Source organism: Eretmochelys imbricata, chromosome 11, assembly GCF_965152235.1.
Source record: "Eretmochelys imbricata isolate rEreImb1 chromosome 11, rEreImb1.hap1, whole genome shotgun sequence".
Classification (NCBI taxonomy): domain Eukaryota; kingdom Metazoa; phylum Chordata; order Testudines; family Cheloniidae; genus Eretmochelys; species Eretmochelys imbricata.
Genome location: NC_135582.1, coordinates 82873089 through 82943942, shown reverse-complemented (window position 1 = coordinate 82943942; position 70854 = coordinate 82873089). Strand labels below are relative to the sequence as shown.

At 50.4% G+C, this 70854-nt stretch overlaps 1 protein-coding gene and 1 pseudogene across 2 annotated transcripts; one reads left to right on the top strand and one right to left on the bottom strand.

Moving 5' to 3' along the window:
* The first annotated feature begins 16673 nt into the window (after nt 1-16673).
* On the top strand, nt 16674-22491 carry LOC144271888 (butyrophilin subfamily 1 member A1 pseudogene; annotated as a pseudogene).
* Nucleotides 22492-27280: 4789 nt separating this feature from the next.
* LOC144271989 (butyrophilin subfamily 1 member A1-like) lies at nt 27281-69593 on the bottom strand. Of its 2 annotated transcripts, XM_077829726.1 has the most exons (18): nt 69357-69593; nt 67767-67902; nt 66284-66394; nt 61968-62315; nt 60472-60753; nt 54708-54812; nt 52256-52276; nt 49851-49871; nt 45656-45676; nt 43051-43071; nt 41092-41112; nt 39471-39491; nt 39203-39223; nt 35830-35850; nt 34603-34623; nt 33847-33867; nt 33702-33728; nt 27281-28235 (listed from the first exon to the last, which is right to left on the bottom strand). In XM_077829726.1, exons 2-18 carry the CDS (start codon nt 67834-67836, stop codon nt 27724-27726), a joined length of 1665 nt encoding a protein of 554 aa, XP_077685852.1. In that variant the 5' UTR covers nt 67837-67902; nt 69357-69593; the 3' UTR covers nt 27281-27723. The 2 variants fall into 2 exon arrangements, with proteins under 2 accessions (XP_077685852.1, XP_077685853.1); XM_077829727.1 differs by lacking the exon at nt 67767-67902.
* Nucleotides 69594-70854: the final 1261 nt, after the last annotated feature.

Here is a 70854-nt window from a genome sequence, read left to right as displayed (position 1 = left end):
GCGATGGCGTTCGGTTGGCAGTGGGTCTCCATGGAGGCACACAGCTGTGCTACAGTGGCGTTTGCAGGCTCTCTGCAGCCGGCGATGGCGTTCGGTTGGCAGGGGGTCTCCATGGAGGCACACAGCTGTGCTACAGTGGCGTTTGCAGGCTCTCCGCAGCCGGCGATGGCGTTCGGTTGGCAGGGGGTCTCCATGGAGGCACACAGCTGTGCTACAGTGGCGTTTGCAGGCTCTCCGCAGCCGGCGATGGCGTTCGGTTGGCAGGGGGTCTCCATGGAGGCACACAGCTGTGCTACAGTGGCGTTTGAAGGCTCTCCGCAGCCGGCGATGGCGTTCGGTTGGCAGGGGGGTCTCCATGGAGGCACACAGCTGTGCTACAGTGGCGTTTGCAGGCTGACCGCAGCCGGCGATGGCGTTCGGTTGGCAGGGGGGGGTCTCCATGGGGGCACACAGCTGTGCTACAGTGGCGTTTGCAGGCTCTCCGCAGCCGGCGATGGCGTTCGGTTGGCAGGGGGGTCTCCATGGAGGCACACAGCTGTGCTACAGTGGCGTTTGAAGGCTCTCCGCAGCCGGCGATGGCGTTCGGTTGGCAGGGGGGTCTCCATGGAGGCACACAGCTGTGCTACAGTGGCGTTTGCAGGCTGACCGCAGCCGGCGATGGCGTTCGGTTGGCAGGGGGAGTCTCCATGGAGGCACACAGCTGTGCTACAGTGGCGTTTGAAGGCTCTCCGCAGCCGGCGATGGCGTTCGGTTGGCAGGGGGGTCTCCATGGAGGCACACAGCTGTGCTACAGTGGCGTTTGAAGGCTCTCCGCAGCCGGCGATGGCGTTCGGTTGGCAGGGGTTCTCCATGGAGGCACACAGCTCTGCTACAGTGGTGTTTGCAGGCTGACCGCAGCCGGCGTTGGCGTTCGGTCGGCAGGGGGGTCTCCATGGAGACACACAGCTGTGCTACAGTGGCGTTTGCAGGCTCTCCGCAGCCGGCGATGGCGTTCGGTTGGCAGGGGGGTCTCTATGGAGGCACACAGCTGTGCTACAGTGGCCTTTGCAGGCTCTCCGCAGCTGGCGATGGCGTTCGGTTGGCAGGGGGGTCTCCATGGAGGCACACAGCTGTGCTACAGTGGTGTTTGCAGGCTCTCCGCAGCCGGCGATGGCGTTCGGTTGGCAGGGGGTCTCCATGGAGGCACACAGCTGTGCTACAGTGGCGTTTGCAGGCTCTCCGCAGCCGGCGATGGCGTTCCGTTGGCAGGGGGGGTCTCCATGGCGGCACACAGCTGTGCTACAGTGGCGTTTGAACGCTGACCGCAGCCGGCGATGGCATTCGGTTGGCAGGGGGGTCTCCCTGGGGGCACACAGCTGTGCTACAGTGGCGTTTGCAGGCTGACTGCAGCCGGCGATGGCGTTCGGTTGCCAGGGGGGTCTCCATGGAGACACACAGCTGTGCTATAGTGGTGTTTGCAGGCTCTCCGCAGCCGGCGATGGCGTTCGGTCGGCAGGGGGTCTCCATGGAGGCACACAGCTGTGCTACAGTGGCGTTTGCAGGCTCTCCGCAGCCGGCGATGGCGTTCGGTTGGCAGGGGGTCTCCATGGAGGCACACAGCTGTGCTACAGTGGCGTTTGCAGGCTGTCCGCAGCCGGAGATGGCGTTCGGTTGGCAGGGGGGTCTCCATGGAGGCACACAGCTGTGCTACAGTGGCGTTTGCAGGCTCTCCGCAGCCGGCGATGGCGTTCCGTTGGCAGGGGGGGTCTCCATGGTGGCACACAGCTGTGCTACAGTGGCGTTTGCAGGCTCTCCGCAGCCGGCGATGGCGTTCGGTCGGCGGGGGGGTCTCCATGGAGGCACACAGCTGGGCTACAGTGGCGTTTGCAGGCTCTCCGCAGCCGGCGATGGCGTTCCGTTGGCAGGGGCGGTCTCCATGGAGACACACAGCTGTGCTACAGTGGCGTTTGCAGGCTGTCCGCAGCCGGCGATGGCGTTCGGTTGGCAGGGGGGTCTCTATGGAGGCACACAGCTCTGCTACAGTGGCGTTTGCAGGCTCTCCGCAGCCGGCGATGGCGTTCGGTTGGCAGGGGGGTAACCATGGAGGCACACAGCTCTGCTACAGTGGCGTTTGCAGGCTGACCGCAGCCGGCGATGGCGTTCGGTTGGCAGGGGGGTAACCATGGAGGCACACAGCTGTGCTACAGTGGCTTTTGCAGGCTCTCCGCAGCCGGCGATGGCGTTCGGTTGGCAGGGGGGTCTCCATGGAGGCACACAGCTGTGCTACAGTGGCGTTTGCACGCTGACCGCAGCCGGCGATGGCATTCGGTTGGCAGGGGGGTCTCCATGGAGGCACACAGCTGTGCTACAGTGGCGTTTGCAGGCTGACCGCAGCCGGCGATGCTGTTCGGTTGGCGGGGGGTCTCCATGGAGGCACACAGCTGTGCTACAGTGGCGTTTGACGGCTCTCCGCAGCCGGCGATGGCGTTCGGTTGGCGGGGGGGGTCTCCATGGAGGCACACAGCTGTGCTACAGTGGCGTTTGACGGCTCTCCGCAGCCGGCGATGGCATTCCGTTGGCAGGGGGTCTCCATGGAGGCACACAGCTGTGCTACAGTGGCGTTTGCAGGCTGACCGCAGCCGGCGATGGCGTTCGGTTGGCAGGGGGTCTCCATGGAGGCACACAGCTGTCCTACAGTGGCGTTTGGAGGCTCTCCGCAGCCGGCGATGGCGTTCGGTCGGCAGGGGGGTCTCCATGGAGGCACACAGCTGTGCTACAGTGGCGTTTGAAGGCTCTCCGCAGCCGGCGCTGGCGTTCGGTTGGCACGGGGGGGTCTCCATGGAGGCACACAGCTGTGCTACAGTGGCGTTTGCAGGCTGTCCGCAGCCGGCGATGGCGTTCGGTCGGCAGGGGGGTCTCCATGGAGGCACACAGCTCTGCTACAGTGGCGTTTGCAGGCTCTCCGCAGCCGGCGATGGCGTTCGGTTGGCAGGGGGGGGTCTCCATGGAGGCACACAGCTGTGCTACAGTGGCGTTTGCAGGCTCTCCGCAGCCGGCGATGGCGTTCCGTTGGCACGGCGGGTCTCCATGGAGGCACACAGCTGTGCTACAGTGGCGTTTGACGGCTCTCCGCAGCCGGCGATGGCGTTCGGTTGGCAGGGGGGTCTCCATGGAGGCACACAGCTGTGCTACAGTGGCGTTTGCAGGCTCTCCGCAGCCGGCGATGGCGTTCGGTTGGCAGGGGGGTCTCCATGGTGGCACACAGCTGTGCTACAGTGGCGTTTGCAGGCTGACCGCAGCCGGCGATGGCGTTCGGTTGGCAGGGGGGTCTCCATGGCGGCACACAGCTGTGCTACAGTGGCGTTTGCAGGCTCTCCGCAGCCGGCGATGGCGTTCGGTTGGCAGGGGGGTCTCCATGGAGACACACAGCTGTGCTACAGTGGCGTTTGCAGGCTCTCCGCAGCCGGCGATGGCGTTCGGTCGGCAGGGGGGTCTCCATGGCGGCACACAGCTGTGCTACAGTGGCGTTTGCAGGCTCACCGCAGCCGGCGATGGCGTTCGGTCGGCAGGGGGTCTCCATGGAGGCACACAGCTGTGCTACAGTGGCGTTTGCAGGCTCTCCGCAGCCGGCGATGGCGTTCAGTTGGCAGGGGGGTCTCCATGGAGACACACAGCTGTGCTACAGTGGCGTTTGCAGGCTGACCGCAGCCGGCGATGGCGTTCGGTTGGCAGGGGGTCTCCATGGAGGCACACAGCTGTGCTACAGTGGCGTTTGCAGGCTCTCCGCAGCCGGTGATGGCGTTCGGTTGGCAGGGGGGTCTCCATGGAGGCACACAGCTGTGCTACAGTGGCGTTTGCAGGCTCTCCGCAGCCGGCGATGGCGTTCGGTTGGCAGGGGGGCGTCTCCATGGAGGAACACAGCTGTGCTACAGTGGCGTTTGCAGGCTCTCCGCAGCCCGCGATAGCGTTCGGTTGGCAGGGGGGTCTCCATGGAGGCACACAGCTGTGCTACAGTGGCGTTTGCAGGCTCTCCGCAGCCGGCGATGGCGTTCGGTCGGCAGGGGGGTCTCCATGGAGGCACACAGCTGTGCTACAGTGGTGTTTGAAGGCTCTCCGCAGCCGGCGATGGCGTTCGGTGGGCAGGGGGGTCTCCATGGAGGCACACAGCTGTGCTACAGTGGCGTTTGCAGGCTGATCGCAGCCGGCGATGGCGTTCGGTTGGCAGGGGGGTCTCCATGGAGACACACAGCTGTGCTACAGTGGCGTTTGCAGGCTCTCCGCAGCCGGCGATGGCGTTCGGTTGGCAGGGGGGTCTCCATGGAGACACACAGCTGTGCTACAGTGGCGTTTGCAGGCTGATCGCAGCCGGCGATGGCGTTCCGTTGGCAGGGGGGTCTCCATGGAGGCACACAGCTGTGCTACAGTGGCGTTTGCAGGCTGTCCGCAGCCGGCGATGGCGTTCCGTTGGCAGGGGGGGTCTCCATGGAGACACACAGCTGTGGTACAGTGGCGTTTGCAGGCTGTCCGCAGCCGGCGATGGCGTTCGGTTGGCAGTGGGTCTCCATGGAGACACACAGCTGTGCTACAGTGGCGTTTGCAGGGTCTCCGCAGCCAGCGATGGCGTTCGGTTGGCAGGGGGGGTCTCCATGGAGGCACACAGCTGTGCTACAGTGGCGTTTGAAGGCTCTCCGCAGCCGGCGATGGCGTTCGGTTGGCAGGGGGGTCTCCATGGAGGCACACAGCTGTGCTACAGTGGCGTTTGCAGGCTGACCGCAGCCGGCGATGGCGTTCGGTTGGCAGGGGGGTCTCCATGGAGGCACACAGCTGTGCTACAGTGGCGTTTGCAGGCTGTCCGTAGCCGGCGATGGCGTTCGGTTGGCGGGGGGGTCTCCATGGAGGCACACAGCTGTGCTACAGTGGCGTTTGCAGGGTCTCCGCAGCCAGCGATGGCGTTCGGTTGGCAGGGGGTCTCCATGGAGGCACACAGCTGTGCTACAGTGGCGTTTGAAGGCTCTCCGCAGCCGGCGATGGCGTTCCGTTGGCAGGGGGGTCTCCATGGAGGCACACAGCTGTGCTACAGTGGCGTTTGCAGGCTGTCCGCAGCCGGCGATGGCGTTCGGTTGGCAGGGGGGTCTCCATGGAGGCACACAGCTGTGCTACAGTGGCGTTTGCAGGCTGACCGCAGCCGGCGATGGCGTTCGGTTGGCAGGGGGGGGTCTCCATGGAGGCACACAGCTGTGCTACAGTGGCGTTTGCAGGCTGACCGCAGCCGGCGATGGCGTTCGGTTGGCAGAGGGTCTCCATGGAGGCACACAGCTGTGCTACAGTGGCGTTTGCAGGCTGACCGCAGCCGGCGATGGCGTTCGGTTGGCAGGGGGGTCTCCATGGAGGCACACAGCTGTGCTACAGTGGTGTTTGCAGGCTGACCGCAGCCGGCGATGGCGTTCGGTTGGCAGGGGGTCTCCATGGAGGCACACAGCTGTGCTACAGTGGCGTTTGCAGGCTCTCCGCAGCCGGCGATGGCGTTCGGTTGGCAGGGGGTCTCCATGGAGGCACACAGCTGTGCTACAGTGGCGTTTGCAGGCTGTCCGCAGCCGGCGATGGCGTTCGGTTGGCAGGGGGGGTCTCCATGGCGGCACACAGCTGTGCTACAGTGGCGTTTCCAGGCTCTCCGAAGCCGGCGATGGCGTTCGGTTGGCAGGGGGGTCTCCATAGACGCACACAGCTGTGCTACAGTGGCGTTTGCAGGCTCTCCGCAGCCGGCGATGGCGTTCCGTTGGCAGGGGGGGTCTCTATGGAGGCACACAGCTGTGCTACAGTGGCGTTTGCAGGCTCTCCGCAGCCGGCGATGGCGTTCGGTTGGCAGGGGGTCTCCATGGAGACACACAGCTGTGCTACAGTGGCGTTTGCAGGCTCTCCGCAGCCGGCGATGGCGTTCGGTCTGCAGGGGGGTCTCCATGGAGACACACAGCTGTGCTACAGTGGCGTTTGCAGGCTCTCCGCAGCCGGCGATGGCGTTCGGTTGGCAGGGGGGTCTCCATGGAGACACACAGCTGTGCTACAGTGGTGTTTGGAGGCTCTCCGCAGCCGGCGATGGCGTTCCGTTGTCAGGGGGGTCTCCATGGAGACACACAGCTGTGCTACAGTGGCGTTTGCAGGCTCTCCGCAGCCGGCGATGGCGTTCGGTCGGCAGGGGGGTCTCCATGGAGGCACACAGCTGTGCTACAGTGGCGTTTGCAGGCTGACCGCAGCCGGCGATGGCGTTCGGTTGGCAGGGGGGTCTCCATGGAGGCACACAGCTGTGCTACAGTGGCGTTTGCAGGCTCTCCGCAGCCGGCCATGGCGTTCGGTTGGCAGGGGGAGTCTCCATGGAGACACACAGCTGTGCTACAGTGGCGTTTGCAGGCTCTCCGCAGCCGGCGATGGCGTTCGGTTGGCAGGGGGGTCTCCATGGAGGCACACAGCTGTGCTACAGTGGCGTTTGCAGGCTCTCCGCAGCCGGCGATGGCGTTCGGTTGGCAGGGGGTCTCCATGGAGGCACACAGCTGTGCTACTGTGGCGTTTGCAGGCTCTCCGCAGCCGGCGATGGCGTTCGGTCGGCAGGGGGGTCTCCATGGAGGCACACAGCTGTGCTACAGTGGCGTTTGCAGGCTCTCCGCAGCCGGCGATGGCGTTCGGTTGGCAGGGGGGTCTCCATGGAGGCACACAGCTGTGCTACAGTGGCGTTTGCAGGCTCTCCGCAGCCGGCCATGGTGTTCGGTTGGCAGGGGGGGTCTCCATGGAGACACACAGCTGTGCTACAGTGGCGTTTGCAGGCTCTCCGCAGCCGGCGATGGCGTTCGGTTGGCAGGGGGGTCTCTATGGAGGCACACAGCTGTGCTACAGTGGTGTTTGCAGGCTGATCGCAGCCGGCGATGGCGTTCGGTCGGCAGGGGGGTCTCCATGGAGACACACAGCTGTGCTACAGTGGCGTTTGCAGGCTCTCCGCAGCCGGCGATGGCGTTCGGTTGGCAGGGGGTTCTCCATTGAGGCACACAGCTGTGCTACAGTGGTGTTTGCAGGCTCTCCGCAGCCGGCGATGGCGTTCGGTCGGCAGGGGGTCTCCATGGAGGCACACAGCTGTGCTACAGTGGCGTTTGCAGGCTGTCCGCAGCCGGCGATGGCGTTCGGTTGGCAGGGGGGTCTCCATGGAGGCACACAGCTGTGCTACAGTGGCGTTTGCAGGCTCTCCGCAGCCGGCGATGGTGTTCGGTTGGCAGGGGGTCTCCATGGAGGCACACAGCTGTGCTACAGTGGCGTTTGCAGGCTCTCCGCAGCCGGCGAAGGCGTTCGGTTGGCAGGGGGGTCTCCATGGAGGCACACAGCTGTGCTACAGTGGCGTTTGCAGGCTCTCCGCAGCCGGCGATGGCGTTCCGTTGGTAGGGGGGGTCTCCATGGCGGCACACAGCTGTGCTACAGTGGCGTTTGCAGGCTCTCCTCAGCCGGCGATGGCGTTCGGTTGGCAGGGGGGTCTCCATGGAGACACACAGATGTGCTACAGTGGCGTTTGCAGGCTGTCCGCAGCCGGCGATGGCGTTCGGTTGGCAGGGGGGTCTCCATGGAGGCACACAGCTGTGCTACAGTGGCGTTTGCAGGCTCTCCGCAGCCGGCGAAGGCGTTCGGTTGGCAGGGGGGTCTCTATGGAGGCACACAGCTGTGCTACAGTGGCGTTTGCAGGCTCTCCGCAGCCGGCGATGGCGTTCCGTTGGCAGGGGGGGTCTCCATGGTGGCACACAGCTGTGCTACAGTGGCGTTTGCAGGCTCTCCGCAGCCGGCGATGGCGTTCGGTCGGCGGGGGGGTCTCCATGGAGGCACACAGCTGGGCTACAGTGGCGTTTGCAGGCTGTCCGCAGCCGGCGATGGCGTTCGGTTGGCAGCGGGGGGTCTCCATGGAGGCACACAGCTGTGCTACAGTGGCGTTTGCAGGCTCTCCGCAGCCGGCGATGGCGTTCGGTTGGCAGGGGGTCTCCATGGAGTCACACAGCTGTGCTACAGTGGCGTTTGCAGGCTGACCGCAGCCGGCGATGCTGTTCGGTTGGCGAGGGGTCTCCATGGAGGCACACAGCTGTGCTACAGTGGCGTTTGACGGCTCTCCGCAGCCGGCGATGGCATTCCGTTGGCAGGGGGTCTCCATGGAGGCACACAGCTGTGCTACAGTGGCGTTTGCAGGCTGACCGCAGCCGGCGATGGCGTTCGGTTGGCAGGGGGGTCTCCATGGAGGCACACAGCTGTGCTACAGTGGCGTTTGCAGGCTCTCCGCAGGCGGCGATGGCGTTCGGTTGGCAGGGGGGTCTCCATGGAGACACACAGCTGTGCTACAGTGGCGTTTGACGGCTCTCCGCAGCCGGCGATGGCATTCCGTTGGCAGGGGGTCTCCATGGAGGCACACAGCTGTGCTACAGTGGCGTTTGCAGGCTGACCGCAGCCGGCGATGGCGTTCGGTTGGCAGGGGGGTCTCCATGGAGGCACACAGCTGTCCTACAGTGGCGTTTGGAGGCTCTCCGCAGCCGGCGATGGCGTTCGGTCGGCAGGGGGGTCTCCATGGAGGCACACAGCTGTGCTACAGTGGCGTTTGAAGGCTCTCCGCAGCCGGCGCTGGCGTTCGGTTGGCACGGGGGGGTCTCCATGGAGGCACACAGCTGTGCTACAGTGGCGTTTGCAGGCTGTCCGCAGCCGGCGATGGCGTTCGGTCGGCAGGGGGGTCTCCATGGAGACACACAGCTGTGCTACAGTGGCGTTTGCAGGCTGACCGCAGCCGGCGATGGCGTTCGGTTGGCAGGGGGGTCTCCATGGAGGCACACAGCTGTGCTACAGTGGCGTTTGCAGGCTGTCCGCAGCCGGCGATGGCGTTCGGTTGGCAGGGGGGTCTCCATGGAGACACACAGCTGTGCTACAGTGGCGTTTGCAGGCTCTCCGCAGCCGGCGATGGCGTTCGGTTGGCAGGGGGGGGTCTCTATGGAGGCACACAGCTGTGCTACAGTGGCGTTTGCAGGCTCTCCGCAGCCGGCGATGGCGTTCCGTTGGCAGGGGGGTCTCCATGGAGACACACAGCTGTGCTACAGTGGCGTTTGCAGGCTGTCCGCAGCCGGCGATGGCGTTCGGTTGGCAGGGGGGTCTCCATGGAGGCACACAGCTGTGCTACAGTGGCGTTTGCAGGCTCTCCGCAGCCGGTGATGGCGTTCGGTTGGCAGGGGGGTCTCCATGGAGGCACACAGCTGTGCTACAGTGGCGTTTGCAGGCTCTCCGCAGCCGGCGATGGCGTTCGGTTGGCAGGGGGGTCTCCATGGAGACACACAGCTGTGCTACAGTGGCGTTTGACGGCTCTCCGCAGCCGGCGATGGCATTCCGTTGGCAGGGGGTCTCCATGGAGGCACACAGCTGTGCTACAGTGGCGTTTGCAGGCTGACCGCAGCCGGCGATGGCGTTCGGTTGGCAGGGGGGTCTCCATGGAGGCACACAGCTGTCCTACAGTGGCGTTTGGAGGCTCTCCGCAGCCGGCGATGGCGTTCGGTCGGCAGGGGGGTCTCCATGGAGGCACACAGCTGTGCTACAGTGGCGTTTGAAGGCTCTCCGCAGCCGGCGCTGGCGTTCGGTTGGCACGGGGGGGTCTCCATGGAGGCACACAGCTGTGCTACAGTGGCGTTTGCAGGCTGTCCGCAGCCGGCGATGGCGTTCGGTCGGCAGGGGGGTCTCCATGGAGACACACAGCTGTGCTACAGTGGCGTTTGCAGGCTGACCGCAGCCGGCGATGGCGTTCGGTTGGCAGGGGGGTCTCCATGGAGGCACACAGCTGTGCTACAGTGGCGTTTGCAGGCTGTCCGCAGCCGGCGATGGCGTTCGGTTGGCAGGGGGGGGTCTCCATGGAGGCACACAGCTGTGCTACAGTGGCGTTTGCAGGCTCTCCGCAGCCGGCGATGGCGTTCGGTTGGCAGGGGGGGGTCTCTATGGAGGCACACAGCTGTGCTACAGTAGCGTTTGCAGGCTCTCCGCAGCCGGCGATGGCGTTCCGTTGGCAGGGGGGTCTCCATGGAGACACACAGCTGTGCTACAGTGGCGTTTGCAGGCTGTCCGCAGCCGGCGATGGCGTTCGGTTGGCAGGGGGGTCTCCATGGAGGCACACAGCTGTGCTACAGTGGCGTTTGCAGGCTCTCCGCAGCCGGTGATGGCGTTCGGTTGGCAGGGGGGTCTCCATGGAGGCACACAGCTGTGCTACAGTGGCGTTTGCAGGCTCTCCGCAGCCGGCGATGGCGTTCGGTTGGCAGGGGGGCGTCTCCATGGAGGAACACAGCTGTGCTACAGTGGCGTTTGCAGGCTGATCGCAGCCGGCGATGGCGTTCGGTTGGCAGGGGGGTCTCCATGGCGGCACACAGCTGTGCTACAGTGGCGTTTGCAGGCTCTCCGCAGCCGGCGATGGCGTTCGGTTGGCAGGGGGGTCTCCATGGAGACACACAGCTGTGCTACAGTGGCGTTTGCAGGCTGATCGCAGCCGGCGATGGCGTTCCGTTGGCAGGGGGGTCTCCATGGAGGCACACAGCTGTGCTACAGTGGCGTTTGCAGGCTGTCCGCAGCCGGCGATGGCGTTCCGTTGGCAGGGGGGTCTCCATGGAGGCACACAGCTGTGCTACAGTGGCGTTTGCAGGCTGATCGCAGCCGGCGATGGCGTTCCGTTGGCAGGGGGGTCTCTATGGAGGCACACAGCTGTGCTACAGTGGCGTTTGCAGGCTGATCGCAGCCGGCGATGGCGTTCCGTTGGCAGGGGGGTCTCCATGGAGGCACACAGCTGTGCTACAGTGGCGTTTGCAGGCTGTCCGCAGCCGGCGATGGCGTTCCGTTGGCAGGGGGGGTCTCCATGGAGACACACAGCTGTGGTACAGTGGCGTTTGCAGGCTCTCCGCAGCCGGCGATGGCGTTCGGTTGGCAGGGGGGTCTCCATGGAGACACACAGCTGTGCTACAGTGGCGTTTGCAGGCTGATCGCAGCCGGCGATGGCGTTCCGTTGGCAGGGGGGTCTCCATGGAGGCACACAGCTGTGCTACAGTGGCGTTTGCAGGCTGTCCGCAGCCGGCGATGGCGTTCCGTTGGCAGGGGGGGTCTCCATGGAGACACACAGCTGTGGTACAGTGGCGTTTGCAGGCTGTCCGCAGCCGGCGATGGCGTTCGGTTGGCAGTGGGTCTCCATGGAGACACACAGCTGTGCTACAGTGGCGTTTGCAGGGTCTCCGCAGCCAGCGATGGCGTTCGGTTGGCAGGGGGTCTCCATGGAGGCACACAGCTGTGCTACAGTGGCGTTTGAAGGCTCTCCGCAGCCGGCGATGGCGTTCGGTTGGCAGGGGGGTCTCCATGGAGGCACACAGCTGTGCTACAGTGGCGTTTGCAGGCTGACCGCAGCCGGCGATGGCGTTCGGTTGGCAGGGGGGTCTCCATGGAGGCACACAGCTGTGCTACAGTGGCGTTTGCAGGGTCTCCGCAGCCAGCGATGGCGTTCGGTTGGCAGGGGGTCTCCATGGAGGCACACAGCTGTGCTACAGTGGCGTTTGCAGGCTCTCCGCAGCCGGCGATGGCGTTCGGTTGGCAGGGGGTCTCCATGGAGGCACACAGCTGTGCTACAGTGGCGTTTCCAGGCTCTCCGAAGCCGGCGATGGCGTTCCGTTGGCAGGGGGGGTCTCTATGGAGGCACACAGCTGTGCTACAGTGGCGTTTGCAGGCTCTCCGCAGCCGGCGATGGCGTTCGGTTGGCAGGGGGGTCTCCATGGAGACACACAGCTGTGCTACAGTGGCGTTTGCAGGCTCTCCGCAGCCGGCGATGGCGTTCGGTTTGCAGGGGGGTCTCCATGGAGACACACAGCTGTGCTACAGTGGCGTTTGCAGGCTGACCGCAGCCGGCGATGGCGTTCGGTCTGCAGGGGGGTCTCCATGGAGACACACAGCTGTGCTACAGTGGCGTTTGCAGGCTCTCCGCAGCCGGCGATGGCGTTCGGTTGGCAGGGGGGTCTCCATGGAGACACACAGCTGTGCTACAGTGGTGTTTGGAGGCTCTCCGCAGCCGGCGATGGCGTTCGGTTGGCAGGGGGGTCTCCATGGATACACACAGCTGTGCTACAGTGGCGTTTGCAGGCTCTCCGCAGCCGGCGATGGCGTTCGGTCGGCAGGGGGGTCTCCATGGAGGCACACAGCTGTGCTACAGTGGCGTTTGCAGGCTGACCGCAGCCGGCGATGGCGTTCGGTTGGCAGGGGGGGTCTCCATGGAGGCACACAGCTGTGCTACAGTGGCGTTTGCAGGCTCTCCGCAGCCGGCCATGGCGTTCGGTTGGCAGGGGGAGTCTCCATGGAGACACACAGCTGTGCTACAGTGGCGTTTGCAGGCTCTCCGCAGCCGGCGATGGCGTTCCGTTGGCAGGGGGTCTCCATGGCGGCACACAGCTGTGCTACAGTGGCGTTTGCAGGCTCTCCGCAGCCGGCCATGGCGTTCGGTTGGCAGCGGGGTCTCCATGGAGGCACACAGCTGTGCTACAGTGGCGTTTGCAGGCTGACTGCAGCCGGCGATGGCGTTCGGTTGCCAGGGGGGTCTCCATGGAGGCACACAGCTGTGCTACAGTGGCGTTTGCAGGCTCTCCGCAGCCGGCGATGGCGTTCGGTTGGCAGGGGGGTCTCCATGGAGGCACACAGCTGTGCTACAGTGGCGTTTGCAGGCTGACCGCAGCCGGCGATGGCGTTCCGTTGGCACGGGGGGGTCTCCATGGAGGCACACAGCTGTGCTACAGTGGCGTTTGCAGGCTCTCCGCAGCCGGCGATGGCGTTCGGTTGGCAGGGGGGTCTCCATGGAGGCACACAGCTGTGCTACAGTGGCGTTTGCAGGCTGACCGCAGCCGGCGATGGCGTTCGGTTGGCAGGGGGGTCTCCATGGAGACACACAGCTGTGCTACAGTGGCGTTTGCAGGCTGACCGCAGCCGGCGATGGCGTTCGGTTGGCAGGGGGGTCTCCATGGAGGCACACAGCTGTGCTACAGTGGCGTTTGCAGGCTCTCCGCAGCCGGCGATGGCGTTCGGTTGGCAGGGGGTCTCCATGGAGGCACACAGCTGTGCTACAGTGGCGTTTGCAGGCTCTCCGCAGCCGGCGATGGCGTTCGGTTGGCAGGGGGGTCTCCATGGAGGCACACAGCTGTGCTACAGTGGCGTTTGAAGGCTCTCCGCAGCCGGCGATGGCGTTCGGTTGGCAGGGGGGTCTCCATGGCGGCACACAGCTGTGCTACAGTGGCGTTTGCAGACTCTCCGCAGCCGGCGATGGCGTTCGGTTGGCAGGGGGTCTCCATGGAGGCACACAGCTGTGCTACAGTGGCGTTTGCAGACTCTCCGCAGCCGGCGATGGCGTTCGGCTGGCAGGGGGGTCTCCATGGAGGCACACAGCTGTGCTACAGTGGCGTTTGCAGGCTGACCGCAGCCGGCGATGGCGTTCGGTTGGCAGGGGGGGGTCTCCATGGAGGCACACAGCTGTGCTACAGTGGCGTTTGCAGGCTCTCCGCAGCCGGCGATGGCGTTCGGTTGGCAGGGGGTCTCCATGGAGGCACACAGCTGGGCTACAGTGGCGTTTGCAGGGTCTCCGCAGCCAGCGATGGCGTTCGGTTGGCAGGGGGGGTCTCCATGGAGGCACACAGCTGGGCTACAGTGGCGTTTGCAGGCTGACCGCAGCCGGCGATGGCGTTCGGTTGGCAGGGGGGGTCTCCATGGAGGCACACAGTTGTGCTACAGTGGCGTTTGCAGGCTCTCCGCAGCCGGCGATGACGTTCGGTTGGCAGGGGGTCTCCATGGAGGCACACAGCTGTGCTACAGTGGCGTTTGCAGGCTCTCCGCAGCCGGCGATGGTGTTCGGTTGGCAGGGGGGGTCTCCATGGAGGCACACAGCTGTGCTACAGTGGCGTTTGCAGGCTCTCCGCAGCCGGCGATGGCGTTCGGTTGGCAGGGGGGTCTCTATGGAGGCACACAGCTGTGCTACAGTGGCGTTTGAAGGCTCTCCGCAGCCGGCGATGGCGTTCGGTTGGCAGGGGGTCTCCATGGAGGCACACAGCTGGGCTACAGTGGCGTTTGCAGGCTGACCGCAGCCGGCGTTGGCGTTCGGTTCGGCAGGGGGGTCTCCATGGAGACACACAGCTGTGCTACAGTGGCGTTTGCAGGCTCTCCGCAGCCGGCGATGGCGTTCGGTTGGCAGGGGGTTCTCCATTGAGGCACACAGCTGTGCTACAGTGGTGTTTGCAGGCTCTCCGCAGCCGGCCATGGCTTTCGGTTGGCAGGGGGGGTCTCCATGGAGACACACAGCTGTGCTACAGTGGTGTTTGCAGGCTCTCCGCAGCCGGCGATGGCGTTCCGTTGGCAGGGGGGGTCTCCATGGAGACACACAGCTGTGCTACAGTGGCGTTTGCAGGCTGTCCGCAGCCGGCGATGGCGTTCGGTTGGCAGGGGGGTCTCCATGGAGGCACACAGCTGTGCTACAGTGGCGTTTGCAGGCTCTCCGCAGCCGGCGATGGCGTTCGGTCGGCAGGGGGTCTCCATGGAGGCACACAGCTGTGCTACAGTGGCGTTTGCAGGCTGTCCGCAGCCGGCGATGGCGTTCGGTTGGCGGGGGGGTCTCCATGGAGGCACACAGCTGGGCTACAGTGGCGTTTGCAGGCTCTCCGCAGCCGGCGATGGCGTTCGGTTGGCAGGGGGGGGTCTCCATGGAGGCACACAGCTGTGCTACAGTGGCGTTTGCAGGCTGTCCGCAGCCGGCGATGGCGTTCGGTTGGCAGGGGGGGTCTCCATGGCGGCACACAGCTGTGCTACAGTGGCGTTTGCAGGCTCTCCGCAGCCGGCGATGGCGTTCGGTTGGCAGGTGGGTCTCCATGGAGGCACACAGCTGTGCTACAGTGGCGTTTGCAGGCTCTCCGCAGCTGGCGATGGCGTTCGGTTGGCAGGGGGGGTCTCCATGGAGGCACACAGCTGTGCTACAGTGGCGTTTGCAGGCTGACCGCAGCCGGCGATGGCGTTCGGTTGGCAGGGGGTCTCCATGGAGGCACACAGCTGTGCTACAGTGGCGTTTGCAGGCTGTCCGCAGCCGGCGATGGCGTTCGGTTGGCAGGGGGTCTCCATGGAGGCACACAGCTGTGCTACAGTGGCGTTTGCAGGCTCTCCGCAGCCGGTGATGGCGTTCGGTTGGCAGGGGGGTCTCCATGGAGGCACACAGCTGTGCTACAGAGGTGTTTGAAGGCTCTCCGCAGCCGGCGATGGCGTTCGGTCGGCAGGGGGGTCTCCATGGAGGCACACAGCTGTGCTACAGTGGCGTTTGCAGGCTCTCCGCAGCCGGCGATGGCGTTCGGTTGGCAGGGGGGTCTCCATGGAGGCACACAGCTGTGCTACAGTGGCGTTTGCAGGCTCTCCGCAGCCGGCGATGGCGTTCGGTGGGCAGGGGGGTCTCCATGGAGGCACACAGCTGTGCTACAGTGGCGTTTGCAGGCTCTCCGCAGCCCGCGATGGCGTTCGGTTGGCAGGGGGGTCTCCATGGAGGCACACAGCTGTGCTACAGTGGCGTTTGCAGGCTCTCCGCAGCCGGCGATGGCGTTCGGTTGGCAGGGGGGGGTCTCCATGGCGGCACACAGCTGTGCTACAGTGGCGTTTGCAGGCTCTCCGCAGCCGGCGATGGCGTTCGGTTGGCAGGGGGGTCTCCATGGAGACACACAGCTGTGCTACAGTGGCGTTTGCAGGCTCTCCACAGCCGGCGATGGCGTTCGGTTGGCAGGGGGGTCTCCATGGAGACACACAGCTGTGCTACAGTGGCGTTTGCAGGCTCTCCACAGCCGGCGATGGCGTTCGGTTGGCAGGGGGGTCTCCATGGAGACACACAGCTGTGCTACAGTGGCGTTTGCAGGCTGACCGCAGCCGGCGATGGCGTTCGGTCGGCAGGGGGGTCTCCATGGAGGCACACAGCTGTGCTACAGTGGCGTTTGCAGGCTCTCCGCAGCCGGCGATGGCGTTCGGTTGGCAGGGGGGGGGTCTCCATGGAGACACACAGCTGTGCTACAGTGGCGTTTGCAGGCTGACCGCAGCCGGCGATGGCGTTCGGTTGGCAGGGGGGTCTCCATGGAGGCACACAGCTGTGCTACAGTGGCGTTTGCAGGCTGACCGCAGCCGGCGATGGCGTTCGGTCGGCAGGGGGGTCTCCATGGAGGCACACAGCTGTGCTACAGTGGCGTTTGCAGGCTGACCGCAGCCGGCGATGGCGTTCGGTCGGCAGGGGGGTCTCCATGGAGGCACACAGCTGTGCTACAGTGGCGTTTGCAGGCTCTCCGCAGCCGGCGATGGCGTTCGGTTGGCAGGGGGGTCTCCATGGAGACACACAGCTGTGCTACAGTGGCGTTTGCAGGCTGACCGCAGCCGGCGATGGCGTTCGGTTGGCAGGGGGTCTCCATGGAGGCACACAGCTGGGCTACAGTGGCGTTTGCAGGCTGACCGCAGCCGGCGATGGCGTTCGGTTGGCAGGGGGGGTCTCCATGGAGGCACACAGCTGTGCTACAGTGGCGTTTGCAGGCTGACCGCAGCCGGCGATGGCGTTCGGTTGGCACGGGGGGGTCTCCATGGAGGCACACAGCTGTGCTACAGTGGCGTTTGCAGGCTCTCCGCAGCCGGCGATGGCGTTCGGTTGGCACGGGGGGGTCTCTATGGAGGCACACAGCTGTGCTACAGTGGCGTTTCCAGGCTCTCCGCAGCCGGCGATTGCGTTCGGTCGGCAGGGGGGTCTCCATGGAGGCACACAGCTGTGCTACAGTGGCGTTTGCAGGCTCTCCGCAGCCGGCGATGGCGTTCGGTTGGCAGGGGGGTCTCCATGGAGGCACACAGCTGTGCTACAGTGGCGTTTGCAGGCTGACCGCAGCCGACGATGGCGTTCGGTTGGCAGGGGGGGATCCATGGAGGCACACAGCTGTGCTACAGTGGCGTTTGCAGGCTGACCGCAGCCGGCGATGGCGTTCGGTTGGCAGGGGGGTCTCCATGGAGGCACACAGCTGTGCTACAGTGGTGTTTGCAGGCTCTCCGCAGCCGGCGATGGCGTTCGGTCGGCAGGGGGGTCTCCATGGAGGCACACAGCTGTGCTACAGTGGCGTTTGACGGCTCTCCGCAGCCGGCGATGGCGTTCGGTTGGCAGGGGGTCTCCATGGAGACACACAGCTGTGCTACAGTGGCGTTTGCAGGCTCTCCGCAGCCGGCGATGGCGTTCCGTTGGCAGGGGGGTCTCCATGGAGGCACACAGCTGTGCTACAGTGGCGTTTGCAGGCTGACCGCAGCCGGTGATGGCGTTCGGTTGGCAGGGCGGGGTCTCCATGGAGGCACACAGCTGTGCTACAATGGCGTTTGCAGGCTCTCCGCAGCCGGCGATGGCGTTCGGTTGGCAGGGGGTCTCCATGGAGGCACACAGCTGTGCTACTGGTTTCAGAGTAGCAGCCGTGTTAGTCTGTATTCGCAAAAAGAAAAGGAGTACTTGTGGCACCTTAGAGACTAACGAATTTGTTTGAGCATGAGCTTTCGTGAGCTACAGCTCACTTCATCAGATGCATACCGTGGAAACTGCAGCAGACTTTATATATACACAGAGAATATGAAACAATACCTCCTCCCACCCCACTGTCCTGCTACAGTGGCTTTTGCAGGCTGTCCGCAGCCGGCGATGGCGTTCGGTTGGCAGGGGGGTCTCCATGGAGGCACACAGCTGTGCTACAGTGGCGTTTGCAGGGTCTCCGCAGCCGGCGATGGCGTTCCGTTGGCAGGGGGGGTCTCCATGGAGGCACACAGCTGTGCTACAGTGGCGTTTGCAGGCTCTCCGCAGCCGGCGATGGCGTTCGGTTGGCAGGGGGGTCTCCATGGAGGCACACAGCTGTGCTACAGTGGCGTTTGCAGTGGGGACAAGCCCTTAGCCCCACATCCCAGGCGGTGTTTGGGATTCAGTTGGAACCAGTGGAGATCCTCTCTCTGGCGTAGTCTGGTAAGAATATCTCATGGGATTACAACAAGGAAGGTTTCGAGTTTGAGATCCCGGAGCCCTTCCTTTTCTGGCTGGTACCTAGCCACACATCCAAAGGTGGGGAATTAGCTCACATGGAAGAGCAGTTGCTTTGCCTGTGAGAGGTTGTGGGTTCAGTGGCCGTATTCCCCATGCGCTGCTGTGCATCTTTACTCTGTCTCGTGTGATCAGCCCACCACCTCCTTTTCCTCCTGTTTTGGCCTCCCTGTCCATAGCAGTCAGGCAGAAGATCAAACGCCTTCCGTCCCAGGCCTGCAGCTAGCCAGGGGATCGAATCCACAATCTTGACCTCTTTAGCGCCAGGATCTGGCCAACTGAACAAGGCAGCCCCTGGGAAGCTCCTCAAAGCCTTCCACCAGCGTATGGTTAAAGATGTGAAAAGCATGTGAAAGTTCATCAGCTGTTGCAAGAAGTGTGAAAAGTGTATCGTGGCCATTGTGAAATCCTTTCCTTTTCTTTTATGGGGGGGCATTAGGGCTCTCTCTCTCTCTCTCTCCCGCTCTCTCTGTGCACGTGTAAGCGCATTTCCTGTTTAGAAGCATGAGAACATTTGGAAGGTTAGACAGGCTCCAGGGCGGTGGCGTTAGCTCAACTGGAAAAGTGCTGGCTTTGCATGGGAGCGGTAGTGGGATTGCTCCCCATGTTCTCCAGCCGACTCTCTTGGGGTGAGGAATTGGCCCTCTTCTTGCTGAGCACCGACCACCCTTTGCCCCCTCCCCCATGCTCCTGTGCACAAAGCTGATTGGCTAGGAGGGAGTGTCACTCAAGGACATGATGACTCTGCTCTCTGGGATGCATTGAGTGAATGAGCAGACGGGTGGGAGGTGCCTGATGCCATCATAGCTGTAGGTCACGTCACCCACATGGCCTCCTGAGCTCAGCCCACGATGGAGGCATACAGACAGCTTGGAGTGAGCCAGACCAGCTAAGGGCTGTGTGCGGCCATGTATCTGTGGGTGTCTGGCCAGGCCAAGGGAGGGGTGTTAACTGGACGCTGTGCCAGGGAGTTTGTGTAGGTCCGGTTGGAGATCCTGAGCTGGGTCTGCTCCTGGATTTGTTGGGTTAGATAAAAGTGGTGTTCTCTTCTGAAGTCTGGTGCTTGTTCTAGGGGCTAACTCTTATCCCTGCAACACATTTCATGCAGGGACCGTTGGTCTTTGTGCCAAGGTGCGTGGCTGGGATCCAGGACTATAAGTATTCCCCCTCCCCCGACACTGTTGTGCTTAAGAACCCAAAGTCCGCGGTTTACCTGGCTAGCGCCTCGGCCTGGGGCCAAAGGTGGGGAATTAGCTTAAGTGGTAGAGGGCTCACTTTGCCTGTGAGCAGTAGCGGGATTGATGCCCACATTCTCCAAGCGCTGACTTGTTGTTTCTTCTCCCTTCCCTCTTGGCCAGTGTGTTCAGCCCACCTGCCTCTTTCTTCTCCTGTGTTAGCTTTCCTGTCATTAGCAGTAGGCAGAAAAGCAAAAGAGCAAAAGCCATTTTTCACCGTGCCTCAGTGGGTCACAACTGAGAATACCAAATTCAGGGCAAACTGCTGAGAAATGGGGCAGACACACCCCAAAAGTGGTGGTTATACTCCCATAAGAGATACCAAACCAGCAACAAAAGTAAACTTCTGTTTCACCACATTGGCTAAGAAGAAGTCAGAAAAGCAGTCTCCTTAGGCATTCCAGTCTTTATATTGTCTCCAAAAACACTGAAATTACTGATGAGTGGTTATTGGAAACCAATTTCATCAACCAAAAGGGTTCTTCTGATCGTAAAGGACCAGCCACATACCCAGGTTTCAGAGTAGCAGCCGTGTTAGTCTGTATCCACAAAAAGAAAAGGAGTCCTTGTGGCACCTTAGAGACTAACCAATTTATCTGAGCATAAACTTTCGTGAGCTACAGCTCACTTCATCGGATGCATGTAGTGTATTTTCCACTACATCCGATGAAGTGAGCTGTAGCTCCCGAAAGCTTACGCTCAGATAAATTGGTTAGTCTCTAAGGTGCCACAAGTCCTCCTTTTCTTTATACCCAGGTTGATATACAACTCAGATCTTAGCCCAGTAATCATGCTGTTGCTAATCCTTTAGTATCTAAGATCTAAAGGTTTATTTGAAGGAAGAAAGGAAGGAAGGAAGGTGAGAGTTAAAATTGGCTAAAATTTAGGAATCAAATACATACCATAACTGCAAAGTTCTGAGATCAGGCTTGCAGCCGTGATGCAATAAACTGTTGGCTTATTAAGTCTCTGGTTGTTTCTGAATCATTGGAAGGTCCTCAGTCCTTTGATTAGAATGCTCCCATTAGTATACGGTCATAGTCAAGAGGTTTGAGCAGGAAAGAGGCCAAATGGAGATGTGTCCAGGGCCTTTTATAGCTTGTGGATGGAAACCCCCATTGTTTCAAACAAAGCCCTCAGCAGAGATAGTGGAAAATTACAGGTAACAAGATGGTGTTTGGAGTCGCATGATTCCGCTTAGTCACAGCAGAAACCATGATCTGTACTCCAGATGGAACGTTCACAGGAAAGTCCATGGAGCGTAGATAGGTGTGTGACCTTATCGAATTGAACTATGACCATATAGACCATTATTGCAACCCCTGTCATATAGTTGCAACAAATCTTGTACAAAGATGGTGAAGTGAGGTGTCTATGAAAAGGTTGTAATTTGCTGGTTATGCATATGCTGTCTGTATGTGTATATTATTCTTGCATTTGAAGTTAGGAATACTGGCTATGTACTTGAAATTGCTGAGCTTGAATTAATATGCAAACTAGATACCATTAACTTGGGTTTGAACAGAGACTGGGAGTGGCTGGGTCATTACACAAATTGAATCTATTGCTCCATGTTAAGTATCCTCACACCTTTTTGTCAACTGTCTAAATGGGCCATTTTGATTATCACTACAAGATTTTTTCTCCTGCTGATAATAGCTCATCTTAACTAATTAGCCCCTCACAGTTTGTATGGCAACTTCCAATTTATCTGTATGTATATATATATATATATGTTCCAGTCTATGCATCTGATGAAGTGGGTTTTAGCCCACAAAAGCTTATGCTCAAATAAAATTGTTAGTCTCTAAGGTGCCACAAGTACTCCTTTTCTTTTTGCAGATACAGACTTAACACGGCTGCTACTCTGAGAGCTGTATTTCACTGTTTGCTTCTGAGTAGCACCAATGAAGCATTTGGCCAGCTGACTGAGAAAGGGCTGAACTTTTCACTTCAGAGAAAAAATGCATGAAAACAGTTTTATGAACAAGTAGCTAAAGACACAAACCAAACCAACTCCGACCGTGACAACCCCTCCCCCAAGAAATAAAAATACAAACATGGAATGCTAAGGAGGTCGCGTGCTGATGGGCTCAGTGTACAGCTTCCCCCGGGTTTATATCTGGTGCCTCCCTCCTCTCTGCACAACGTCAGGTTCTTCCTCTCTGACCCTCAGAGGAGCAGCCCCAGCAGGGAGTTGCAGCAGGGAAGGGGGGAGAGAGGGGCAGTTTCTGCAGCCCCCACAGCAGGTCCCAGCAGCCATGGGGAGGAGCTGCCAGGGCATCTCTGCTGGGTCTCAGGCACTCAGGGCAGAGAAGCAGCTCCCCAGGCTGGCGTTGTAAATCCGAGACCAGGTGCTCTCATCTCTGTGACCCTTTCCCCCTCCAGACTCTCTGCCATCTGAGCTAGAGCCAGCTGGGGAACAGGGAGCTGCAGCCTCTGTAACCAAATGAGAACGTACAAAAGTGGGTCCCATTACCCAGACTGAGAACTGCAGTGACATTTCTGCTCAGTGTCAGGTGCCCAGGACAGAGGCAGCTCCCTGGGATCCAGGCCTGTCCCAGCCAGACCAGGGCTGCTGGGGAGTGTGAGAAATAGTCCCAGCCTCCCCCAGGACTGAGCCCTGCCCCTCACACTCTGATTCTCTCTCCCTAGTGACTGTGACTCTGGATCCAGACACGGCTCATCCCCAGCTCATCCTATCTGAGGATCGGAAAAGTGTGAGAAGGGGATACACCCGGCAGGATCTGCCTGACAATCCTGAGCGATTTGACACTGAGCTCTGTGCTGGGATGTGTGGGATTCACCTGGGGGAGACATTGCTGGGAGGTGGAGCTGGGGGATGGGAGGCGCTGGGCTGTGGGGGTGGCCAGAGAGTCTGTGAGGAGGAAAGGCTGGATCAGTCATAACCCTGAGGGGGGGATCTGGGCTGTGCAGCGGTGGGGGCATCGGTTCCAGGCTCTCACCTTCCCTGAGATCCCCCTTCCCCTGAGCCGGGTCCCCAGAAGGATCTGGGTTTCTCTGGACTGTGAATGGGGGCAGGTGGCACTTTTTGATGCTGATAACGAGGCCCCGATCTTCACTTTCCCACCAGCCTCTTTCACCGGGCAGCGAATTCGTCCCTGGTTCTGGACAGGATCCTGGCCCAAACAGTGTAGCTGAGATGTGGGGTGGGGGTGGGGGGATTTTGATGTTGCACCCCATAATGCTTTACAGAAATGTGCTTATGAGTGCAAATGTGACATAACTGTAATATGCTTTATGCTAAAAATGCCATGTAACATATCTTTGCAAAGATTATGATCTACTGAATATATTCATCCTATTTGTATGCATGTGTCATTTTTATTTCTGAAGTTATGAGCGTTGGCTCTATGCTTGTATTTGAAGCATTTGCTGTGGAAAACACATAAGGGAGGTTTGGCCAACATATTCATAGATTCATAGATATTTAGGTCAGAAGGGACCATTATGATCATCTAGTCCGACCTCCTGCACAACGCAGGCCACAGAATCTCACCCACCCACTCCTGTGAAAAACCTCTCGCTTATGTCTGAGCTATTGAAGTCCTCAAATCGTGGTTTAAAGACTTCAAGGAGCAGAGAATCCTCCAGCAAGTGACCCGTGCCCCATGCTACAGAGGAAGGCGAAAAACCTCCAGGGCCTCTTCCAATCTGCCCTGGAGGAAAATTCCTTCCCAACCCCAAATATGGCGATCAGCTAAACCCTGAGCATATGGGCAAGATTCACCAGCCAGATACTACAGAAAATTCTTTCCTGGGTAACTCGGATCCCACCCCATCTAATATCCCATCACAGGCCATTGGGCCTATTTACCATGAATATTTAATTTCCAAAACCATGTTATCCCATCATACCATCTCCTCCATAAATTTATCGAGTTTAATCTTAATCTTATTGTGAAGGGACTATTCAAGTAATTGACTGACAATGGACCTTGGGAGACTCCAATACATGTCTGAGGAGCCTTCCTGGGAACGTTCAAGGTAGCATGCGAGCAATGCCTGCCAACTGAGTCATGCATGGACATGTGACTTGCCCATCTGACTCCCAGCTCCCTCTTGCTGTTGTAATTTTGCACAGAAGAACAAAGGGATTTCCTCCCACAAGATAGAGAATATAAAAGGCCCTGGAAGCCCCTCCATTTTGTCTTCAGATGGCTCAAGAGATGGCTTCTACACCCCAAAGAGATGCCTGAAAGCAACTGGAACAAAGGACAGTAACTACAGGGGTGGGAGTGATTGCTGGAACCAGGCCATAAACTACAGCTTTGGTCTGAAAAGGATTATACCAGAGATAACATCCAGGGTGAGAAGTTAGTAGCTGTAACTAGATCCTTAGTGTATTAAGTTAGCCTTGCGTATTTCGATTTATTTTACTTAGTAACTTACCTTGTTCTGTCTGTTATTACTTGAAACCATTTAAATCCTACCTTTTATACTTAATAAAATCATTTTTGTTTATTAATAAACCCAGAGTAAGTGATTAATACCTGGGGGAGAAAACAGCTGTGCATCTCTCTCTAACAGTGTTATAGAGGGTGGACAATTTATGAATGGACCTTGTATAAGCTTTATAAAGAGTAAAAATGATTTAATTGGGGTTTGGATCCCATTGGTAGCTGGGTGTCTGGGTGCTGGAGACAGGTACCCTGCTGAGCTGTTTTCAGTGAATTCTGCAGCTTTGGGGGCATGGCCCAGACCCTGGGTCTGTGTTGGGAGGCTAGCATGTCTGGCTCAACAAAGCAGGATTCTGGGGGGGCCAGGCTGGCAGGGAAAACTGGCTCAGAAGTAATTTTGGCACATCAGGTAACAGTCCCAACGGGGGCTCTGTGACCGAACCCATCACAGGGATATCCCCTTGAAATCAACCTCTCTAGTCTCACGCACACTTGTCTTTGTGACACTGGACGTTTCCTGTCTTCCTTCAGACTTTCTGCCATGCAATCTCTATGACCCTGGAGGGCCTGACAGGTGTCTGACCTGTCGAAGTATAGGAAGCAGGGGCAGCTTCTCTACCTCCTCCGATCTCATCGACCCACGGCTTTTGCCGCCCGTATGGCACTGTCCTCTATGGCGCAGGAGGACTGTGGGAATTCTGGCTCAGACAGTGCTCCTGAAACGTGGTGGGAATAGTTCAATGGGCATGAAAAAATGGGTGTCTCTAATCACAGTCATCCTAGTCTCTATGATACTGGAGGACTCTCATCTACCTAGCCTGGGACTCATCTGTATGACCTTGGAGGACACCTGTCTACCCAACTCCAATATCTAATCTCTTTGACACTCCCCCTCCCGCCCTGCAGCCCCAGGGATGGGAAGGAGGGGGTGTGAATAGCTCTGGAGCTGCAGGAGGAGCATAGGGGCCCTGAAGGGCACATGTGGGGGCTGCAGGATGAGAACTGTTGGAGGGTCAGGGACAGAAGTGATGTGGGGCTTGGGGCTGTAACTACTAGCGGGTCTGGGGGACAGGCAGATGTGGGGGTGGCAAGGACAGCAAATTAATTGTGATTTGGGAGGTTTGGGGAGAAGGTGGATCCTCTGCACCAGCCGGGAGCCTGGGAGATAGAGACCCAGTCCCAGGGACTGGGAAGTGTGACCTCCAGGCTACTGGGGAAGGGATGCTGTGGTGAGGAGGAGGGGTGGGGGGGATGTCATTTGGATGAAGGTGAGCTGGCTGCAGGGAGGAGAGAGGCAGGTACAGAGCAGCTTTAATCAGAAGGGAGAGTAGAAATCAAAGTGTCTGGGGGGGAATAAAGTAAAACAAGTGTAAATAGAGAAACCTGGGGAAAGGCATGGGGGGAACTAATGTGAAAAGAGTGAAAGCAAAACAATCCTGAAACCAGAAAACCTCTTTGGGGCAGAGGAGAGGAAGGGAAGAGCTCGGGGAGAAAACTGGAAACCTGTGTTGGAATGACTTGTGATAGGGAATAAAAGAGATTTAGGGGCAGACAGAGAAATAAATGGATGGAAAACAAGTGCTAGCTAAAATGATGTGAAAAACCGGGTGAAATAAAATAAAAGGGAGAAGGAAAGAAAACACGAGAGGGAGATCTATAAAATCTTTCTGAATGTGTGACTGTAACTCATTAGCAGGGGTGAAAGTAAGCAGAGGGACTTACTGGTACCCCGGGTCCCCCCTGGGCAAGGTGTGGGGGGTGGCTCTGGCCACCGGAAGGGGGGGCCTCGTGTGGACGGGGGGGCTGGGGATCAGGCTCCCCCAGGCAGCCCTTCATTGCCGCCACTGTGATTTGAAGGGCCACCCAAGGCCCCTGCCCCTTTTGGCCCCCCCATCAGGGGCCCTGCCGGACCCTACTGCAGGGCTGCCGACGCGGGGGAGCAAAAGTAGTAGCGCTTTAACGTTGGCTGGTACCGGCGGCCAGTTCTCACCAGCACGCCATAGCGGCCTGCACCAGCCACCTTCACCCCTGCTCATTAATTCCTACCCAGAGCTCATTTGCAATATTTCCACTTTAATGCCTTTCAGGACAATGCATCAAATTTTTGACTGTTTTTACCACATGGTCTGGTTATGAAAGTTCCCTCCCAGTCTCTTTAAGCCTGACATTTACTTAATGTAAATAAAGCATATAAAAATGTTTCCTTGTTTATATCCCTTTCATTTTCCAGCTGAGATTTTTGAAGATAGTCGTGGAATTTTTTTTTCTCCTGATGTGGTTGTGTCACCGAACACTAATGGGGATATGCATGTCTGTCACTCTGGGATTGCTTACAATGCAATGTAAGCCCAGGGTTACTGAGTCTGGAGTCAGCTGGCCCATGTTGGAGAACCCTGGGCTTGAGCATCGACACTGTTTCTTAACCCTACATAAAGACATTTCTAACCTAGGGTCAAACCTGGGGCTCTGGTGTCCACACTGCAGCATGTAGACCTGAGTCAAACCAACCTTACCCCAGATTCCCCAACACCCACCTGAAATGTGGCCGCTGTGGCCCTTTGACCATGTTTCAGGGTAGCAAAACTTCCCCGCCCACCCTGCTTGTTACAGGAAGTTTGAACAGCCCACCAACACAGACTGCCAAGGAGTGATTTGGTCTGTGTGTGCCCAGCTACCAGAGCCAGCAACATGGAGAAGGCACCTTTTGAAGAAGTCCTCTTGTTTGCGCTTTCACTCCTGCGTCAGAAAAAGGACAGAGCTTCCTTGAAGTGCTGGTGGATATTTCAGAGGAATTTTCTGACCCACCAAAGGTACCTGATGGACTGTATGATGGAGCAGGAGGAGAAGGAGTACCCTGGCATGGCAGAATCACACTGGCATATGCTGCTCAGTATAACTGGCATAGCTGCTGGTATTCCCTAGGTAGACTGGCACAGGGCCTCAAGCAGAGACTGGTGAGATCACATCATCCTGCAGACCTGGGATGCCCACCAGACAGTCCAGAGTTTAAGCAGGAAAAAAAGGTACTCTCCTTTAAAAAACAAACAGTTTGAAAGAAACAGAGAAAAAAGAAAATAACAAGCAGAAATAACAGTATTTAAAATACATGCTATATTTACAGTCAGGAAATGTGAGAATTACAAACAATTAAATGTAATAATCAGAACGCAGAGAAGAGAGTGTCCAAAATCTGTGAGAATAAGGCCCTAAAATAGCTTTTCTCATGAACAAAGGGATTGATTTAATAAGCCATCCAATAACACAATCACTTTCCATAATATTTAACAGTTTTATTCCCTCTCTCTTTACTTATCCCCTTTCCCTTTCTTTCTCTCTCCATTTCCTTCCAGCATCTCCCTCCCCAGAAAAGCCCCATGTTCCCCTTTCCAGTCTTCAGCTTCTCCTCTCCCTACCATAGGCGCCGACTTCTACTGGCGCCGGTGGGTGCTCGACCCCTCTCAGCCCCGGCCCCACCCCGACTCCACCCCAGCCCCGCCCCCTCCCGTCCCTATTCCAACCCCTTCCCCAAATCCCTGCCCCGGCTCCGCCTCCTCCCCTGAGCGCACCACGTTCCCACTCCTTCCCCTCCCTCCCGGAGCCGGCTACAGCTGTTTGGCGGTGGCAAGCGCTGGGAGGTAGGCGGAGGAGCGGGAACGCGGCGCCCTCAGGGAAGGGGGAGGAGGAGGAGATGGGGGAGCAGGGATGGGAGCTTGGCTGCTGGAGGGTGCAGAGCACTCACTAATTTTTCCCCATGGGTGCTCCAGCCCTGCAGCACCCACAGAGTCGGTGCCTATGCTCCCGTCAACCCCCCATCTCCTCTGTCTCCCCTCTCTAGGCCATAGCAGTGTGTTGTAACCCATCTGAGCTGTCCCTGGGACAATGACTAGTTCAGTCCATTTCTGGTCCACAACCAGAGTGAACCCTAGTGGGATATTGCTGACTCCACCTGACTCCACCTCCCCATCTCCAGGCCTCAGGGGCAGATTTTGAGCAGGACGCCAATGCCCACCCAGAAGAAGGGAAGGATTGTCTCCCCAGTGAAAGACGCTGACATGAAAGTAAAGATCAGGGTCTCATTACCAGTATCATAAAATGCCACCCACTCCGCTTCATAGTCCAGATAAACCCCAATCTTCTTAGGCCTCTCATTCAGGGGCATGGGAGTCTCAGGGGAGGTGAGAGCCCGGTACTGATCCCCACACCGCTCCACAGCCCAGATCCCCTGCTCAGGGTTAAATCTGATCCCTCCCTTCCTCCTCATAGACTCTCTGGCGACACCCACAGCCCAAAATCCCCCATCTCCCACCTCCACCTCCCAGTAATGTTTCCCCGAGGTGAACCTCTCGCAGCCCAGCAAACAGAAAGAATGGAATCTCTCTGGATTGTCCGGCACCTCCTGCCGTGCAATTCCACGCCTCACGCTTTTCCGATCCTCAGACACAACGAGCTGGGCGTTTGCCGTGTTTGGATCCATGGTCACATTCGCTGCAGTGGAGAGAGGGAGAATCAAGACGCTAAAGGCAGAGCCAGAGGTGCAGGAATGCGGGAATGGCCCCCCCACTCCCCACGGGCCTGGCCCCCCACTCCCCACAGGCCTGGCCCCCCCACTCCCCACGGGCCTGGCCCCCTGCCCCTTCTCCTCCCCCCAAAGGCCCGCCTCCTGGCCAGGCCAGAAGCTGGAGCCCGACCTGGGGAACCTCTGCAGCTGTGGGGAGTCGTGGACCCTCCCATGGCCCTGCCCCCCAGATGACCCCCCATCCAAGGCTGATGGAGGGTCCATGGCTCTTCGCAGCAGCTGCCCGGCTGTCGCTTACCATGGCCCGGTTGCCCCTCTTTGGCCCCCCAGGCCAGGCTGGAAGCTGGATCTGGGTCAGGGTAAGAGCCATGCGGGCAACTGTGGGGAGCTGCAGAGCTTCCACCTGCCTTGGTGGGGACCCAGGGGACGGGGACTTGGGCCAGGGGCTGCTCTCGCCCCTCTCCCCATCCCAGGTCCCAGCTTCTGGCTTGGCCAAGGGGGCAGGGCCTCCGGAGGAAGAGAAGGGGCAGGGGCAGGGGCAGGGCCATGGAGGGGGGTGTGGCCTCGTGCCCCCCCCCCCCGCCCATCAGTTTTAGGAAGAAGGATCCATCACCCCTGGACAGAGCTCATCTCTGGGGGAAGGTTTGATCTGCCCCAACTCCTTCCTCCAGGATTTGCCCAGCTCTGAATGGGGAGGAGCTCCAAGATCTCATCAGAGTGCAGGGCAGAGTCACAAACCCGAGCAGGAACAGGTCAGTGACAAGAGCAAAAGGTCATCTGAGCCAGGCCTGAGATGCAGACTCTTTCCTCTCCTGCAGATGCCTCTCCCTGGGACCAGAGACCCAGGAATGCTGGGGATTTTATTCCCGTTTCTTTCTCATAGACAGAACCCCTGCTGTGCTCCTCCTTCCTAATATTTAAAGTCAGATCACACCATAACATGATCTGATATACCCCTAACTTAAGTTCAAGGCCAGGTAGAAAGGGATAACAGCCAAGAGGCCATCTCTACTAGAGGGAAGCGATCCACAGGAAAAGGGAATTAGGACAGGTTGAAGAAGCAGAGAGATAGTTTAGCACAAACAGTGCTTAAAGTAGATTGAAACACAGAGGGCCGCTCTCACAACTAGAGTCGGTGACATTGTTAGGCCAAAACTTTTGTTGGTGAAAAATTCAGATTCAATAACACAAACATTTTCCAAATCCACGTCAGTTTGGCCAAATTGTTTGTTTAAGAGAAATAAAAATATTTTAAAAAAATCAGAATATTTTGTTTTGATATTTTAAAAACTACACATTTTAATTTCTTTGGTTGGGAACAATTTTTCATTTCAAAATTTCCCTTAATCTTATTTTTAAAAAAGCAAAAAAACTTTATAAATGCTTAAAATAAAACATTTTGTTTAAATCATTTTTTTAACTCTCTACAAATTTTCATTTCTGATCTGACCCAAAACAAATTTGTCTTCAATTTTTTGAAATTGCCAATGAACTGAAATATCCACTTTTCACCCAGGTCTCCTCATGACATTATCTAAGGAGGAAGGAGGAGATTATCTGTTTTCAGCAGAGGAGAGGAAACTTCTCTCCTATCCACCACACCCCGCACACTCTCTATCTTTTAACCATCCATGGACGTTACTCCAGTTCTCATTCGATGTAAGTCATTGCAGAGTGGTACCAATGTAGACGTAGCTCACTTCCAAGGTAAAAAGTTGGGGAAGCAGCTGTCCTTTGGCTACCCTACACTGCAGTGGCCACTGCAGAACTGACCTTACCATCACCTTCCTATGCTCAGTGGCTCTGGGGTCATCTCAGCTGGGAGTTACTTGACTCTTCAAATGCATGGGTTGAATTTGCAAGCCATGTTCCCCTAACAATCATGTTCTGATTATTGTTAGTGATATTCCTGTGTATGCGGTTTGGAGGGAAAGCAGGGCTTATAATGGAAGCTCACTTGCATCCTCAACTACAGAAGACATAGGTGGCCCACAGCTGATTCAGGTGTCTCTGGCTTGGCATCCAGGTGGAATGAAGAGGGATTGAGAAGGTGGTATCACTTTTTCCATTTGAAATTAAATGTAGGCCATCTCCCATCCCAAAGCTAGATCTGACTGAGAATTCTCACCTTGTGTGAGGTCCTGGCATGGCAAAGGATAAGGCCAATATCCCATTTCAGTGTTAGTATAGATAATGCTTGTTGTGAATGAGTCAGAATTTCATGGCTGTCATGAAATCTATGCAGCTATCAAAGTTTGTTCATGGTAGCAATGTGGACCAGTGAAACTCACTCTATAGATAAGGTCCCAGCTGAGTTTCCTTTAATAGCCCATTTTTGCCACGGTTACAATACTTATATTAGCTTCAAAATTGGCTGATGAGGTCTGGCTCTTAATATTATATAAATAAAGCTGAAAACAAACAAACAATCAACAACACAGCAGTCAGCAGGACAACCCTATATGAAGACCAGTGTCCAGCATCAAAATGTAGGGGATTAAAGTTTAAATTTGAAAGTAGTTAATATGGTTTATTCTCTTTGGCAATCTAAGCACTGAAGCTGGGGGAATTTTTTTTTTTTCTGAAAAATGTAGATTTGGACTGACTGAAAGATTTCACGAATTTGTATAAAATTCAGAGAATTCTTCTGGTAGGGAAAAAACTCTGAAAAAGTTGACACACTGCTTTTTCACATTTTTGAAACAAAACAGTTTGACTTTTTGGTTCAGAAAGATTTTTCTTTTTGAAATTTGCTTCAATTTTATTTTAAAAGATGTTTTAAACCTTTATAGATTAATCAGCCATTTCTGGCCAAAAGATTTGTTTCATTCAACCAGATTTTTTCAACTTTTCAGTTTGCCCAATTTCTTTAAAAAAAAAAATCATTTTGAGCCACCCTGAAAAGATTTTTTCATTTTATTTACAGTAGAACCTCAGAGTTACGAACACCCCAAAAATGGAGGTTTTTCATAATTCTGAAAAAATGTAATGGTTGTCCTTTCAAACGTTTACAATGTTCAGCTGACTTAATGCAGCTCTGAAATTTTACTGTGCAGAAGAAAAATGCTGCTGTCCCCCCCACCCCCACCCCCCTTTTTTTTAGTAGTTTATGTTTAACACAGCACTGAACTGTATTAGCTTTTTTATTTAATTTTATTTTATTGCCTGATCATGCACTTCCAGTTCCAAATGAGGTCTGTGGTTGACTCGTCAGTTCATAAACCTGGTGTTTGTAACTCTGAGGTTCTCCTGCATGTATTTGTTTTCAGTACAGCTGGCAAACTGAAGAATTGGCTATTCACACACCTCCACTAAGCATATCAAATGACTGCCATAGAATCAAACTTTAACAAAAAATGACAAACTAGTCTTTTCCCCTGAAGACAGAGCTCCCAGTATAACCTGATCACTAGGATGGCTGACAATAAAAAAGGACAGACAATTTCCATCAAATCATACATCAGGAATAAGGAGGACTGTGTGGGGAAGGGGATGTGTTCAGTGCTTAAATTTGTGCCAGGACATGCCAGCGTTGAGCCCTGTCATCTCTAGGCTTGGCAGTTTGTAGCCCTGGTACCTCTGGGCTTGCTGCATCAATTATGAATGTAAAAAAAACTGCTTGAGCCCTGGAACCTCTTTCATTACATGTTAAACACTGGATGTATATAAGAGTAGACCCATGGAGCAGCAGGGGAAACCCGTGTGGGAAGCGTTTGTGCATCTTTGTCTTCTTCTCCCAGAACTGTGCAAATAACTGATTTTTAGGTTCACACCAAAAATAAATTTAAAAAAATCATTTTGGGTCAACCAAAAATCTTAAAATGGGTTTGTTTTGGGTTGAATGACATATATTGTTTGACACAGAATAAAACATTTTGTTTCACTTTTGAGGGTTTTTAAACCTGAAAAAAAAATGAAGTAAAATTTGAAATGAAAAGTCTTTTTGAATAAAAAAATCGTAATATTTCACTTTGGACATTGCCAAAATGGAGACTGGGGGAAATTGGGCTTGGAGAGGAGAATAGGAGGAGATTTGGGTGGAAGGGAAGAAATCTTCTTTCATGTTGCAGGAAATGTCTGCAGGCAGGGAGAACCTTGTGGGTGATTTGTTGAGTTCAAACTCAATAGAAAAATCCTACCTTGAGCCCAGACTTAGCCTATCAGTTTTCAGGCTAAGAATCACCTTGCTTTTGTTCTGTTGATCTCTCTTCTCTTCCTTTGTTACTTCCTTGCTCATACATTTTCTTTCAGGTATGTTTCCCCTTTTCTTCCCCTATCCTGACTCTCTCAGTCAGGTTCCTAATTCTCCTCTTCATAGCCTTTCCCTGATACATGATCCCTTCCCTTCAAATAGCTGCTTCTTTCTTCCTCATTCCCCAGGGCTCCCTTTCCTTCATTCTTTTCCAATGTTCTTCTTCCTTCATGCTGACCTCCCCCTTCTTCCTCTTTCTAACCTCCCTGCCCGAGGATAACCTTTACTCCCCTTCTTTCCTGTCTCTCTGGCTCTGTCAGGGAGGCTCATGCAGTTTACTGTGCAGGCCATGGCGTTCATGCATGAACAGAAAGAAAGGAGCACTAGATGCAAGATAGTCAGGGAAATGAAAAAAGTTCAGTGAATCATGCACGATGTCCTGAGAAACACTGGACATGTCTGAGCCATCTGCCCCACTGTATTCACAATTACTGAAAATGTAAATCAGTTTGCTAGATTCAGTGACATAATTTGACCCTCTGCTCTGGAAGTTAATTTTACAATATACTTAAGGAGCTAGGCTATGGTTCATCCATATATATATATTCAGGAGGAGACTAAGGATTTAGCCATTCTCTGGTTAGAGGCATCGCACTGTCAGGAATATACTGTTTATACATGTAATGCAATGGCCATAAGAATGACCAGACTGGGCTAGACCCAAGGTCCATCTAGCCCAGTGTCCTGTCTTCCGACAGCGGCCAGTGCCAGGTGCCCCAGAGGGAATGAACAGACAGGAATCATCCAGTGATCCATCCCCCGTCACCCAGTCCCAGCTTCTGGCAAAAAAAGAAATTAAGTGATTTGCCCAATGTCACACAGGAGACGGGATCTGAACTGAGGCCTTCAGAATTCTAGGTTAACACCCTAGCCGCTGGACTGTCCTTCCCCTATGAATGTGCAAAGAATAACATCAGGACAGCATCCCATTCAAGTACTACCTGAGCATGTATTATCCAGAAAAATGTTAATTCACTCCTCTCTGTGTTCCCAAAGGAAGATTCCCCAGCTCTACAGCTCACTTGGGGAACCGCCTTCACCATTCAAACTTCAACCAGAGAAACTATTGCGTTATTTCCTGTTTGTGTTTTGTGTTGTTTTAAACTATTTCTACCAAGAAAGGGAGCAAGGTTCTCTCAAGGAAGTGAAATTTGGACATTAACTAAATACAAACTTTACTTACTTGGACAAACTAGGGCTTTTCTCCATTCTGAAACCAAGCAAATCAAATAAAGGTGAGCACTCATGTGAATAAGTTCATTGTTAAGCTGAATCTGATTAATAAAAAAGGATGCATTACAGAAAAAAGAAGGGGGGAAAAAGCTTACCAAGTTCCCTTTGCAGTCCACCTAAATAATAATAATAGTAACAATAATTAAAACATCGGAAATAAAGACATTGTGGACGAGCTTTTCTCTCAAGAATAAATGAAGCCCGACTCCTTCATCAAAACCATCTCAGGCCAAGACTTTTTAATCAGTCTTTGGGAAACGATTCCCTTCCAAACCATGGATAAAGCACCTCTGAAATCTTCCAGTATCAATTATTCTAGCCCTAAGTGGGTTTAAAGGCCACATCCTATACCCAACCACTACACAGCGTGGGACAGGGGTTGTAGGCAGTGAAATTATGTAACTTGATGATCACTGTAGACAAACTCCTTACCTACAGATAGTGTTGTATCTTCATTTTAGTGTTAAATTGTTGTCTTGTATGTTATTATCTTGTTGTATCTGATCTGGGACTTTAGTACAAAGTCAAGGCCTGCGTGTGTGTGCTGGAGTTGGTACTCGCAGTGTTTCTATACATTTCTGTGATTCCATAAGGAAGTACTATAAAACTCCAGACTAGAGCTTGTCAAAACTCAGAACGTATGTCACACTGTTTCATTAGGTGGCTGAGAATCTGGACCAGCATATCTATTCAATACCCTTAGTTTTAATCACTATCTCACAATCTTTCTTGGTGACAAATCATTTGTTGTGTGTTTGAATTCAGCCTGCAGTTCCTGTCTGGGGAGAAAAGTAGATGGAAAATGTCACGAGAAGATGCAATCCATACAAAAATGAGAAAATATCACTTACTAATTTTTTCATTCAGTTCACCTTAAATAAAAAGAAAAGGAAAAGGCAATTAAAAATTCTCTTACAATGTTTGGAAATTTAAAGATCGCTTTTCATTATAGTCATTCAGCTCACGTACATAGGCCTTGAATTATTTCAGTGGAACTAATCACATACTTAAAGTTAACCATATGCAAGTGTGATGGCCACCATACTTTTTGATGCACCAGGCATTTAACTGGGGACCTCCAGAGCTAACAAAAAGACCAAATTGCTGTAGATTTAGCAAGGGTCTGTAGCAGACTCATATTGTATGTAGAGCAGTACGCAGGCAGGCCTGTAACACATTCACCAGTGGGTTGTATAATGCAGAAGGATCATGGCTGTTCATTGCTATTAGTATCTACCTTCCCATGGTATTCTAAAGACCTGAATCTACGCTGAAATCAGGGGGGCTGAATTCAACAGTTCACTCACATGGCTCCAAACTCAGGATCAGGAGCTAAGATTACAGGTCAACAATGCATTATAAACACCCAATCTGACCAGCACTCAGGCACATGCATAAAGTTACTCATGCATGTAAGTATTTTCAGGCTTGGACTCTTAGGCACTGATGATACAAAGAGTGAGGCTCGTACGTAATTTTAAGCATGTGAGCACTCCCATTGACTTCAACAAGGCCACCTGTGTGCTGAAAATGAAGCATAAGTTTAAGAACGTGTTGGCTCAGAGCTCCAATATAATTTTTTAAAGATTTACAGTTTTGCAGAGCAAAGTGTCTTTAGGTCTGATTATTAATTGTTGGAGCTGGTGGGAAAATAGCTTGTGTTTGTGGGGGGAGGGTAAGTGACAATTTGGTTGACATTTTCCCTGACCCTTTTTGGTCATTGGAAATAAAAATGATGATGATGGAAAATCAAAATTCAGAATATTTTGATTACTATTCCTCACAGCCCAGTACCCTTTGATTGCACTGGGAGTGGTGTGCGTGCAAGAAATGAAAGGTCAGACCTTAACATTATTATCAAAGTCTGGTTTTTATTCTGACATACCATTTTGTAGACAATGATTTATTACAAAGACCCCAATCCTGCAAATGACTGATCTGCTGTGCCCTCTGAATTGTGGCCAAAGTTAGTGCATTTGATTTTCAAATTGACATTATTCCTTTAATTAAAAACAACAACAATTTAACCGCGTACAACTTCATATGAGAGATTAGATTGGGAGAAAAATTGAACTTACTAATATTTTCAAGATGTGCCCCTAAAATAAAGCAAACAGAAATAAATACAAACTATTTAAGAGTTTTTTCAATGAACAAAGGTTTAAATATTTTTTCTCCATTTTATATTGATTCCTAGTGTCCAGATAATCATTAATTACATTTCTATCCATATTGTGGATTTTCTGGTTACAAGTGAAACTAAAAATTCAAAGGTTTACAGTTTTGAATTGTGTCTAGAAGTGGGGCCCAGTTCTGCTTCTGGGAGCCTGAGGCGTACAGAGATTGCAAGAGTAAGCCCTAAAATGATAACGGCTAACACCACATGAACAATTAATATTCATTCAGTTCTATAACTCAGTCTTTAGACTTTCTTCTTTCCTTATCCTTAATATGGATTGGTTTAACTTTCTTCTAATATGGCACATCTCTCCATTATATCCTTTCCCCTCCTTCTGTCACCAGAATTCCATCTCTCTCTTCCAAGGTGTAGCCACTTCTGCCACCACTGAGAACAGCCGAGCTCCATCCTCTTTGGAACCCCCCTTCAGGCAGTTGAAGGCTGCTATCAAATCCCCCCTCACTCTTCTCTTCTGCAGACTAAATAACCCCAGTTCTCTCAGCTGCTCCTTGTAAGTCACGTGCCCCAGCCCCCTAGTCATTTTTGTTGCCCTCCGCTGGACTCTCTCCAATTTGTCCACATCCTGGACACAGTACTCCAAATAACAATATCATAGCATCTGGGGACTAATGCTGATATGGCTGAGGTAGGGGAGACATTTATCATGCAATCTAGACCTTCATGTCATGTCTGCTTTCCTTATCCTTAATATGGATTGGTTTAACTTTCTTCTAATATGGCACATCTCTCCATTATATCCTTTCCCCTCCTTCTGTCACCATAGTTGCCACCCTATACCGGAAACCTACTGACTTCTATACCTACCTACATGCCTCCAGCTTTCATCCAGACCACAGCACACGATCCATTGTCTACAGCCAAGCCCTAAGATACAACCACGTTTGCTCCAACCCCTCAGACAGAGACAAACACCTACAAGATCTCTATCAAGCATTCTTACAACTACAATACCCACCTGCTGAAGTGAAGAAACAGATTGACAGGGCCAGAAGAGTACCCAAAAGTCACCTACTACAGGACAGGCCCAACAAAGAAAACAACAGAACGCTACTAGCCGTCACCTTCAGCCCCCAACTAAAACTTCTCCATCGCATCATCAAGGATCTACAACCTATCCTGAAGGACGACCCATCACTCTCACAGATCTTGGAAGACAGGCCAGCCCTTGCTTACAGACAGCCCCCCAACCTGAAGCAAATACTCACCAGCAACTACACACCACTCAACAGAACCACTAACCCAGGAACCTATCCTTGCAACAAAGCCCGTTGCCAACTGTGTCCACATATCTATTCAGGGGACACCATCACAGGGCCTAATAACATCAGCCACATGATCAGAGGCTCCTTCACCTGCACATCTACCAATGTGATATATGCCATCATGTGCCAGCAATGCCCCTTTGCCATGTACATTGGCCAAACTGGACAGTCTCTACGTAAAAGAATAAATGGACACAAATCAGACGTCAAGAATTATAACATTCACAAACCAGTCGGAGAACACTTCAATCTCTCTGGTCACTTGATTATAGATTGAAAGTCGCAATATTACAACAAAAAAACTTCAAAAACAGACTCCGAGAGACTGCTCAATTGGAATTAATTTGCAAACTGGACACCATTAAATTAGGCTTGAATAAAGACTGGGAGTGGATGTATCATTACACAAAGTAAAACTATTTCCCCGTGTTTATCCCCCCCCCCCATCCCACACTGTTCCTCACACATTCTTGTCAACTGCTGAAAATGGCCTATATTGATTATCACTGCAAAAGTTTTGTTCCCCCCTCACCCCCGCTGGTAATAGCTCACCTTAACTGATCGCTCTTATTACAGTGTGTATGGTAACACCCATTGTTTCATGTTCTCTGTGTATATAAAATTGTCATACTGTATTTTCCACTGCATGCATCCGATGAAGTGAGCTGGAGCTCACGAAAGCTTATGCTCAAATAAATTGGTTAGTCTCTAAGTCCTCCTTTTCTTTTTGTGAATACAGACTAACACGGCTGCTACTCTGAAACCTGTCATGTGAGTTGCTCAAAGGGACCAGGAAGCGGCTGATGTCTTCCCCAGCATGGGCAAGTCCCTAACAGGCTTTGAACTAGCATGGCCAGCTTCTGCACAGCCGCCCTGCAGCCCACCACAATGGGGCCACGCAACAAGTCAGAAGGGGGGTGGCTAGAAAGCACGGCCTGCTGGTAACATCTGCCTGGCGAGAAGCCATAGAGCAGCTGCAGCCAGGTGGTATGGATTAGAATAGCCCAGCGGCTGCTGTAATCAAAAGCTGGGCGAATAACAGGTTTCTCAGATCTCTGCAATTCCAAATAGTTGGCGGGGAAGGCGCATTTCAGGTTGAACCACAAAGATTTTTTATTTAGTTGTTCTCAGTGACTGAAAAGGTCAGTAAAAAATTAGTTCCAGGTTGACCAAGATACTTTGTTTGACCTGAAGTGAAACGCCTTGCTCTGATTTCAAGCATTTTCTTAAAAAAAATAAAATAAAGGAATTTTCAAAACAAAAAGTCATTTTGAATCAAAAACTCAATGTTGCATTTTGAAAACGTGAAACCAAAACATTTCAATCTCTTCAGATTTTTTACACCAAAACAATTTGGCAAATTCAACATGAATTCTCAAAACATTTTGATGTCACTGAATTTCCTCTTTTCCCCCCTAAAAATAAAATTGGTTAAAAAATTCCACCCCTCTAGTCTACTCGACAGTAAGGCTGGGGTCTGTGTCGAACTGGCCAGGGAGCCATTACTGAGTCCTCTCCATCTTCTGCTGCGGCCACTCTCAGTCAGCATGCTGAGGGTATGTCTACACTACCCACTGGATCGGCGGGCAGCGACCGATTTATTGCGTCTAGCCTAGGCGCGATAAATTGACCCCCGAGTCTCCCATCGACTCCAGAACTCCAGCGCCGTGAGCGGCAGCCGTCGACTCACCGCCGTGGAGACACCGCAGTGGGTAGATCTAAGTACGTCGACGTCAGCTCCGTTATTCACATAGCTGAAGTTGTGTAACTCAGATTGATCCCCCGCCCCCACCCGTGTAGACCAGGGTTGAGTCAGTACCCTGACTTCTAGTCACTTAAACATGTTCTCACATTGCCTTTTTACATCAGATCATTCACTGTATGTCTAATCTAAAGCTGCAGGAACTTTGAGGGTAGAAAAAAAAAATTATGTTATAATGGAAAGTAACACCCTACAAAAAAGTTTCAACTGCGGGAAATATAACTTACTAATTTCTTCATGGAGTTCACCTAAAAAGAGAGAGAAAGAAATCCACATAAATAATTAGAAGCTTGTAATATTTTATCTGAGTGCATCCAGATTTAGGCCTGATCCTGCAAACACTTATTCACGTGTAAGAGTCCCACTGAATTGCATAAAGTTACATATTGGCTTATGTCTTTGCAATATCTGGGTTCAATTGTCATTACATGGGATTTTTCTTTGCTGCCTAAAACTTCATGTTAGATATTTCATTAGAAGAAAAATAGAACTTACTGATATTTTCAAGGTGTTTCCCTAAAATAAAACAAAAACAAATACAAATGATATCATTAAATTATATTTTCATTCAAATTATTTAGGAACTTGCAGTGAATAAAAATTTCAAGGATTTTTTTTTCATTTTTTACATATCAAGATCATCAGCACTAACATTTTTCTTTCATGTTTCAGAGTAACAGCCGTGTTAGTCTGTATTCGCAAAAAGAAAAGGAGTACTTGTGGCACCTTAGAGACTAACCAATTTATTTGAGCATGAGCTTTCGTGAGCTACAGCTCACTTCATCAGATGCATACTGTGGAAAGTACAGAAGATCTTTTTATACACACAGACCATGAAAAAATGGGTGTTTACCACTACAAAAGGTTTTCTCTCCCCCCACCCCACTCTCCTGCTGGTAATAGCTTATCTAAAGTGATCATTGTAAGGAGAGTGATCACTTTAGATAAGCTATTACCAGCAGGAGAGTGGGGTGAGGGGAGAGAAGAATACAATGATCACTTTAGATAAGCTATTACCAGCAGGAGAGTGGGGTGGGGGGACAGAAAACCTTTTGTAGTGGTAAACACCCATTTTTTCATGGTTTGTGTGTATAAAAAGATCTTCTGTACTTTCCACAGTATGCATCTGATGAAGTGAGCTGTAGCTCACGAAAGCTCATGCTCAAATAAATTGGTTAGTCTCTAAGGTGCCACAAGTACTCCTTTTCATTTTTCTTTCATGTTGCTTTACACTTCTGGATTCACTACACATACAGATCGATCCTTTCAAAGGTTTAGAGCTCTGAATTATTTGTAGGATTCAGGCCAATTCTGCTTCACAGACCCTAATCTCCTGTTGGCTGCACTAGCAATCGAGAGTGCAAAGACTGCAGGATCAAATCCTAACATGGGAATAGTTTGTTGATATGACTTGAACCTTCAATATTTATTTGCTTCTCTAGCTAGGGAGGTTGTGAAATCTCTATCACTGGAGGTTTTTAAGAACAGATCAGACAGGCACCTTCAGGGATGGTCTAGGTATGCTTCACCCACATGTACCAAGGCAGGATGGGGGGAAGTGGCAGGACTAGAAGACCTCTTGAGGTCCCTTCCAATTCTGCATTTCTACAATTCTCTTGGTCTTTATTCGTGCTGTTGCTTTTACTATAAAGATTAAGGGTAGTATTTTCCTAGCTCTGTTCCCACTGAAGTTAGTAGGAGTTTCACCATTGACTTCAGTACGAGCAAATTTAGGCCAGTCCTGGGTGTTTTTGATAATGCCACCCTAATAGGTTTAGACGGTCCCTTGTCTGCCACAACGCTATTATGTTATGGCCCCAATTCAGGAAAGCACTTAAGCATGTGTTTCAAGATAAACACTTGCTTAGGTGCTACGTTGAATTGGGGCCTCGGCCTATAATCACTTGGATGCTACAGCGAACAATAAAACAGCGTCAGAGTTTCTATTGGAAACCTTTATTTCTGTTCCTTTTCATGTTTCTCCCATTGCCTTTTGGTGACCTTAGTGCATAGTGAACCCTGGGGAGGGAGGGGGATTGTGCTGGAGAATAGAGTTAAGATTCTTCATATGAGATGACTATGTACAAAAGGGAATACGAGGAAAAAGCTAACTTACCGATTTCTGCCTGCAATCTCCCTAAGGAAAGAAGAAAAAACAAAACAGATAAAAATAAATACAAATGTCGTGCTCCTGTCCAGGTGCCTACAGATATGAAAGACCGTTTTCATTACAAGCACAAAATTATTCTTTCTTATTACCGTATATGTCTCCCAGTAGGCACCCTCGGGTTACAGGTCAGACCTGTGTTAGTTGTGCCCAATTTTGCAAATCTTTATGCACCGGAAGAGCATTATTCATACATGTGATCCTGTGTGGGGCTGGGCTCTGGAAATTATTTTGGAAGGGTTACCGGTTTGATGGGTGCAAGACGGTTTTGTCTGCTCACTTGTTACTGATCTTTTTTCCATTTTTTGGGCATCCCAAACTCCTGTTCACTACTCTGGGAGTTCTGCACACAGAAGGAATGAAAAGTAGGCCTTGAAATCACTAATACTTTACTAACAATTTGAGGCTATGGCTTGTTTTCTACTTTTCTGGTTAATAGAATCAGAGCTGTCAGCAGCGGTGTAGCTCAGTGAATTGTTGATTTTTCTGTTCGGTGGCCAAACTGAACGTTGCCCCCACACACACACACACACACACACTTTTGTTGTTTCAGTTTGTTTTTTCCTTCACAAAATGAGAAATGAAAAAAACAAAACAGTTTGGTTGAACAAAATGTTTAGAATATCAATCTGAATGGCTATTTTGAAACAAAATATTGATTCAAATTGACACTCTCTAAATGAAATATTGATTTGAATTCACATTTTTGAAACAAACCATTTTACCATTTCTGAATTCTTAAGTGTTTTCAGTTGAAATTATTCAGTGAATTCAACCCAAATTTGCAAATAGTTTCAGTACCCTAAAAAACATATTTCAGTGAATTTACAATCCCTCCTCAAAAAAACAAAACAAAAAACCACCCCAGCCAAGCTGTACGCCTTATGCCGAAGATTACAACTTGGGCAACACATTCTAGCATTTTTATAACAATAATTAATAATGATGTGTCTGAGGCAGGGGACTGGATTTTCTGCTACTTTGTGGGCCCTTTTGACGTCTAGACTAAAAAGCAATTGGATGTCCCAAGCTGAAGGCTTCCCTGGTGTGATGGAGTCCCTAGCAGGCCCAGAGCTGGTGTACTCAACTTCTGAACCACCCCCTCAGCAGCCTCTGGGGAAGAAGGTGTGCTGGGGCTGGAAAATGACCAGAGTGACACAGATTATGTCTGTGCTGGGTCTGCAGGACTGGTCCCAGAGTCAGGGAGCCGTAACTTGCTCTTTTATGTCCTCCTCTGGCCACAGCTGAAAATGGGAGCCAGCACTTCTATTAGTTATTTATTATTTGCATTGGGTAGTTCAGAGGAGCTCCAGCCCTGGGTCAAGACCCCGTTGTGGTAGGGTGCTGTACAAACACAGAATAAAGACAGACGCTGTTCCAAAGAGTTGATTTGGGCTTGGATTTTCCAAGCAGGTTAAGTGTGTAAAGGACCCAAGTTTCATTGACATTCAGTGGAAAGTGGGTGCCTAACTGCCTTCGGATCTTTTGAAAATCCCAGACTTTACATTTATTCACAAAGCCTGGGGTGTCATGTCATTTCCCTACCGGTGACTGAAGCCTACAGTACTTACGAGGTCTTTGTCTACACTACGCAGCTTTTAGCGACACGACTGTCGGCAAAGCCCTGTCGCTAAAAGTCGGGCAGCGTAGCCGCTGTTTGTTGGCTCTTTTGCCGACAAAATACTCTCACCCCCAATGAGCAGCGTTCGCTTTGTTGGCAGGAGAGTGCTTCTGCCAACAACGTTCTGTTCACACTGGCACTTGTCATGGCAAAACTTTTGTCTTTTGGGGGGGGAAGGGGGTTAACACCTCTGAACAACAAAAGTTTTGTCGTTCAATTGCCAGTGTAGACACAGCCTAGGATGCAACTCCATACAAACCATTGCATTAGAGGAGGTTATAACTTACTAATTTCTTCTTGAAGATCACCTTGAAAAAAAAGGGAAAGAACTAGATCAGTAAATGAAAGCCTATCAAGAGCTTTGTTTCTCAAGGCTATGGATCTCAAGGTCAGCTTTCATTATAAGCACTCTAATTAATCTACTTTGACCCCAATCCCAAATGGGCAGTTGGCTGTAACCCTGTAAAGAGCCGCTGACTTGAACAGGACAACGAGACGAAAGCTCAGTACGTGTATAAGTCTCTGTACCCTGGGCGCCGGAATTACTGTCGATTTCCAGGGCACAATGCGCAGCAGTGAAGGTAGGTGTCTGCAGGATCAGGGCCTCTGGTCATATTTCCTTGGTAGGGCAGTAAGAGCAGATCTACACCACAGACGCCTGTTGGCATAGCGACGTCAGCCAGGCACGTGGGGAGACAGAGGCGCCGAGTTCCCGCGTTCCCTGGGTTGCTCGACCCCTGCCATGCCCCATGCTCCACCCCCACCAATCCCCACCCCTGCCCTGCCTCGTCCCACCCCGCTCCCCTGTCACATCTCTTCCCACCCTATTCTTCCCCCTCCCCCTGCCTCTTCCTGTCCCTGCGCCACTCCCTCCCCGCAGCCCCTCCTGCACGCCGCTGAACAGCTGACCCCAGCAAGTGGGAGGCACTGGGGGAAGGCGGGGGGGGTGCTGATCGGGGAGCTGCTGGTGGGTGCTGAGCATCCACGATTTTTTTCCATGGGTGCACCAGCCCCAGAGCACCCACGGAGTTGCCACCTAGGTGGGGAGGCATGGGTGGTAAGTGACTCCCACATTTGGGGAGGCTAAGCCTGAGAGCTGGAAGCTCCCGAGAGATGGGAGGGGCCACCGGCACCTGGACTGTGGCCACGACCCCTGCCCCCCCGAGCCCAGGCTGCTCAGCCTCCTTCCCCCGAGGCCCTGCCTATACTCCACCCCCACTCCACCCCAGGCCCTGCTCCCACCACCCACACCTCTGCACCCGAGGGGTCCTGCCACCCGTGCTGCTCTGCCCCCTCACCCAAGGGCCCCCGTCCTGTCACCGGTGTCTCTCTGCCTCTCTGGGGGTGAAGAGTCGCAAGAGGGTGGCGGGGGGAATCAGGGGACAGGGGTGGAGAAGCGCGAGAAGCAGGTAGTGGGGCCTGGGGAAAGGGGTGGGGATGTGGGGGAAGGGGGAGAGAGGTGTGAGAGGCAGGGGTGGGGGGTGCCGGGGAAGGGACAGAGAAGTGTGAGAGGCAGGTGGGGAATGTGGGGGAAGTGGTGAAGAGTCACAAAAGGCAGGTGAGGGGGCCACAGGAGAAAGGGGTGGAGAAGCATGAGTGGTGGGTGGAGGGGCCATGGGGTAAGAGGCAGGGCAGGAAGAGGAGCAGTGTGGGTAGGGGGTCATGGGGGAATGCAGGAGTGGGGTCTCAGGGTGGAGTGTGGGCAGGGCCATGGGCCAGGGCCCTTTCAGGGGCAATGCTCCAAAGGCAGCCAGGCAGCGGGGCAGCTCCAAAGAGGGGTGCCCTGCATCCTGTTTGGGAAGGCTTTAGCCTCCCCTGGCCTATTATACCCACTGCCGTTGTGGGGTGGTGTGATCCCTGGCTGACAGGGCTGTGCTGTGGAGATCCAGTTATAACGGCAAACCGTGCCATGACCGATATCGCTTGTTTCGCTCGTGGGGGTGGCTTTACTATATCATACAAAGCACGGCTTTGCTGGCACAGGCCCCATCCGCACTTTCCCCCTGTGATCTACTGGGATTCCTAGACCCGGAAAGTGCTTCTGATGTAGACAAATCCTTGCAGGTGAAAAGTGCGTTATGGTTTCCCGGGCCTGAAAACACTTAGGCATGTAAGAAAAATTTCTCACGAACACAAGTGTCTGAAGGACTGGAGCGTTACCGTCAAAGGTTTACCGTTTGGAACGGTGCAATATGTTTAGGCCCGATCACTAATTACTACTAGAGAGGCAGTGTGACCCAGCAGACACAGTGCGGGGACTCAGGTGACATGAGTTCTAATCATGGTTCTGCCACTGGCCTGCTGGGAGACCTGGGCATGTTAGTTGCCCCTTCTGTGCCTCAGTTTCATGATCATGATCTCTAAAGTGCTTTGAGATCTACCAATGAAATTTCTTTACAGAAGAGCTCGGTATTATTACTGCTTACTAGTCTTTGTAAACCTTCATTCTTTGGGAACCTCCTCCTCCCTTCAAGCTTCAGAGGGGGAGCCGTGTTAGTCTGGATCTGTAAAAGTGGCAAAGCGTCCTGTGGCACCTTACAGACTATCAGATGAACTGGAGCATAAGCTTTCGTGGGAAGTGGGTGTTCACCCACGAAAGCTCATACTCCAGTACGTCTGACAGTCTGTAAGGTGCCACAGGACGCTTTGCTGCTACTCCCTTCAGTTTCACCGGGAGTATGAGCTATTCAGGAATGAGGGAAAGTCAGTCCTTCAAAGTATTTTAAAATCCTGGTTGCATTATGACTTCCCATAACATAGCGTGGGGATTACTGTTAATAAATTATTGACGTTACCTGTGATTTTTCAGTTGACCTTGTCCCTTAAATTAAAAACTTAACTGCGCACAACTTCACATATGAGGTGATATTGGAGGAAGGGAATGAAACTTACTTATATTTTCAAGAAGTTTCCCTAAAATAAAACAAATGGATAAATACATTATTTAAGATTTTTTTCACTGAATGGAGATATTAAGGAGTTTTCCATTTTATTTTGATTTACAGTTTCAAGAAAACCATTACTCAAATTAGAACTTCCACCACTGCAACAGACTACCAAGGGAAGTGATGGATTCTCCATCTCTTGATGTCTTCAGACCAAGACGGGATGTCTTTCTGAAAGATCTGCTGAACACAGAGCACTGGACTCAATACTGGGGTAACTGGGTGAAATACTCTGGTTTGTGTCATGCAGGAGGTCAGACTAGATGATCTGATGGTCCCTTCCAGCCTTAAATCTATGAATGAATTACATTTGGATTCATGATACAAAGTGGGTGAGGTAATGTCTTTTATTAGAACAACCTCTGTTGGTGAGAGAGACAAGATTTCGAGCCACACAGACCTCTTCTTCAGATCTAGGAAAGGTAATCTGAGCTCATAGCTAAAGGCAAGGTGGAACAGATTAGTTAGCATATATTGTAAGGGACCATTCAAGGTAGTGTCCCATTAACACCTGTAGTCATAGGACAAAAAGAAAGGGTTAGTGAGTTACGGATTGTTGTAATAAGCCCAAATCCAGAGTCTCTGTTCAGTCCATGATTTTTAGTATCTAGCAGAGTGATGAAAGCCTTTTGAAAGTGGTGTGCAGGTTTCCTTTGAGGATAAGGACTGAGAGGTCAGATATAGAATGATTATTTTGGGAAAAATGTTCACCCACAGGTGACAGGGTGTTTTGTCTTTTATCAGTTTCCTGAGAGTTCATCTGAGGGCTTGTCTACACGACACAGCTTTTAGCGACACGGCCATGTCGCTAAAAGTCTGGCAGTGTGAATGCTTTTTGTAGGCACTTTTTCCGACAAAATACTTCCACCCCCTATGAGCGTCTTTCGGGGTGGGGGTGGGGGGCTTTTTTAAGCACCTGTGAACTACAAAAGTTTTGTCGTTCAATTGGCAGTGTAGACAAAGCCTAGGAGTGTAGCGATTGCCTGGCGTCCCCCGCAAAGGGCACAGCTACGCTCGCGTTCACAGCAGCGCAGCTGCACGTATGCCGCTGTAAGCGCGCTAATGGAACTGTTGTCAGACGATGGGAGAGACCTCTCCCTTCAGCTTAACTCCACCAGTCCCCGCGAGCAGCAGACGCTGAGTCAGCAGGACAAGCTCTCTCGCTGACATAGCACTGACTGTCCACACCAGCCCCTATGTCAGTGTAGCGTATGTTGCCAGTATACGTTGTGGTGCAGACATAGACCTAGGTGTTGGGGCATTTAGTGCACAAGTTGTTGTGATAGGCCTGTGTAGGATTCATGGGGGGTTGATCACGGTAGCAATGGAGATACGGCTGCAGGTTTTGCATCTGCTCCGGTAGGGTCTGGTGCTGCTTTGACTTGGTGTGTCCTGGTCTGTGTGGAGCTTTGTTCTGATGATGGGCTTGGAGAGACTGGGGAGGTTGTCTGAAGGCCAGAAGTGGGGTTTAGGAAAGATTTATTTCAGGATGGGGTCCCTCTTCAGTATGGATTGTAGGTGTTTGATACCCCATCTGGGTTCCAGTGTGGGGTGGTAGGTGGCAACTAGGCTGAGTTTTCATTCATGCTTGTGCATTCACTACGATTAGCTATCAAACAAATGAATACTTTCAGACATTTACAGGTCTGAATTACCTGTAGGATTCACACCAAATCTGCTTTTTCACGTACCCTAAACTCCTGTTGGCTTCACTAGCAGCATAGAGTGTGCAAAGACTGCAGGGTCAGCTCCTACAATGCTAATAGTTGGCTAACATGACTTGAGCCTCTCATAGTTACTTGGTTCTGTACCTGAATCTTTAGCTGTTCTTCTGTCTTTACTATAAAGATTATGAGTAGGGTTGCCCTAGCTCTGCTCCCGCTGAAGTTAGTCAGTCGTGAAACTCCCATTCAGTCAGAGCAAAGCAATGGGTGCTTTTGAAAATAAAAGTAGGACAGGGTTAGATTTCTTGTCTTCTGTGTCACAGGCCTGTAGCAGATCAGTGGTGTCAATTCAGAAAAGCGTTTAGACACATGCTTGGGTCCAGGCACATCGAAGTCAATGGGAATGCACATGCACTTAACTTTAAAAACTATCAGAGCTTTTTTGAATCAGATTATATCGTCATTTAATATTCATTTGATTCTGTAACTGAATCTTTATCCATTCTGCTCTCCTTCCCATCAAGATTAATAAGCTTAGCTTTGTGTTTCTATTTACTTATTGTTGGATAAAGACACCAAGACAGAAGCTCTAATTTTAACTGATATAAAAACCTGACACCATAGAAGCAATGAAAAAGAACATTCAACAGGAAAGGAAGCCAACATGGGCAGCCAGCAGCTACAAAAAGCTCTTTCCATCCCCATCATCCTGGGGACACACCCTCTTTATAACAGGCCAGACTGCCCCTTTCAGGGCCAGAGGGGCCAGGGACCAGACAGCCCTATTCCTGGGAGAAGCCCAATAGGCAGGTCCTGGGAATCATCAGACCCACTGAGCAGCATCAAGTGACTGGGTCTGAGATATTGATGAGGGCCCCAGCTCCATTAGGGAGCCTGGGACCAGGAGAATACTGTCCTGTAACTACACTCTAGACATCAGGAAGTGCAGCAGAGGATGCTAACAGGGTGGAGGCACCCACATGACAGATTTACATCAAGACCAGCCAGCCATGGTTGATGGGTCATTAAGGAGAATGAACTCTGCCAGTGGGCATCTCCAGAGGATGTTGCAGAGAGCATATGGACAATGGAGGCCCAGTGACTCAGCGGGACATGGAAGACATGTGATCCCTGACTCCATGTTTGTGCCAGTAACTTTCCATGCATACAGGCTGAGGGTATAAAAGTGGAGACGGTGACATAATTTCTTTGCCTCTTTCCTGTTCCACATTTCTGGACTACAATTTCTAACAAAGAAGAGCTTTGAACAATGGACTGAGGACCCCAGTATTTGGGATGAACCAAAGATCTATTGCAAGCTAGCAGATTTAACATCACTGCTATTATCCTGACCTACAGACTCTGAAACCAGCTGCAAAGTATCTGATTCATTTTAATCTCATAGAATCATAGAATCATAGAATATCAGGGTTGGAAGGGACCCCTGAAGGTCATCTAGACCAACCCCCTGCTCGAAGCAGGACCAATTCCCAGTTAAATCATCCCAACTCTCTTCCTTTTCAAAGCTATTAATAAACCTTTAGTTTTTAGTTACTAAAGGATTGGCTATCAGTGTGATTTTAGGGTAAGATCTGGAAGAGCCTAATATATGTGATTTCTGGTTTTAATAATCACGTATCACAGAAGTCTGGTTTGTCTGGGTGATGGAGCTCTTGCCGTGTCCCATATCAGGCAGTGGGACACAGACTATTGCAGACCAAGGAGGGGAGCAAGTTTCAGAGCTCTCACAGAGAATGCTCTGCCAGTTGCCTTCTCCCCACCCTATAGGTGTCTAAATCCCTTAGGCACTCAAGCTTCTGCCTTTGGGCATGCACACAACTGCCTAAGTCCTGGTGGCACAAAGGTGCTTGGGGAGATACTCTGGCTAGGCATTCCCCTGTCTAGCCTGGGGGACCTGATCCAGTAGGCATGCCCAGACCACACATCACACAAAAAAAAGGTGTGAGCAACCAGATCAGGAAGAGTGAGAGAAAGTGAGTGTCTCTGCATCTGTCCCAGAATACCCAGTTGCTAGGGCACTCACCTAGGGTGTGGGAGACCCAAGTTCAAGTCCCTGCTCCTAATCAGGCAGAACAGGGATTTGGAAAGAAGCTCTCCCACAGCCCAGGTGACTGCTTTAACCACTGAGCTCCAAGGGACCGAAGCAAGTTGAAGGGGAGAGGACTGCTGCCCAGAAGAACTGGAGGGAATTTATACCTCCTGCAGCCCCAGAGAAGCCCTCTTTCACCTGCACTGGAATGGCAGCACCCACCCAATTGGAAAAAGGACAGGGTTTCTTCATGACGTGGTGTGAGCATTATGGATATGGTGAGATGGGGGGGCTCTCTCTCACTGTCTGGAGTTAGGAATTGCAATACTTAAGTCTCTTTTAAGACCTAGACCTTGGTGAGTAGATTAAAACAAATCAAAAGGATACAAATGTGCACAGAAGATTATACTAAGAAGAATGTAACTTACGTTTTTCAGCCTGGATCTTCCCTAAGGAAAGAAGATAGATAAAGCAGAGTAAAAAAGAAATATCACAAGAATGAGTTTCTGTTTGAGCGCATACCGAGTGAAAGGACAGGTTTTATTCTAAGCATTCTAATAATTTACATAGCTATTATGCTTGGCAGAATTCCATTTTTTAAAATCTTGATGGATAATATTTATTTTAAGCTTTTTATATTTATCTATCTATCTGAATTCCTACAGTTGAGGGAACTTTGGGTGGTGGTGGTGGTGTCAGACAATGATTTGAGGACACTAGACATGAGATTGAGAAAGGTAAATCTTTATAACCATTAAAACCCAAATTCTCAGCCTTGCATGTCCAAATATACAAAGTAAAGATCCTTAAATCAAACCCTAAATTCTCAAGCAGCATTTTTATTACTTTGCCTACCTGTAAACTTCTATTGTCTATGGAAATCTTCTTTGTTCAGTTTGTACATGTATGGCAAAATCAACATTGACCAACACTACCAATTAGAACCTTATCCTTCCAAGCTCAATTACTGTATCTCTTTAGTCGTAGTAACTTATTATAGTTAGACTTTCCCAGTGAGTACCCTATGATTATTTGTCAATGTGCTTTACATGTATGGCCAGTCCTGAAAATGTATATGGGAGTGAAGTTACTCATCTGCTTGAGGGCTGACCTATACAGAACTGTAGAACTGGATGGGAAACAGTTTTCTTGCCCCTCGAAACATCTCAAGAACTACGGACTTGTTCAGCAGATCATGTTTCGTGAGACCACTCCCAAATATATTTGAGCAAACTGTATGTCAGTTATTGTTCAAATGCAACTGGCTACCCCCCCCCCCCCACTGTATTCTTATAATTAAAACTATGAATAATTTAAAAAAAAAGTATTTTCAAGACGTCAACTTTTCTTCCCAGCTCAAATCAAGACAAAAAAAGTCAAAAAATCCCCTGAACTTCCACAAACTGAAAAACAGAACTTTATTCCAGTTCATGTCAATCAATGTGCTGTTTCAATAATTTGACCATGACCGGCTAACTCCTGTTAAAAATACAACCTGCTTGGTCTTCATCAGGTATTTTACTCTGGTTAGCTAACACATGCAAGTACCAATGTTAGCATCTTGTTTTCCCAGTGAAAATGCACACTTAGGCATCTTAGAAAATCTCGCTCTGTCAACACTGACCCAGCAAATGTTTGTGCACATGTGTAGGTCCATGCATAAGAGTTTGCTGGACAGCGGCATAAGGTATTGAAATGTGTCCTGCCTGCCAGGGATGCTGAGCACAAAGCTCAACGGGAGTCTGTCTGAGCGATGGGTGAACATCGAGGCATTCCTCTCTCTATGGATTTAGGTGCCTAACTTCAGGCTACTATGGGTACACACCTACATTGCACACTCCCTACAGCAGCGTGCAGAGTACAAACCCTGCATGCCCCCCTCGCATGGGGACAAATAGCTGTGTAGATGGTGAGTCACTGCTTAAGAGCGTAGAGCACAGACATGCCTGAACCTGACGGCTATGCACCCAAACAATTCTTCCCCCACCTACACAGCTGTTTTTAGCAATGTAGTGTCCTGCTGCCACCCTGCTTCCGGAGCCTTTCCTCACTGCCTCCCCCAGGCCAGAGTTTTTCACTGACTCATACCACATTGCAGTGTGGACACTGCCTGCTTTTCACTATGGCCTTGTCTACACTACCATGGTAAATTGACCTAAGTTACACTACTCCAGCTTCGTGAATAACATAGCTGGAGTCAATGTAGTTTAGGTTGACTTACTGCCGTGTCTGCACTGCCCTGCGTCGACAGGAGACGCTCTCCAATCGAGTTACATTAATCTTCTCCTTCCAGTGGAGTACTGAAGTCGACCAGAGAACAAATCTGCGGTTAATTTAGTGGGTCTTCACCTGCTAAATCGACCCCCGCTGCATCGATTGCAGCAGCGTCGATCCCTGGTAAGTGTAGACATGGCTTATTATACGTAGCTACCCACACGCAACATGTCACTTCAAGTGGTGTGAAATCTAGACAGCCTATGTGTGGTTCATCAATCCTTATTTGCTCTGTCCCATCTCTACCCTGTGGCATTGGGATTGTGGTGATAAGGATTTGGTAGGGTTATGGAGCTACATTTTCAGAAAGTGTACCCCCTCTGCAAATCAAGCCAGTCCAGGAGATTTCAAGTTTGGCACCCAAAAACTAAGGTATCCAAAGTCACTACTTGTAGTCATATTTGAAAATGTGGGCAACATTTCTATTCGCTTTAGGCCATGAAATGATGTCTGCCTGGACTCTCAAACATTATTTAAAATAAATTATATTAAACAATCAAATTAAAACACTGACAGACACACACAGGTATGATGTAGTGAAGAAGAGGGAATAACTTACCAATTTTTGCACGAAGGTTTCCTAAAACAAAACAAACCAGTGTAAGTTAGTATAGATTACTTAGGCTCTTCAGTTTCAGTAAATACATATCTAAAGAAAAGTCTTCATAGCCTCATGATATAGTTTCATTCTGTTTTATCCTATTAAATATTCTTAATGATTCCACTGTGGCTGTAAAGTGGCATAAAGAAGCTATGATACTAGAATAATAACATTTTACACACATTTTGCATTCACTTTCATCGTCAAGGCAAATCCACTCAGGTGTAAATCATGAAGAAACCTTGAACATCAAGAATGCCACATAAATCATTCTGGAGAAAGATGTGCGCGCCTCAAAGAATGAAAACAAATTAATATCTCGATAACATGACGTGCATTTAGAGCCAGATATTTAAAGATATTTAGATGCCAAACTCCCATTGATTTTCATGGGATTCAGGCACCTAAATACTTCCAAATATCTGACCCTTAGTGTTTCTTTCATAAGAACTGCATCTTGTCAGCAGTTCTCCATCTGTTTAACACCTCTTCAACTCCGAAAGCGTTCAGTTTCCCCTTCATATCTTTGCATTACACGAGTTTACTGATGCAGAAATCAGGGTTGAAGCGTGTATCTATACACAAACCCTACTTATAACGACTTATAACTTTCTCAAGTTGTCTTTTGTCATGAACTATCTCATGCTTGGTATCCGCTCCCACACAATATTGTTGTTGTAGAAAGTTCAATGAATACTTCTTCAAATATTTTGTTTTCTATTAAGATTTTTTTCACAAAAGTAGGTATTTAATCATCAAATAGCCCTTGCGTATAACACATCACACACCTGGTGTATCAGCATTACCAACGCCAAGTTTTCAAATAGCCTGACTCAGGCCTCTACTCATGGGATTAGATTAAAAAGTGAGATTTAAATAAATGTTGTGTTCTTATTTGTCTACTGGGGTTTGAGCTGCTCGTAACCACGTTCATCTGGGAGGCCGCAGAACCCCCATCACTGGAGGTTTTTAAAAACCAGTTAGACAAACAAGTCAGGGATGCTCTTATTTAGTCCTACCACAGAGTGTGGGGATGAAGTAGGTGACGTCTCAAAGTCCCTTCCAGTCTTACATTTTTATCATTCTATGGCTTTGACCTTTTCTCCTCAACCATAACTGTTGGTATCAGACATTTTTTTTTTTAAAGAAAGTTGAGATTCTCTCACAAACAAATTTTTCCAGTTGCTGCAGCTTTGAGTGGGAGAAATGAGCGAGAGACTTGCACTAAAATTGTGAGAACTGGCAACCCCGTTAGTGTGGTGTTCAGTGATCACTCAGGCCCAAATCCACAATGAGACTTATGTGCTTGAAAGCCCCTCGTCCCCCTGGCCATTTTGTGTGGCATTGGGTCTACTCTGCCATTGTACTTGCAAGAAATGGCTCAATGCAGGAGAGGGGTTCATAGAGAGACACCTCTCTCCAGCCCAAATTGAGGTGCCAAACTCAGAGATGGGGCAGGACTCAGACCACACCCCTCTCCTTGGCATCTGCCACTGGCTAGTTTAGGTGGCTCCCTGCCTGGCGTTCTGGCTTTTGTGGCTCCCATTCTTAGGTGCCTCTCTCCCCCCAGTCATTGACTAGGGAGCCTAACTCGGGGTTTGTGGATCACAGTGCTGTGCAAGTGATTTTCTGGGTGCCAGAACATTAGCCATTGTGATGCTCAGCATTTTAACACTTCAGTCTATTTGTGGATCCAGGCCTTAGTGCCTCAGCAGAGCAAGAGGGAGGCTGGGAGGAATTACAGTGTTCTCCAGTCTGTTCCTGGGGCAGCGCCCTTTGTCAGAGCAAATTACAGAGTTACAATCTGTCCTGAATTCTGTAAATCACCAGGAACACGATCTATGCAGGGCTCTATGTTAAGTAAACGGTGAAGCATCAGGTCTCATTAGAGCCAGCCAGGAACTGGGAGAGGGGTATGAAAAGGTGAACAAATGGTACTAGAGGCTCTCTTTGGAGGGGAAGGAGGAGGATTTGGGCTAACAAATGAAGATTGCTATTTGGATAACATGTCATTATTAGGGCCAGACCTCAAATAAATTAGTGGCACAATTAACTAACCAATTTCCATGCACAGCTAATGTGATCGCACATGTTTATCAGGATAACCACATGTTCATATTAAAAGCATAATGCTGCACCATGGTTATAGCCCTGATTCTGCAAAACCCTTCAGCACATGCTTAATCATGTGTGTAATCACATCCCGATTCAGCTGAGCCTGGTCCTACATCATTATTATTTTCCCCCCTCCTTTCCTCACCTGCTGCACTTTCCGTGCCGGTCTCTTTCATCCTTTCTATGCTGTTCTGTCCTAGTCATTCCTGTCTTGTCCATTTACCAGTATCTTTTCTACAGAGGAAATCTTTTTTTTCCCTCTTATCACATTGTATTCGCCTCTTTAGGCCTTTACCTCTTAATGTGAAGAGAAAAGCAGCAACGCCTAACAAAGCAAAGGAGATAACCAGGAACACGTACAGAGCCACCATCCAGGGAGACACCCTTGGAAAAAAAGGTTCTGAAAAACAAAACCCCAGAGAGATGCGGCAGTTTGGAAAATAAAATACTTGTATCTCAGAAAAATACATCCCAGCAAGATTTATGAGATAAGGGTGTAAATACTCTTGTCTGAGCAACAGAAAATACCAGAATCCGATTTTAAACATTGTTTCAGCTACATAATTTCAACAGAGTAGGGAGGGAAGAAAGTGCATCAAACAAAGGGAAGTGAGGATCCCATATTTCTAATGTGGAAACCATCTAGAAGAAAGAGTGGGGGAGGGGAATATGAAAGTGTCACAAAGCAGAAGTGAAGGGGGGCGGGATGTATTTGTCTATTTCTCAATATACTTTAGAAATAATCCCTGCTTGTGGAGAAAAAAAAATCAGCATTAACTGAAGTAATAGCTAAACTTAGACCATGTACAAGTTAGTGATCAGAGTGCAATGGTGATTGTAAGAATTTGAAACACATAACACACACACCCACACCCGTATTCGTGTAAAAAAATACTAAAGACAGCAAAGAAATTAATGGAATAGGAGCTATTTCTGTATCCATCAGCCAAACCCAGGTTCCACCTTCGAGGAGAGTATAGGAAGGGGAGCTGCAGCTCCTTTCATTTCTCCATTAAAGGATTGGTTTAATTAATACACATAGGAAGAGATCTGGTACTGGGCTTATCAAATTCACCAACCCCCCCCCCCCCAAATTTTTAAACTTAAAGTCAATGAAGTTGAGAACATTAAAGTTAACACAAATAACTAGACCTGTACAAGTGACAGACTTTTCAGTTTGCTCTCAGTTCTGGGGGAAAAAAATCATTTTGGGCCAATCTGAAAACGATTTACAGAAATTCTGATGAACCAAAAAGTAAAAACTCATTTTAATTTTGAACGTTTTTCTTTAAATTTTTGCCCTTTTGAAGAATAAAATTGGAGGCAATTTGAAAAGGAAAGTCATTTCAACTTGAAAAATCAAAATGTTTCAAAAATGTCAAAACAACATCTTGTCTTTTGGGGGGTGTTTTGTCGATGAACAGTTGAGTGAAGCTGACATGATTTTTTTTTTTTTTGAATCTGCATTTTTGCTTGGAAAAAAAGTTTTGGACAAAAAATGCACCCCAGCTCTATAGGTAACTTCAAAAAGTGTATTAAAGTTCGGTTCAGCTTTTCACTTCGGGCTTGGTCCTGCCAGGTATTAAGCAGTGCGGCACTGAATAGCATGTAAGTGTAACCCCATTGACTTCCTGGACCCAGTCAACCTCTTTGGTTTGTATAAAGGATCCAACCTTAATTACAGTCTTAGCAACGTGAGCAAATGTTGAGGGTTGGAATACGTGCCCAGGTTCGGTGTGCAGTGTGTTACCTGTTTGCAGGGTGAGCATGTAGCTGTGAACAGGAATTTGCATTATAACAGGGGGGAGATCCATGTGGTGTGCCCAGTGTGTTTCCTTATCTGTTGCAGGCAGAAATTCCTTGCAATGTCTGTCACTGTCAATAGAGTTATGATCCACAGACATAACTTGTGTTTCTTTTTGTCCCTTCTGCCCTCTGTGTATGGGCTGGAGACCTACTTCACTGGCAGTCACTCTACCAACGTAGGTCAGAGTTCCTCACCATCCAGACACAGACAACGTATGGATATGTGACCAATCCACTCTGCACTAGCTGCAGAGGCTGCAGATTTCTGTGCATCTCATTCAGCGAACAAGATGCAATGGTTGGAAGTTGAAAGTAGACAAATTCAGACTAGAAATGAGGCCCACATTTTTAACAGCAGGGATTATTAACCATTGGCACAATTTACCAAGGGTGCGGGGTGGATTCTGTATCACTGGAAATCAAGATTGGATGGCTTCCCCCCAACCCCCCTACAAGATATGCTCTAGTTCCAACAGGAATTAAGTCAGGGAAATCCTGTGGCCTGTGTTCCGCGGGAGTCAGACTCGATCAGGGGTTCTCAGACTTTTGTACTGGTGACGCCTTTCACATAGCAAAGCCTCTGAGTGCGACCCCCCTTATACATTAAAAACACTTTTTAATATATTTAACACCATTGTAAATGCTGGAGGCACAGCGGGCTTTGGGGTGGAGGCTGACAGCTCGCGACCCCCCATGCAATAACCTTTCCACCCCCGAGGGGTCTCAACCCCCAGCTTGAGAACCCCTGGACTAGATGATCACAGAACTTGGCAATGGGTAGACTGCTAGCGTGCTGAGACGACACCCTAACATGGTCTCATTGTTTATTCATACTCCCATGCCTGTCTATAGCCATCTGTTGTCTAAGCAGAGGCCCATTAAGATTTACTGGAGCCCTGGGCACAAAGAACATTTGAATCCCCTATGCCCACAGGGCCCAGGGGCACCAGAACTGGGGGACCCAGTGGGGCTATGGCCCCTACTTGTTAACATGGGCTTAGTGGCCTCAGGCAGGCATGGAGTAGCAGAGGCGGGGGCTATGCTTCATGGTGGGGGAGATGATCCCATGCTGTGAAGCGCAGCCCCTTCTAGCTGTACCAGCCTCTTCCCGGAGAGGGGGCTGAGGCGAGCCTTAGCACTTCATTGTCATGGGGCCCTGCCCCCTGCTCCTCCTGTTCCCCCGAGGCCCTCCCCCATGGCGAGGCTGGAAGCCAGAGCCGGGCATGGTAAGAGCCACCCAGGGAGCCCAGGCCACTGTGAGCAGCCCCACCACCTGCCCTGGGGGGCAGGGACACAGGCCAGGAGCTGCTCTCAGGCACCCCAGCCCCCCTCCCAGGGCAGGTGGAGGGTCCAGGGCTACTCATAGTGGCCCGGGCTCCCCAGGCAGTCCTCACCATGGCCTGGCTACAGCTTCCAGCCGGGCCAGGGGGCAGAGCCCCAGGGAGAAGAGCAGGAGCAGTGGCAGGCTGCTGGGGGGAAGACGGGGAGCAGGAGTTACACTGTTCTGGCCCTCGAGCCCCCCCCCCACACACACACACACACAGATTCTGGCACTCCTGTGAGGGCCCCAAATTGGCCAGGGCCCATGGGCCTGTGTGTTAATCCACCACTGGCTGTAAGGCCCCTGGGGCAGGGACTTTCTTTTTGTTCTGTGTTTGTACAGCATCTGCACATGACGAGGGCTCCCTGGTGCTATAGTTGTGATAATCATCATCATCATCATCTCTGAATCTGTAAAACCAGCTGTGACACAGAAATCCTTCGCTTCTCTGGGTCAGCAACTGCTGACAGTCCTGAAAAAAAAAAACCCAGGAGGACTTGTGGCAGCTCAGAGACTCACCAATTCATTAGAGCGTAAGCTTTCGTGGGCCACAGCATTGAATGCACTCGCTGAAGCGGGCTGTAGCCCATGATGATGAAGTGGGCTGTAGCCCACGAAAGCTTACGCTCTAATAAATTTGTGAGTCTCTGAGGTGCCTCAGGTACCCCTGGTGGTTTGTCTTTTTTGCGGATACAGACTAACACGGCTGCTACTCTGAAACCTGACAGTCCTGAGAAACTCACTACACCCCACACAGCACTTTCACGGTATTTATCCGTCAAGAAAATGACGTAAGGGGCTGTCATGAATACAGGGGGAAAGGAGGTAACCTTTATGTATGCCAGCCCAGTCAGTTAGCTATAAAATCCTTCTTAGTAGCTGGTTTCTACTTGCTTTCCCTGTGAAGGGTTAAAAGGTCTCAATGCTATGCAAAGGTAAACTTACAGTGGGCTGGCACCTGAGCGGGGGAACCAACAGGGAGGCTGAACCCTTTCAAATTGGGGAAATCTGCTGGGTGCAGGGTCTTTGTTCTCTGGGCGGCGGAGAGAAACCAGACAGAAAATATGCCGTCAGAACCTCGGGCCAGGTACGAGAAATCCTCAGCATCAGACTGAGACACACCTCATTGGAACCCCAGACATGTCAGTAGATTAGAGAATGTTAGAAATTGTGGTTACGGATCTTTTTGTTTGTTTTGGCTTGTGGGTTCCCCTGTGCTAACCCCCGGTGTGTTTGTTTGGTTTGCTTGTAACCTTTAAGCTGGACCCCAAGAAAGTTATTTTTGGTGTTTAATCCCTAACAGCCTGAGTTTTCAGATGTGGTTCTCTATTTTGTTCTTATAATAAAATTTACCTTTTTTAAAAAAAGAACACTTTGATTCCAAAGTCCTTAGACAAAGGGTTTGTCTGTGCTCACATTGCTAAGGCAGCTGGTTGGTATTTTATTCTCAAGCCTCCCCAGGAAAGGAGGTGAAAGGACTTGGGGGGATATTTGGGGGGATAGGGATTCCAAGTGACCCTTCCCTGAATATTTGGTGTAAATCACTTGGTGGTGGAAGCAATACCTGTCCAAGGCAGAGGACTCTGTGCCTTGGAGGAGTTTAAACCTAAGCTGGTAAAATATAAGCTTAGGGGGTCATTCATGTGGGCCCCCACCTTCTGCACTTGAAGTGCCAGAGTGGGGAATTTTAGCCTTGACAGGGACCTAATAAAAGATTTTGTCATACTGCTCTTCCTAATCAGTGTGAGATGTATGTACAGATGATACTTAAGAAGGTGTGTGTATGTACTGAAAATATGATTTAGAAACTGTGTCCCAGGCAGAGCAGACAGACAGGTTTCTTCCAGACAGGAGATAAGATGTAAATTCAGCATTATAAGTCATGGGAGCCTTAGCTGAATACAGGGAAACAAGAATATTTAAAGAAACCTTGCAGCCTGCACCCAGGAACCAGGGGAGTCATACAGACTCTGAGGACAAAAATGATAGATTCTGGGGTCTAAGAGGAAGACAAGTAAGCCATTTTGTTATTCCTCACAGCACTTTTTGCATCCATGAATGGTGGGTCCTAGCCATGTGGGTTGGTGATGCTGGAAAAGACTGTTTTAGGTGAGAAACTACTTTAGACAAGGATTTTAGTCTCTTGAAGTTAAGTTTAGCCTCTAATAAGCATGTTATACTTTTGTTTTATGTGTAACCATGTCTGTTTACATTATCTTTACTCAGTATCTCTTAAAACTTAATCTTCAGCAAACTTATAATTGTTTTCACTATAATTATACCTCAGAGGAAGTGGGCTGTAGCTCACGAAAGCTTATGTTCAAATAAATGTGTTAGTCTCTAAGGTGCCACAAGTCCTCCTTTTCTTTTTGTTGTTATAAAGGACCTGATCCTGAGTTGTATACCAATCAAGCTGTGTGTATACTGTTCCCCTGGGAATAGCGAACCTGGTAGTTACTGGGAGTGTCCAGTGGACGGGCTGGACATTACAGAGGGATGCTTCAGAGAAGCTCGGGGCCTTGGATGCCCCTAGTGTTAACCTGCAAGGTAAAGTCCGGGCTGGCAGAGCCCTGAGCAGATTGTTTGGGGGGTGACAGGCTGGTGGTGCCAGGGAGCTGACACCCAGCTTAGCACTCTCTCACTGAGACAGGCGGTAACATGGTGACTCACAGCCTTGGGTACCCCCAAGAAAGTGTCACATTACTAATTCACCCCAGGAATTCAAGAGAAGACGAAGTGTCTGACATTTAACATTTGCAAAGTCATTAACATGAGATGAAAAGGAAGAGCACTCATGAGACCTTTAACAGTAGCTGTCTTTGGTGCAAATACGTTCATATTATTTATCAGTCGTAATTTATTTAACCAATTTTTATTTTATGTACTTATTAATTATTGGTGACTGCCAGGTGTTGTTTGGATAGTAACTGACCTGCTATATAAACTGTCGACTCCTTTTCTTGGTTGAGGAGGGCGTTCCTGATATGACAGGACAGGCTCTGGTTAGAAGTCTCTGTTATAATGATAGAACTCTGTGTCTCAAACAGGCCGTTAGCCCCTCGGGGTTTTGTTTCTGACAGTGATGTTAAAGCCTGTCCACTGGGATCTCTCCACTGCACCTCGGGCTCTGGGTACCACCCAGCTGATCGACACACCATTTGAATCCCTCCATCCTGGTAACCCTCAACAGAGATGAGAGGAGCAGAGCCCAGACCTGAAGGAAAGTGGGATAAACTGCTTTAGTTCTCAATGCTAACTTATATGAATATTCAGTATAAAATATAAATACTTAAATCTCTAATAAAAGGAATGAATGGGTTTCCCCTCTGAATTCCTAGGACTCATCATCCAGGAAACCATGGCCCAGCAAAAAACTTAACCACATTCTTAATTTTCTTTTCAAACATATCTTCCAGTGAGATGCCCCTCATTCCCTCATCACCTTCAGTTTGATCATAAGCCCCATGAAGTTTGAGTTCTGTGTAATTCAGGGGCCACCTCTCTGCTCGTGCTTCTTATCACACTTCAGATCTCTTGCACTTCAGTTCTGATGTTTTTGCCTGGGTGGTTGAGGAAGGATGTTCTCTGAGAAGGACTCTAAAGTAAGGAACTAACTTAAGAGCTAGTTGAAGTATTTGGTTTGAAACTTTTTCTGGGGAGGGTGTGGGAGGTCAGTGAAAACTGGAAAACTCTGAAGGGATAATTTCAATTAAAATTTGTGTAGAAATGTTTCTGGGAGCAAAATCTCATTTCTTAGCCAGCTCTAACTCCCCCCATTTCCTTGGCCTTGCAGACCCTGAATTTGATAAATTTTGGAGTGTGTTGCAAAGCCCATCTCGTCTCTCAATATGGTTTTTTTATGGGATGTGTTGAATGAGGCTGGGTGGCAGGAAGTGGGAGGGGTTCAATTCATTGTGCTGGGAAAATTTTCTGTGGACAATAACTCGACTTGACGATCAAAAAGAGTTTAGGCATCTGCTGACTATTGTCACACACCCCCACCCCCACCCACCCACCCACACACCCCCCACACACCCCCACCCACACACTCCACACCCCTATCCCCCCACGTCCCCCCACACCCCCACACCCCCTCCACACCCCACACCCCCACAGATCCACACCCCCCCCCCCTCACACACACACACACACCCTCACACACACCGCCCAGTGCAAAAAAATACTGAGACCAACGGCAGGTTTCTCATGTTTTGACCCGTGGCCACCTGGGAAGTTGTAGCCTGTTAGCTGTAAAGAGGTCTGGGGTGAGGAGGGGGTGGGGACAACCTGAAATGCAGAGAGACACGTGGTGAAGATGTCAGACAATTTTTCAGGGCTGCTGGAAGCCTACACGACAGTGTCGTGATAATACACAAGTGAGGGTTGGAAATGTTGTGTCACAAGGAAACACCAGCCCAAGGTACTGACCTGCTACTTTCAGTTCCAACAGGGATTCTTCATGAAAAACACTTGATCGAAAAAAGCACCTGTACTGTCCTTCGTCAGAGGGTCTGACGTGGCGTATTCGCAAGGCAACGCTTCCATTCGCAATGTCGCCTCTCAGAAATTCCGTCCTTCCCTGGTATTCCGGCAGCTGCCTTTCGTTCTGAGTGTCCCCGTCGCGATAAAGGTGCACGAGTGCGTAGAACTGGGACCGGTACCACCTCACCTCCATGCTCTCAGCACTTACCCTGGGGCTGAGGTGACAGGGTAACACAATGTCCTCACCTGCAGTGGCCATGACAGGGTGATCAGGTCCAATCACTTTAAATTGAGCTGTGAAATGTAGCAAAGAGACAAAGAAAACAAATATGAAAACAATGAACTTTTGATGAAAATGTAATCATTACAAGCGCTGTGTTATATTTCATTACGGCTGGTCTAACACTACTCACCCCAGCTATGATGAGGAAATAATACATTGTTTTGCTAACATTAAAATAAATTCTTACAAGTATTGCAGCCCTGGACAATCCAGGACCCCATATTTGGAGCAGGGACATGAAATCTGGCAGGCAGACAGCTCTGGGAATCAGGGAGGTGACTCTTGTTGTCCCTATGAAAATCCACCCATATTTGGCCAAGTTATAATGCTCTGAAAACCAGCATTTGTGCATGTGCCATCGAGAAGATTTGTTTATTTCTCATTTGGGTCCCTATGGGGGGGAGGTTGACTGTTACGATCTCCAAAAGTTCCGTCTTCTTTGAGCGTGCTCCAACCTCACTGTCTTTTCACTGCACGGACTGTGCTCTGACATTAAGGCCCTTCCGTCTACACTGAAAGTGATCCCAGGCTCCACTGTGTGGTGTTGGACATGACTGCATCAAGGGGTCTGAATTCCAGCATTTCCTAACCTTTGAGTGCTTGACTTTACAACCTTAACCTTCCTGTCGTGTAATTTTGTGCATGCAATAGTAGGGGGAGCTGGCAGTGACTGCTCTGTGGTGGCTGCTTTTAACACTCTTTGCTCTTCATTTTCTGGGTGTGAAACCTCAGAAGCGCTGAGCACTCACAGCTGCAAGGGAGGTCAGTGGAAAGTATCTACGGTTCCATTACAGTAGTAAGGAGTGTGAGGCATTAAAAGATGCTGAGTTTCTATCCTGTCTCAGATCCAACCGTGACGCGAACAGGCTCGGGAGGTATATTACTGCGTAAAACACAAGCCCACTGACAAGTGAATTAGTTTAAATACACAGTGGCAATGTTTATTGGATAACAAAGTTACATGGTGACTGAGGAAAAGAGCAAACGTTTTTGCCCGCGAACAATTCAAATGATACAGCTTCTTAGGCGACAAGGAAAGGCCGGGGGTACAGACCTAGAAGTAATGGATGTACTTTTAAATGATAGGAAAATTACATACATACACAGCCGAGCCAACTGACCAGCAGGACGGACACCAATTGCATGGTAGGCATAAGGCGAGCTACAATAAACACGACACGACACGGGCCGGTGCTAACGGGAGGATTCTCTCAGCTGAGGGATGATCAGTCTCCTTGGCGGACACACGGGAACCCCCGCCCCCCGCGCTTGTTGGCTGCTGTATTTTATGGAGCTTTGTTGGGGTCGTGTCGCTTTGCTATAGGTCGTTTAGCTTTTCCGCCTTCCGGATTATGGGTTGGCGCCCTTTACGTCAGCGGGTTTGTGCACGGCACCCTTTGGTGTACGTGACAAGAACCTGCCGTAAGCGGGAGGCTTTTTGTTGTTTCCTGTGGTCGGTCGACAATTGGCCAGCCCGGTGTTTTTTTTTTTTACTTTGGGTTGCGACAAGATCCTGAGTCACTGTGGGGTGTTGCACTTTACTTTTCAGTTCCCCATCTGAACAATACTTACCCAACTACTTCTCTTGAGTGTTACAGAGATTAATTAGCTGTCCAAAGAGTGCTCCGAACATATAAAAATGTGACCTACCCTGAAATAAATGACACCTCAGATGTCTCACATTGGGGCCTACATTTAATGGTGACCTTTGCAAATTTTGTCCTTAATCACGCCGTGCCTCAGTTTCCCACCGCTAAACTAGTAATAAATGATAACACCGAACACCCCTGTTTATTCAAGTGGCCCGAGGGCCGCCTGAAGCTTTTGAATAACCAGGTGTTCGGATAAAGGGAAGTGCTGTTTTGAACTGTGCTGTTGGGCTCGCTGATGAGAGAGGAGACCTGACTAGAGATGCCACTGCAGATACAAGGAGTTGCCCGGACGGCGCTTTGATCTGGTCCAGTGTTGCAGCCACGGAACCACAATGTGAGAGGATACGCTGTTGCACTCATGTGGCACGAATGAGACTCCCTGCTGTAAATGGCTCTCCTTGTTATCTGAACCCCCAGTGTTTACGGGGTGTGGGGACACACTGTGGATTTTCAGATAAAGGGAATTCGGATAATGGGCAGTGTCCTCTACTCTGCTATCTCACACCAGAAATGAGAAGATCAAACATTCATGTTTGTGAGGCACTCAAGATACTTCAGTGATGAATGCCCTAGAAAAGCCCACAAGGTCATTCATTCCTCATTCAGCGCAATGAGGCATAGCTCCCACATTCCCTGAGCACCATCCATCCTGTGGCCTGAATACATGAGGAAGGAGACTGATGGGAAATTAACACGTGACGTTGTATATACAAGGAAGCTGAATTAATGTTGCACCTGCAATCATAAATCTGGCATTTCCTAACTTTTGAGTGGTAGACTTTGCACCCTAAATATATATTACACCCCCAAACAAAACAAAACAAACCCCCTCCTTTAACAGAACAGTAACATTGCAACCCCATGACAGAGCTCTCCACTTTTCCCCAGGCGTATCCATCTGCGGATGTATACGGGCCCTGATACCACAGCGTCTGCGCACTTTCAGCTGCTCATTCATGTGGGGTAACATGCTCCGTTTCACCATAATGCTGGCAGTCATGGTATCCCTACATGCTGAACCTGTCTTTCCTTCCTCCTTGCCCCTGCCCAAAATCCCATCAGTCAATGTCTTATTTCAGGCATCCCCCTTAGGAATAGAGAAAATGTCGGCATTATTCCAGCCTGCTTTAAAAGCTTGACAAACTCATATCTTTTGTACAGAAATTTGGTAAATCAGGAACAGAGCTGTCAGGATTTGTGGGGTGGGGAAGGAGTAACTATTTGTGTAACATTGTTTAACACGCTTGCTGAGAAACCTCAATGCCAGAGGCATGTAGACAGGCTCCAGTGCCTTTAGCTAATGGTTCCAAGGCCATATTGAATAGAAGAAGTGGATGCTTAACACACGCCTCGATTCAGAGCGAATGCCTCGGAGATAAGCCTATTGGTAACACTCAGGGCTATAGATTAGGGGATATGTATATCCAGATAATCACCCTGTTTGCTACGGCATCCCAGGGGAAAGGGACAGCCCCCAGAAAGTGGGACACCCCCCCCCAAAGCATAAAGACACCTACCCTCCAGACATGCACAAAATGAATGCGGCTCCCTTTTGGCAGCACAATATTAGAGAAAGAGGCAAAGGTTGCTAGAGGGTGCTAGGACACCAGAGAGACAGAGGGAGGAAACTGAAACAATGAGGTATTTCCTTGATGTTTACTTATTTTTTCCCTGACCCACCGCTCCAGCTGCACCAGGCCGTGGTTCGGTCTGTCCACCTTAGATGTCTAAGACCGGTGCAGAATGGGCAGAGCACTCGTTCATCTCACCAGGAAACTTTCACCTCTCAGCTCTGTGATCTGCTCAGGCATCCAGTGCAATTCAAGGTGGTTTTGATCTAAGTCCTGTGGAATCCAGGGCTTGACTACATAAGAGATTGTGTTGCCTCGCTACGTCATACCATGGCAGATCATATCAGCTGGGCTGCTTGAGGTAACCGCTCTCTGGTTTAAATGGAGTGCCAGGGAACTTTCAGTGAAAGGTCCTTGATGCTTCAGATTTCTTTGCTCCTTGGTCTGGCTGACTCCCGATCCGTTGATCTTTAGTCCAGGCTGCCAGCCCAGACCTAACTATTCCCCTTGATTTTGGGAAAGGACAAATTGAATCAAGAATGACTGCGTTTAGATGGAGTGGGAAGATTTCTTTTCCAGATATTAGAGCAGTTTGTGGTTATAGTTTGTGTTTGGTTATGTATAAATGTCATTGTACATGTTCCTAAAGGTTGGAATTGACACATATCCATATGCTAAAGAGATTATATCTAATCTAATCATCTATCGATCTACCACGAGAGCAGAAAGCACACTGAAGCCATGGGAATTTCTTACCTGAGTCCACTTTGTGACCGGACAGAATAATGAAGAACATGATGTAGCCAGGCAGAGAGGAGCTCATTACAGGGCCATGAGGGAAGGAGGAAACCTTCATTTTCCTTATAACTATATCAGGACAGCAAGAGAGAAAAATGAGCATAATGCAGAGATTGTGACAAGAGAAAAACTGGAGGCTGGAGTATGAAGAATAGATGAATACTTTTTGCAAAAATTCTGTATTTTTTCATGATCTTTTGCTATTGTTTGACCAGCTTATAAGAGATCATCATTTTTTTCAATTAAATCTCAGCAAAAAGTGTATTGACCAACTCTAAAAGGAGATGGCCTCTGAAAGAGTACAAAGGTAAGTAACTGTTTTGATCATCACTGTAAGATTTTACAAAAAAGCTGAAATCGTATTGCCTCGCCTCTTCTTTAAAGCTGTGTAAATAACGGAGTTTGGTGGCAGTCCCAATAATAATAATAGGAATATTTATTTTATTTTTTTAAAGTTAAAATATTCAGCTTGACCCAAAAATCTTTTTTTTTCTTTTTTTTACAAATTTCAGCAAATCAAGAAGTAAATAGGTATAACATTTCACATTTCATTTGATCCAGAATCATATAATAGAATCATAGAAATGTAGGACTCGATGGGCCCCCAGAAAGCCATGAGTCCATCTTCCCAGGCTGAGACAGGATTAAGTATACTTGAAACGAAACATTTAATTTCCTTTGTTATTTTAAAGCCTTTTAATTTAAAAAATAAAATAAAATTGAAGTAAAATTCTAAATGAAAAGTCATTTCAAATAAAAAATCAAAGCACTGAATTTCAAAAATCCTGAAATGAAACTTTTAATTTTTTCTGATTTTTTAATTTTGTTTTTCTTTTTACCAAACAATTCAGTGAAATCAACACAAGGTAACTCTGAGCACTTCCCATCGAGTCTCCCATCACCAGCCAGTCGCAAATCAGCTACATGCCATTGTGGGCAGTCTCATCATACCATCCTCTCCATAAACTTAGCAAGCTCAGTCTTGGCGTCCATTAGGTTTTTTGCCCTCACTACTCCCCTTGGAAGGCTGTTCCAAATTCACTCCTCTGATGGTTAGAAATGTTCCTCTTATTATAAACCTAAACTTGCTGATGGTCAATTTATATCCATTTGTTCTTGTGTCCATACTGGTGCTTAACTTAAATGACTCCTCTCCCTCCCTGGTTTTTATCCCTCTGCTGTAGTTATAGAGAGTAATCATATGTTCCTTCAGCCTTCTTTTAGTTAGTTAGGCTCAACAAGCCAAGCTCTTTGAGTCTCCTCTCATAAGGCAGGTTTTCCATTCCTCGGATCATCCTAGTAGCCCTTCTCTGTACCGGTTCCAGTTTGAATTCATCCTTCTTAAACATGGGAGACCAGAACTGCACACAGTATTCCAGGGGAGGTCTCACCAGGGCCTTGTATAACGGTACTAAAACCTCTTTATCCCTACTGGAAATACCTCTCCTGATGTATCCCAAGACCGCATTAGCCTTTTCCACAGCCATATCACTTTGACGGTTCATAGTCATCCTGTGATCAATCAATACACCCAGGTCTTTCTCCTCCACCGTCACTTCCAACTGCTATGTCCCCAGCTTATAGGAAAAAATTCTTGTTGTTAGTCCCTAAATGCATGACCTTTCACTTTGCACTATTAAATATCATTCCATTTCTATTATTTCAGTTTACAAGGTCGTCCAGATCATCTTAATTATATTCTGGTCCTCTTCCATATTGGCAATGCCTCCCAACTTCTTTGTATCATTGGCAAATTTTATTAGCACATTCCCACTTTTTGTGCCAAGGTCATTAATGAAAATGTTAAAAAAGTTTGGTCCCAATACTGATCCCTGAGGAACTCCATGAGGAACCTCCCTCTAGCCTGACAGTTCACCTTTCAGTGTCCCCTGTTATAGTCTCCCCTTTTACCAGTTCCCTTATCTTCCCTGGCTTCCAGATATTGGAGAACTGGACGTGTTTTTCCTGACATCGCTTGTCTGTTTTGTAGTTTGTTAAACATACAAGACTGACAATTCATGAGCCAGTGTTTGGAATGTGTAAAAATATTTGCAAGTCAGGACCGGCTCTCGGCACCGGCAAAGCAGGCACGTGTGGGGGGCGGCGCAATTCCAGGGGCGGCGTTCCAGCCACCCCCCTTTTTATTTATTTTTTTTTTGCTTGGGGCGGCAAAAAACCTAGCGCCGGCCCTGGTGGGAGTGTCTCCTCTAGGGACATTAGCACCTTTCAGGACCTTCTCCCCAATAGGCAAGGCTGTGCTAAATCCACATCTTCCTATTTGCTTCGCAATTTACATCTTCACAGGGCTGAAAAAATCAATCGCTACCATTCCCTGTTGCAGCAGGTGAGCGAATGTTAATAACCCACTTTTGGCAGGCACAGAAACTGAGACACAAAGAACTTGTCCCTTCACTCACTCAAGACCGTGGTGAAACCTCCATTGACATCAATGCAGGCAAGGTCAGGCCCAGGAGTGGGGGCAGGGAGGAGAGTTATTTCTCCAAGATTTTTTTTTTTTAATATTTATTATTATACAGAAATTTATTTCACCATGTGACTCTCCACCCATCAGACTATGCAGCTAAAGAGCAGGACTTTGGGGAGGGGGAATCCTCCCCCATCATGGGGCTGGGTCCTAGGAATCCAGCACGGCCTGACTCTCACAGCCAGTTCGCCAGCCTAATTGGGACCAAGGCGCACCCTGTGGTGAAGAGATCCCTCTTTCCTTTCGCCATGCACCCCATGGGGTGCTGAAGTGATGTTGCTCAGGGCTCTGTGCTGACCCTTTACATCACAGGTAGCTTTCTCACATAGGAAGGATGCTGCTTCGCCCTGGTGACAATCCCCGGATCACACCTGAATTGTAAAGAGACAGGACCACCATTCGCTACAGTGGCAAAGCTGAAGCTAATTGTCAGATATTCCTGGCCCCTTGTGCCTGTCCTTAGAGCTGGACCATGCTGCGGCCTGAATGACAGCAATAAACAAATGTAAATACAGCTAAGAGGAGGTGTGTTTGTGTTTCACCTACCTGCTTAAACTGGCAGAAACTGCTCAGCAGAGTCAGTCTGTGGGGACTTCCCAGCTTCTCCTTCCTCAGAGTCAAGCCAGAAGGGCTTTTTTGTTTGTTTTTTGCTTTTTTTCCATTACATATTTCCAGTTTTGTTTCAGGGCATTAAAGTTTTCCCCCAGCTCCTTGATGTTCCTCAGATCTTACAGACTTTAATTTTGAATGATTTTTAATCAGCATTTCATACGCCCCTCTCTGCTGCAGTGAGAGGGAGAATGTGAAAGTGGAAGAGGACAGGAGGAATTCAAAAAAGTCACATGGTTTTGTGATATTTAAAAAAAATACCAACCCAGCTCTTTTTAAAGAAACACACACAATTGTGACAATCCACTTGGGGTCTCAGTCCCTGTTCTTGGCTTGGCTTCTGTGATGCTGGAAGACCAGCTGCCAACTCATTCCAAAGCCCCAGGCCAGTTCACTTGTGCATTAGTATAGATCAAAGTGGTTGTAAATTTATTTGGTGTTTAAACTTCATGAAAACTGTGGGATGTTACGTGCATTGTTTTCACTTATCTGTATCCTGATAGACTGTAATAGAAAACATTTACATTGTATATACCCCTGTAACTAAATAACCCATCAAATGAGAAAGAAATAATCATGCAATGCAAATGAAGCACTTTAGCAGGAAAGTGCTAATTCATGCACATTTGAAGGCAAGCGGTAATTGTGTGCGATGATCAGAGATCAAAGACTCAAAATGGGCTTCTCTCTCTCCACCAGTCAAAGAAAAAGCCCACCTGGTGGTGACACTGTCAGCTTGTTTCCTGTGAAAGGAAGCTATAAGTATGTGTAACCCTTCTGCCAGGTGGATTTGGCAGCAACCAGGGCCAGGTTCAATATCTAGAGGTTCCTTTTCAACAGTACAACACAAAACCGTCTCAAGCCCACACCCAATAACCTGGAAAAATTGCACACCACTCCTGGGTGCCTCTTAGAGGCAATACTTCCCCACTCGCAAACACAGAGTCTGAATGTAATAAAGAAACTTTTAATGAAAGGAGGGAAGTCACCCAACATTAATTAGGGAAAATGCTGCAAGCAGGATTCATCATAAACATAAACCTGTGAGCAGGACGCCCACCCCCACTGAATGGGGCAGTGTCTTTTGCCTCATGTTCTTCAAACAAAAGTTCCTTTACTGTGCCCCCCCCCCGGCTCCCTCACCACACCCCACTCCACTCACAGTGGTTGTCCTTCATCAGTAGGATCCAAGGTTCAGAGGTGCATCTGTGTGAGTTCACCTCTCACCCAGGGAAGAAAGCACATAGCTTTCTTTGCCATCTGAGCACTTGCTCTGACTGACCGTGTCAGGGTTCCCTCCCCACTCTGAACTCTAGGGTACAGATGTGGGGGCCCGCATGAAAGACCCCCTAAGCTTATTTTTACCAGCTTAGGTTAAAACTTCCCCAAGGCACAAATTCTTTGCCCTTGGAGGGTACGCTGCCACCACCAAGCG

Excerpts from the sequence above, each read along its gene's own strand:
- LOC144271989 (XM_077829726.1), bottom strand. The coding sequence starts at position 67,836 with ATGACTATGAACCGTCAAAGTGATATGGCTGTGGAAAAGGCTAATGCG. Across the intron at positions 66,395-67,766 it reads CTTGGGATACATCAGGAGAG|TTATAAGGAAAATGAAGGTT; the intron begins GTATTTCCAGTA and ends GTCCTGATATAG. Across the intron at positions 43,072-45,655 it reads GAAACTTCTTGAAAATATAA|GTGATCTTCAAGAAGAAATT; the intron begins GTAAGTTTCATT and ends TTTTTTTTCAAG.